We start from the raw sequence: 72,089 nt of genomic DNA on the forward strand, positions 1-72,089 counted from the left end.
ACTACGGGTATGCAACGAGTCATCTTGTGTCTATGGAGCTTGAAATAAGGATGCATGAACAGTATGACTCAAACTATTGAATTTTATAATCAATGTCGAATGATAAATCTATTTTCTAAGTTTAATCTTGGATCTGTGTTAAGAGAAAGAGGTGTGCTGCGGAAATTGTAACGTACCTTTTCTCTTACTTATCAATGTGGATGCATTTAATCATCATGGGAGAAGGAAGCCTTGATATGTGATAACAAAATTTACGGATAACGGCCCTTACTTACAAAGATAAAAAAGTTGGAGGATCCACTTCGATATCAAATTCTATCGAACCTTTTCACTGACGTCATAATTTGTATCCTAATTGAAGGAGATGCCATTTTGGGAGGTCAGAAATGATAATTGTATTAAATAGAATAGATACATTTTCAATAAATCATGATGAAATTCCATCAAATGGCTTAAAAAATAAAATGACTTAACATCTGCATTGCATACTATTTGATGCCAATGATAAACAGTTATAGTTGAATTTATTATTATAATGATAAAACTTGGTTATTTAAGCCAACATAAATGGCTGACAGTAACAATGCTGACGTCTCGTGAAAAAGCTCTAGTCAGTTACTTTGTATAAGTTTTATAGTGAAATTTGTTTTATTCTGAGAAATTCAATTAGATGAACAAAAATATTTGTATATTTACATTAATTTAAATATGTATATAATATAATTTACATCACTAGGATTTTCGTCTGTATTTTTGTTGGGAAGATCCCTCTTCAGCCCCCAATAATAATACGCCAACATTGCAGTGTTAAACTTTCCTTGATATTTTATTTCCATAAAATGAATATCTTGGTGAAACTTCTCACCGTGCTCATCACTAACATCTCTAAGTTTTTCTGGGAAAAAGTCTAAGTGATAACTGGGGAAATGTATTTTTAGACTCGTGTTGTAATATAGCCTACTAATATGCTAAAAGTTCTTTGTAGTTGTGGGCGTTTACATTTCCTAAGAACTGCTCACACACTTTTGTTAATGACAGCCATGCTGCAGGTTCTATTTGAGAGTTTTCCTTCAAATTTTCTACTCGTCTTTATTTTTGTATTGCTCATTTTAAGAAAATTTTCTTTCAAATAAGCAAATGCTTCTTCATTCTTGTGCAATGCTTTCACAAAAATTGTCATTAAAATCAATATAATATATAATGGATGAAAACATTTTTTTTTTTTTGGGTCAACGAGAGAATCTTTTATTACATTTTTTTTCAATGGAGTTAAAACTATTTTAGGCCAACTTTTCTTTTAATAAGGGTCACTCCTATCCCAGCTATACAATTCACACAAAAAACAGAAATACTTAGTTTAGCCGAATTGCATACCAAGCAAAAGTGTAAACAATTTTAAGTCTCCACAGATTGACCGTTTATTTACAATGTAATTTATTTTTTCTAAAATTAGCCTTATATTTTCTCTTTGTGCAGTAGTACAGGTTTGAAGCTTGTCTTGGAAGAGTAAATAAATAAACGCCACTCATTTATTCTATAATCAAGATGAAGCTCCTTCATTATGGAATAAATGTCATGTCAATAAAAAGGTTATAAAATTGTTTTGAAATTCCAACCTCGTTTCCTCTTTTTTTAGAAGATAACATCCTTTTAATGTAGATGTGAAAATTTAGGAAGAATGTTTTGTAAGATGTAAATCTCGAATGATATAATTTAGCTTTTCCTGTCCCAATAAATGAGGTTTGCTAGAACAGTTTGATGGGACTTCTGTATATTCATCTTCTATGGCCTCACTGGGATGGTCAATTATTTCAATTTAATTTGGAGAAACAACTATTATATATTTTTCATTGTGATAAATTTGTTTAAAAGCCTATATCAAATTGGGATATATAAGAGTGTGTTTTTCATGTTTTATAATACCTGGCACTATTGTCATGCAAAAATAAACGTCCATGCTATGGTTTGCTGGCTCTCTCCATGTCATAAGTTGAATTAATAGTATTTGAATTTAATTCGGAGAAACAGATATGCAAAAATAGTTATGACGAGAACCATTATTCATCCACACAGTGAGATTGTTGACAGGATATACATCATACATGAAGACCCCCGATTTATCCTGATCTCGAATGTTAAAATCAAAATAATGCTCGTATCATTTTTTGATTGATGGTTTTGTCATGGAACGTCAATTCACCATAAATAAAACAAAAATAGTCCGGAATGTTTAAGCAGTTTCTTTGCATATTGAATATGTACTTTACATAAATTATTTAAAACTTCTTCTACACCAGAATATAAGCCATGCACCATTTTTGAAATTTTGACCTTATCACAATTTAAAAAAATGCTGGCATTTGCTTTGAGGGTTATAAGTAAAGTGGATATTTAATATATTTTGACCATGATTTAAGGTGTTTTGGTATTTTTCTTAGGAGAGCTAGATATTATAAGGATCAAAGTTTCAAAAAATTAAAGAAAATTTGTGCAAAAGTGTTTATATTCATTCATTGTGTCTTGAATTCATAGACACATATACTGTATGTAATTTCTATGAAATAGGAATAAACATTCCACATATACCATTTTCATCACTGGTTCAAAATATATTACTCGATTTTATGAATATCTGAGACTCTTGTGATGCATCAAGCAAAATGAAGTCTATTAAGGTAATCATAGAATTAATATTCCTATGAATAATTAATTTTTTATTCTGTACTATGAGCATCCCTCATCTAGACAGCCATACCTTATGACTAGATTTCTTGCATGCTTCTTATAAGCTCCATGGTAAACCTAGTGACTTGTTGCAGATCCTTAGTGAGTGATGAGTCCAAGAATAAGACATTCAAGGGAGTCCTCGGAGCAAATCATCGCAAAATAAAATCCTACTGGTCAGGAACAGTTCACCGGGGATTTCATTGCCAGAGATTCCTCCCACAAATGGAGTTCTTCTCCATTTACTAAAACTAAACCAGAATTCAAGATCCTAATCTTATTTGAAAGCTTAAGAACTTAGTTTCTCTCACTTTCCTTTTCTTTCTCTCTCTTTCCATCTCTCTTCCCGCTAAAGGCAGTCTAAATTTATGGACCTTTCTTATGATATCAATTCAAAATGAGTTTTATCCACAAAATATTGTCGTGTTCTTATCTCAAATTGAAAGCAATATACATCATTTTTGGGGAAATTCTTTTTTTTTTTTAAATTGAAGTTAATACTTTCAGCTATCAAATGAGATACTTTTAAAGTTTTTGAATTTATTCATCTTGAAGCTATGAGCCTTTTTATAAAAAGTACCTATTTTCAAATTCAAAAAATCCTAACTCGAGTTATGAGCATGGCACAGACATTTGAAATATATTATTATAATTTTTAAACTTTAGGTTTTAAATATATTTACATAATTTATCTCTATCTTCCACAAGTAAGCCCTTACAAAAGCTTTGAACATTGAAAATAGAAAATAATTAATTGCCCTTTTTTGAAGGCCATGAGGCTAGCAGATAAAAAAAAGGTCATATTTGGAAACAAGGGATCAAATTCAATTAAACTGATCATGTACGGGTTTTGTAACATTTTTGTTGTTAGACAGTGTTATCTTCTAAAACCAAAGTATTTCTTAAATCTTTTTATTTTATAAAAGTATCATTATTAGTGATGAATCTCAAAGTCAAATTTACCTAATCGGTAAGGCCATATATAGATAATAATATTTAAAGTCAGGAGTAGTTGGAAGGGGGGGGGGCAAGTTAAGTAACGCTGGTTAGACAAACAAAAGAACAAATATAGAAAAAAATACAGAAGTTAAAAATATATCAAACAAATATTGAAAAATCTAACAATCTTAAATACCAATTTGCATTATCACTTTAATTATAATAAATTGAATAAATTTATTTTTAATATATTATTTGTTTTTATATTTTCTTCTTCAGTTCATTTATGTTAATATAAATAAATAACAAAAGATATTATGTATAAATAAAGTCCAGAGCAATGTTTATTTGATCCATAAAAACATGACAGTTTAGTTTTAGAGCCCGGAGGTAAAATAATATCTACTTTAAATACACAGGATAAAAAATAAAAATTTGAAATAAAAACTTGTAATTAAAAAAAAAAGTAAGATCATAAAAAAAAAATTATATAGCTTTTCCTAAATTTGTTGATAAGTATAATAAATACTTGTCCTTTGTTGACAGTTATAGATGGAAAAGACTTGATCTCTTCTACATCCTATAGGCCATGTATCAGTTCCTATATTTTAAGGATCCAATGTGGCCAATGATATGCTCAAAAATCTAGTTGATGACGCCAAAACTATAGTTTTGTCTTCTTTCATCATTATTGTTCGTTTGACGTCAGTCGTCTCTCAATAAGGTTTTTCGAATTTAACAGAGCAAAGTTAATTGCTTAAGTTTCTGATGCAGTGATGTAATAATAAGACTTCGAACCCATTAGAGAAATACTGTACATTATGTAAAATCGAAATAGAGTCCTCTCGCCATCTATTCTATAGTTGCCCTTGGGTGGTTCCTTTCCATAAGGCAGCTAAAAGTTTAGTATTCAGCACTTTTGCCGTGATGATTTTGGAGATGGACTGGCTCATAATGATGAACTCAGCATTGGAAGAAAATATGAAGGTGGAGTGTATCATAACAGACTTCCTATTATTAATTTATGAACATAAACAGAGATGTAGCTGTCTCACGCCACTCGTAGTAAACACATTATAAAATTACATTAAATTGATGGCCCTTCTTTGATGTACCTATATCCATTGTTATATCATCTGATTAATTTTATAATATTTATTTTACACACACGCGCTAGCCTTCTAATGCGTTACCTGTTGTTTCTTACTAGTGTTTATTTTATTATTAATGGTAGTTATATTATTAGTTATATATTTAAAAAAAATAATTAAGTTTGTAGCTCCTTTGTTCAGTTCTGAAAGTCTAAAAAACACAATATCTTCCAGAAACTTTTTATCATAACCCAAGCAACCTTCTAAGTTAAATTTCCAATTTTGCCATAGAAAAGTAAGAGAAAGGCAATTAAGAAAGGCATGAATTGCACAGATCATTTGTTTCTACATAATTGGCGTGTAATAGACAATAAACCATAAAAAGTATTTGAATCTTTCCTTCATTTTAGTAAATAGTTGAAGTTCTTTTAATGAAATGGTTCTCATACTTTATCTAGTTATATATGTATAAATGAACCGCTTCAATTTATTAATGAAATGAAGACTTGATATATCTCTCTAAATACAAATGTAAGACAAACTATTAAAACAAACAAAGTAAAATACATAATTACGTCCATTTTTTACCCAAAATAATATCTACAATAATAAACTTTACTGTTATTTTACCAAGTAAGCCTGTACTAAGCCTTCCTTACTTTGGTATTTATGACAACAAAGAAAAATTTTAGGAATCAGTGAAAAGTATAATACAAATTGTAAAAAGTTTAAACTTTATATACTTATTTATTCAACATTTTATAGGGAGAAAGTCTAATTTATAAACTGTCTGTAGCTTGTTGTTGAAGCTAGTTGTTTAAAAATGTATGCTAAGAATAATTTTTACCGTGTTTTCTATATGAGTAAAATATATGTATATATTTATATTTTTTATTATTATTTATTCTCAACCAAAACAGACGAACATAATCATCATAAATAAACGAATAAATAGGATATGCATATAATTAATAGAAAATATATAAACACACAAAAAATAAATTATAAAAAAAGGGATTTTTACAAATTCAATCATTTTTACTGGGAAGTTTGCAAACTTGTATAACATTAGGAAAATTTATTTTTTTAAATAGTAATTTCATTCTGACAAGATCTGATCCAAATAAAAATAGATTGACTTTTCCTTCATTTTTTTTCTTCTTCTCACAAATTTGTTTGATTAAAAAATATGCAAATTATAAGATTTTTTGAAAGTTTTTTTTCTCCAGATTACTTTAAGTACTCAGTTTTTGTTTGATCTTTCCAATGGGAGAAATATTTCTTTGATCAAGCTTATTAAGGTATCTGCAGGTACCTCTATGACAGCTATGATATCATCTGCATGACAAAGTGATTTATAAACTTTATCAACATACTAAAAGCCCTTAATTTTTCTATTTCCCATTATTTCTCGGTCAAAACAACCTAACGCCAATTAGAAACAGAGATGGAGATAAAATATCCCCCTGTGGACACCTCCTTGGGCTAAGGAAACTTGACATATGTCCCACAATTTGTACAATACTAGGAACACCCCTGAGAAAAGTAGATTCATTTTTACAAATTTGTGGGGGAAAGATACCATTCCCAGGGAAATTTATCTGTGGGAGACCGTGTCAAAAGTTTTTTTCAAAATCTATCAAGTAAACCGCTAAGCTCATTGATCATATAATGGACAGTACTTGGGATGTCTTACGCAAATTTATTTTGTTAGAAAGCCTTTCTGTTCCTGAAGAATAATATGTGGTAGAATACTTACTAGTCTCTTCTTTAATATTCTTATCAAAATTTTGTACAATGTATTTAGCCTGAAGTTTGTAATATCAAGCATATTTTTTCCTCTCTTATGAACTAATACTAGAGTCCCTGTACTCATATTCCTATGTATTAGTTCCAAATCAAAGATTTATTATTGACCATCCTTTAAGATTAGGGCAAGTGTTTATAAAAATGTTTTATAGAACTCAAAAGGAAGACCCAATATTCCAAGTGATTTTTTAGTTTTATTATATGTCGTGAAATATTCTAACGTTTAAAAATGATTTATAAATTCATTTATTCCATATAAATCAATCTTATTCTCTACTCGTCAAAGTCAGGCCTCCACAGGAATGGAGCTCCACCATCTAAAAGAGTTCTCAAGACGCCAGCTGTGATAAAATTTACGTATAGCTTGACTTGTGTAGTCTCCACAATGGTAAAGGTTTTCCTAGAAGTCAAAAGCTTTTCTAAAAACCAGTCAATTGTTTTCTGTTCCATCCGATAATCCAAGATAGTGTAATTTTTTGGCATTGGGAAAATACTTCCAGGTTTTTATATTTCTTTTTTTCGACTTATATTGTTCTTTATTAGCTCTTCCTTGGCTCTGATTAGTTCTACTGTATTTTTATACTTAGTTATTCTTTTTAGCTCTGCGTTCGTTTCTGCTGAATTCCTAAATAGATTCTTTAATTTGGTTTTTATTTTGTTTCTTATCGATATTGTTAAAAAAATGATTCTAGTCATAATATTTTAAAATCCTGTATATTTTTTTTTTCTGATTCTGGATAGGTAACATTAAGTTTCGAGATCATTTTGATGTTTTCTTTTACCCCTAAAAACCTTGTTATAAATGGTTATAACTCATTTAGGTATTTGGATATAGTTGGTTGAGCGAAAATAAAGTCTAAATTGTTTAAGCCTTTCTGAATTTGAGGACTAGAAGTCAGTTGAGGGTATTGAGTTCGAGTTTAATGAGCCAAGGCGTCAAGAAGATGTTTGGAAACCCCAGTCACAAAGTCTGTTGATTGCTTTTACTTATAGATCCTCGACAACTTTTTGCATCTCTTGCAGGATTTTTTGAAATATTTAGGTCGCCGAGTAAGATAATACCATATTCTGGATGTGTTGTATAGTATTCAAATATATTGCAATAACAGGAACCCGAGTCGCAGTTTGGACTATAAGTGGGAAATATTCTAGATTTTCTATCTATGAAGTTGATATCTACAATGATAACGTTCCCCTTAGGATCAGAGTCCACCAGGCTTGGATTTAGGGTTTCTTTGATGAGGATTATAACTAACCCTGATGGATATGGATTGACAACACGTTTAAGTTTAGAATTTGGATCCTTTAATGCCTCATACAGATTTATAATGTCTCTCATGCGTGGATACATTGTAAATCGTCATTCTCGAGGCCCCAGCCTGCTCGCCGAAGGCCTTCTGGGACAATCTCGTAATGAGGAGTACAGTTATCCCAATCATTTTCTCCTACTTTGTGCTCATCGTGGCGACTAGAACAATGTTTTTCTTAATAATAATTATGTCTTCTAAAACATTGCTCATAAGAAAAATATGTTTAATAAAAAAATTACCCTTAACCTCTCAAAATTTGCATAATAGATATGATTAAATAATAAAAGTTGGCCCAGTATATCTTATTATGCCATCGTTACAAAACTTGGATCTTGTCAAAAAGTATTTTCTTTAAGTATATAATATTTGCAGCAATTCTTAAATATTTTTTCTCAGTTGGAAACTTTCTTCTCTTTCTTGTTTTTAAATTTTAATTGGTTTTATACAAACTAGTTTCGGTCATGATATGAATATTTACCTAATAATTACAAAGTATATTGAAGAATAAAATGACATTGAAGAAAAATTGACAAATTGCCAACAATTTTTTTTTTTTGAAGAATAAGTTTAGATATTCTTAAAAGTTTAATATCATAAAAGGAACAAATAATATCAAAATATTTTTTCTACTTTTCTGCTTAAAAAAAAGGTCATCTGTGTTTGTGACGTGGCAGGGTCTACGTTTTTCTTATAGCAGATATTGGGCATTTTCAAGAACAGTGTGGCTTGTGATAGAGTTTTTTTACCAAATTCATTGCAAATGTGTTACTTTTTATTAATAATGATAACAATTAATTACAAAATGTTTGAATCATTCCAATTTCCTATTTATATATCCTTAAAAGATATACAATAGAAAATATATATTCATATATTAGACCATGTATTTTCAACATTACTACAACAGTTGATTTTGCATATTTGTATTCTTCAGGATACTAATTGTATTTTGTTTGTCGTGCTTGTGCAGTCCTACTATTCAGGGGAGATAGGATCAAGTTACCGAAACAAGTTTGATTCATAAAAAAAAAAAAAAAATTGTAATATATACCACCAAAAAAGAGAAAAACTTTTTTGCATAAAAAATTGATGAAATATGTACAAAATAAAAAAATAAAAAGGCGTTTAAGTTTTTGTGTTTCCCTTAAAAAAATGGTCTCATAAATTATTTATAAACAAAAAGATATAAAAAGAATCTCTAAAAAAAATTAATAATATTATTATTGTATAAGGGAATCACGAATTTGTATTTAGTTTTTGCGAATTAAATCAAATTTTTGAGAATTTCTATTTGAAATATTTTGAATATTTTTACACTTTTTATTGAGTAAAGTAAATTTTTGAGTAAGAAAAAAAATTAACAATACACTTGAAAATGGTTTTTTCTTTGTAAATTGTATGCTGATCTTAAATACGTTTTATTTTTGATATGCTATCATTCAAGCACAAGAAAATATAATTGAGAGGTAAACAAACAATATTTCAGGGTTTTGAAAATGAATTACACCTCAGTTTTTGAGTAGTTTTTATACCAAAATAACAAAGTAATAATTGAGTAAAAATAATATGGTCTTCATTAAAGAAATATAATTTGTTTTTAGAAGGTATAATTATTCTATAATATTGATTTGATTAAATTTTATTTAAAGCAGAAATTTATCAAAGTTTACTGATAATTTTTTTAAATTATTTGATAATGAATTATATAAACTTATAAAAAGAAAGAAATAACATCAAATGTAAATTAGGAAATCATGAAGTTGTTATATATAATATTATTATCCTCTTATTGATTATTTCCTCATTGAAGTTGATATCAATTCCATATTGCTCCTGAACCAAACTTGTCATAACATCAAATATCTTTTTTTAATGAAACCCAAAATATATTTACGCTTATAATATTTATCAGTAGTGTGCATTTGTCCTTCAATCTACATATTTAAAGGAAAACCCCACAGTTCTTGGTCTATAAAAAATACAAACATATCCATATCAATTTTTTTTTAACCCTTCGTGGGTGAACAGAGATTTTCTATACCCCAAATGTTATGAAATTGCTACAAAATTTGCTGGAAATATATTTTATCCCAGAAATCTTAGGATGATCATTAAAAATTATTTAGATTAAATGCAACTTTTTGTTGATGTAAAAATGTATTTTCATTAATTATTCGTAAGTTTTAAAATTTTGAATAAATTTTTGGTCAATTTGATTAATTTGTTCGGTTTCAAGTACTCTTTTGTTTTTTCAACTTGTCAATCTAATGGATAAACGTTTATACTAACAATATAACAGCTGTTATAATATATATCAAAATACACCTCATCAACATTAATAATTACTTTTTGGATAGTTAAAATTTGTGATCAGTATTTCATAAAAGTATAAACATAAATTAAATTAAATTTTTTTTATCTATAATAATCACAAATTATATTTTGTTACTAATAGTGTTAAGTTAAATTAAAAAAAAAAATAGAATTTTATTTTTCCTGTCTTGAACTTAAGCAAATATTTTTAAAGTTTGAATTCCAATTTTTGAGTGCCAAATTCATCAATTAATGAACATATTGAAATAAGTTCTTTGTAACTGCTTATCATGTTCTAAAATTGGCCCAATATATGGGGTGATATTTAATCCTTACCAACATTTCTACTGTTTTTCTTTTGAGGCCTTAAGATAAAAATGTATTTAAAATAAAGTCACATTCATCCATTTTTTTTGCAGCTGTTCGTATTTTGTTTTCACTTTTTAATTATTATGTATTAATTTTAACCCTTGGTTATGTTCTTTTGAACCCTTAATAATATTACTTATGTTGGGGTTTTTTCACACCCAAGGACATATAACCACATTGTTTTAGTTTTTAAAGAAATTTCTTCTTACAGTATCTGTAAGCCAATTTTATACGTATATTAATAAATACTTTCATCATTTTTACAACTTTTTATCATATTTATTTTTGAGAAAAATGTTTTTTTTTTAAATAATGTAATACTGAAAAATATGAACATCCTATTTACAAAGGCTTACTAATGAAGATACAATGAGGATTAATCTACTATAAATAAAATAAAAATACTTTATTATACTCATACATCTGTTTTTTTTGCATTAAGAACAAATAGTTAAACACCTAAAATGTAAAATGAGAACAATTATGTATATACAGGCTAGGGCAGCAAAACGTGGACTGTTAATTATTGTTTATTTTCTCATGGAAAGGTTTAGTGATTAATCTTTTCTTTCCACCGTTCTTTAAAAAAAAAAAAAAAACCAACTATACAAATTATTTAGTCATTTCATCATCATGAGCGAGCAACAAGCAAAAAGGCAGATCATCTCAGATCTCCTAGATGCTGGAGTTGATTTGATGAAGATTATGGACATTGTTAAGAGTTCTAAAAGCCTGTTTTTTAAGTTGGCCAAGTTGAAAAATAATAGAGAAGATATCTCCAGAATATCAGGAAGTGGAGGGCATTATCTAAAGAGGGATACAAAGTTTTTATTAAGTTTGGAGAAGAACATAATGGAGGATTCCACTAAGTCGATGAGTTGCCACGCCAACGTCTTCTCTGTGGATACTAAGACCATCAGGAGGGCTATAAAGTACAAAAAAGAATTAGTTTCTCTCTCAAAGACCCCACACCACCTTCTGACCGAGGGCATGAAATCCAGGAGGTTCAAGAGGTGCAAGAAACTCCTCAAATGGATAAAGGCAAATGGGTCAATTTCGAAAATTTTCAGGGACAAGAAGATTTTCACTGTAGATCAATCCCACAACCGCCGGAACAACCACTGGCTGTCGATACAGAATAAAAGGTCCAATAGGTTTAACACACTAAATATCTGTCCCAAACAATGGTCCTCAGCGTTGTGGCCTCTGATGGAAAGAAGATGCCTCCGTTTTTTTAAGAAAATCGGCCAGGAGGCCTACAATAAGGTACTTCTGTACACCACCTTGCCATGGCTTGAGACAAACTACCCGGAGGTTAACTACGTGTCGACTTAAGACGAGCCCCTCTCACTCGTCTGCCAAGTGCCAAAAGTTATGCAGATAACATGGGTCGATTTTTGTCGAAAGACATATGGCCCATTTCCTCACCAGGTTAGAACCCACTTGACTTTTCTATTTAAGGCACTTTGGAGAGGGAAACCAAGAGGACCTCACACATAAATGTGGACTCACTGAAGTCCTTCAAAGTAGTTGCATGGGAAAATTTGTCAGAGAAGTTTGTCATCAACTCCTGCATGGCCTTCAGGCGACGTGTAAATGCTCCTATTAATAATGAAGGTGGCCATATTGAGTAAAAAAGTCTAACAAAAATATTGTCCTCATGTTTTGTCAACATTACTTTTTTTTTTGCCTATTATTGAAAATATAAAATTGTTGATGTATTTCTAAATCCATCTCTCGAGTCCACGTTTTTCTGCCCTAACCTGTACATAAAAAAGTTTCCAAAATGTTTCCCATTCTTTAAAAACAGCTTTTTATATAATATACAAATGAAGAAAATACTACATTTGAGAAAATTATAAATTTGAGTTAGTTACTAATCGTCATTACCTTCATTAAAATAAAAAAAAAAACAGTATATTTTTCTGATAATAGGCTTCTACTTTTTGAAATAAACAAAGATACCGAATTAAATTAAATTAAAATTTTGCCCTTATAAATTTTATTTGACTTACTCTTAAAATTAATAAATATCCATCTCACAGGCCAACTTTAAAAGAGAAGCAAAGAAGCCCGGACAAATATTTGAAAAACAACTTTTGTATTTTTTCTTCAGCTGATTTCATGTTGATTCAGAGAAGCTGATTGGTAAATTGGCTGATGAATTGCATGAAATGATTAAAATGAAGTCAATTAATAAGGTACTTCACAATCATCAAGGACTTCTGATAGAAATCATAATCCTGAATTCAAATATTCAACTTTAATTCCATATTATACAAACCATTGTCCTAAAGTATGTAGAACACATCTCTTTTAATGACATGTTTCATGCTCTTGTAAGAGTTGGTACATATTTTGAAAATAAACGTAATGGAACTATAAGTTTAGTATAGTACCGTTACTTTTTAAATGTTCCTTTAATTGGTCCACTGGTTTGTATAACTAAAAAGTATAGAATTACAGTTACTTCATCTGACCTAGGAATTGTCTTTGAAGTCCTTATAAATTAAGTATATTTCCTTCTTTAAGAACGTCCGACTATCGAACTTACACACATTGAGTTTAAAATAATAATTTTTTCCTAGATTGTTGTCCATTGAGCTTCGTCGACGAATAGTATCGTTTTAAATGCGCCTGTATCCCCTTACCAATCTAGTACCAGTAAGTCTATTATATATTTCGAACCTTTTGCTTCATAGATTTCTAAGTTTTTTCTTCTTCTTAATTTCTACAATTCAAATTGCTAATGATTAAATTAATGCCTGGAGTCGACATCTATGTTTTTCAAAAACTAAACATTTTTATTATGTTGGAAGTGTAAAATAACATACGTATAAAAGATTGATTAATGACTTTTCTCCTATGTACAGGGTTTAAAAAAGTACTGATAGATGCCTCTAAGTAGTCATTAAAGTACTCATAATATATCAGGAGGATGTTGTACATAGAAAATTTTATTTTATAATATTTTTTTAATTATAACAATGCACATTAATTATGAATCTGGCCACCATCAGCCTCAATGACAGCCTCCACCCACCTCCGCAACCCCTTGCACACATTGGAAACGTAATTCTTTTTCATGATCCTCAACTGCTTATTAACGGAGGTCTTTAGGGTACCAATATTCCGGTGGCGTATTTTGCAGGCCTTCTTCACAATTGGCCACCATATGGAGTAATCCAGTAGATTCAGATCTGGGCTCTGAGGAGGTCAAAGTTTCTTGGACAAGAAGTTCATGTTGCTACTCATCTGCTCTTGTACAATATTAGCAGTATGGGTTAGATTACTTCTGAAATACGTACATGGCCTTGTCTGACTTGTTTTTGGTCTTGGTGATCTATGTGAGTGCATTTTCCTGCAACACCATCAAGTAGTCGGCCACAGTTAACTGGTATCCAACACGAAACAAAATTGGAGGCATTTTTTCTCCAGTTGATACCACAACACCCAACATTATGATAGAGGGTGGATGATTGGTCTTGGTGACTATCCTGATGATATTGTCAGCCTTGCCAATACATACCCATCTATCATTTTGCTTGTTGTAGATGAGGTGAACGGTAAAAGTCTTTTAATCCAGAAAAAAATAAATACATGTTGCTGTTGTAGTTCTTTCAAGAGTTGTTGGTATCAATGAAAATGGAATTCTTTTTGATGATGGGACCGGAGTTGCCTCTCAATTCTTCTAAACGACCTTCCTTCTGGCTTTCCAATGGCTTCCCCGAAGTAGACTGATTCACCATATTCGCCTTGGCGTAATCTAACATCTTCATCGATGGTTTGACCTTAAAGGCATCCATGATGCCTTTAGGATTCACTTTGGCAGGTCTTCCGCTCTTAGGTTTGTCTTTAAAGTTGTCCCCATCAGCCAACGATTTTTGATCAGACGGACTATGGCCTGGTTAACGTTTAATGCCTTTCGACATATCCGAGGTGGTCCTCGCGGCGCGGATTAAACTACCTATGATGGCTCTTCTTGCCTCCATCGCAACATATACATAATTTTTGTTTAAAATATGTACATCCCTCAAAAATGAATAATCTAAGCTATTCAAAGTAATCGGAGCTTTAAAAATTGAATCAACCACACCTATTCAAAACTGTATTTTTAGAAGATCTCATTACTCTGTTTACACCCTGTTTGTAATAAATAGATATGAATTTGATATAAAAGATGTATTTCATTTCTTAAATATATATGTATAATTCATTTATGAGTACAAAAAAAAAATAGGATTAAGGGAACAAAAAACACAAAAAAAGTTCAATTTTTATCATACAAAATAATGGCTTCAAATCCACTCAACAGTCATTTTTTTTCCTTTATAGTTTCGATAAAAGATCTACGTTTTGAAAAAAAGTAATATATATAAGAGAAATGATAGATTACGATACTTCAAATGTTGGATACATTGTTGAAATTATTATGATTAAGTTATACATAAGTAAAGCCAAGGTTTGGTTTAATGTATTCCTTGGACACATTCAGATTTGGTTTTAAGTAAAATAAAACGAGAAACATCAAAGAATGGACAAGGAAATGATTTATCCATTTTTTTTTATTCTTTTTTTTTTGATATGCCAGCTTTTTAAAACATTTACAGTTATAGGAAATAAAATTTAAATTGAATTTACATATTCTTTTTTAATTTTGAGACATCACAATTTGACAATTTTTATTTTTATTCTTGCTACAAAGATTACACATCTACAATATCATCCTCAAAGTCTACAGTATTTCCATTCTTATTTGATGGCACCAGCTTACTCTTTGAGCCATCTTTCTCATTAAATTCAACGACATGGGATTTAAACTTTGCTGAGCGGAGATTCTTTCCTGCTTTTAAATTGGTACCAATGAGAAGTAGAACAACTGCTATGTAAAATACCACTACAATCTATAAAATAAACGAGAAATTCAAATACTGACAACTGTTTTTTAGATTTTTTTGCTCAATGTTGTAGAATATTTATAATTCCATTCTACAGAACTAATATTTTGTATGTCAATATACTGATATGCTTAAAATTTCTAATGTTTTTAAACTTTAAGAATAAAAAAATCAAGTTAAATATATGTATTTATGTTATTTACCGTCACGTAAATGATGGCATCTTTTGATTGCTGTGCCAATATTTCTTGATGTCCATAGATATTTTGATGATGAAGTTTATTCTTAAGTGTCATTGGGTTGCAGTCAAGGCCTAGAATTCTATATTTTGTTTTAAAAAATTAATTAGTAACATACATTGTTTGTAAAAATTATTATGTATCAATAAATTGTGACATAATTTGGACTTTCATATTAAATTTCAAAATAATTTTATTTTAAGAAAAAAATGTTCAAAAATACAGATGTCATAAACTTATTCAAATCTGAATTTTCTTTAGAATTTGGAAATATTAAGCCTGAAATACTATAAAATCTTTATTCTGCTGTAAAACATCAGCTATGATAAGGTTTATACACAGAGATGGGAGTAGTCTAACTAACGTGTTCTTTAAGAAATGAGCTTTCAAGAGTATGCAATGGGACGCAAGAGCCACTTCATGGTTTTTTTAGTTATTTCTTTTGGGATAAATTCTTTGAAGAAAACTCCTTCGAAAAACGATTTAAACTTTTATATCAAAGCTTGACTGTATATTATATTACCTCAAAGTATAAAGGTAGTCGCAAGAGATAGCTAAGGTTTAAAAAAATTATTGAGCACCTTCTCATACTTGTACCTTCTTGTTATAATTCAAAAACTCTTTCCAGAAATGTATAATACATGATGGTTAATTCAAATTTTGCTCTACCAAGCTCAAAAGAATATTTAGGCAAATTTTGCCATTTTCTTTAAATCTACATTGTGTCTACCTTATCAACTGTAAGTATCTGGAACATTAAATAAATAATTACTGAATATAAAATTATATACATATTCATTGTATATCCTATGTATGTAATCTTTAAAAATAGTTTCCAACATTAGATGAATTTTTCATATAAAATGGGTAAAAACATAAAATGTTATTTAACAAATATTAGTGGATAAAATGATTACCATATAATATATATCTATATAGAATATCTAAATTGTTCAATGGTGACAGTTTCTGTATGATCTGTGTTCCTTCCCCCCCACCCCCAATAATGCTTTCAGTGCAATTACATATTACTCAGACGTTTCGTCTCTCCTTCATGGGTAGAGTCACTTGTATTCTAAAGACGAACTCAGTTTTGGGCAGAAATTTCTAAGATTCTCTTACAAATGAGACCTCTAGTTTTAATCTCTTTTGCTTCTTTCTGGAATCTTTTGAACTATATTGCATATAAATATCTATTTTAAAAGCATTTGTAAAAGGTTTGTCTTCCTCTTTCAACTTTTTGAAATTCATTAATCTTTTTGACTTATTTGTTCTGCAAAGGCTTCTTTGTCAGTTGCACCATTTCAGAACATTTTCTTCATTTTTCCACTTCATGTCATTTTTAGCTCTCATATTACAGCTTCAAGTTGTTTAAGTTGATAAAGGGATAATCAGCCTGTGTGCACATTATTTCCATAGAAATATTGGCGAAATGAGTGTCATAAATATTTTTGCCCTGTAATTATTTTCCAGAGCCACGTATCGAAGCATACATCTTAACATTGATACAAATCCAGATCAACCATGAAATTCTTGAAGATTGCATCCAATGTTATGTCTCTCTGAATTATAGCAAATCTTATATTCATGGATGAACTGAATGCCAGTGTGGTGTGAGTACTGCAAGAATAATTGATCAGCTTGAGTTTTAGAAGAGGATAAGCTAGAGAGAAAACAGTCCTAGATTTCGACAAATAACACAATGTTTCTTTAATTTACAATGTAAGACGCAACTGAGTCTAGATGGAAGATTTCTCTGATTATTGGTTCTTTAATTCAAATTAACCAACTAGTACATATGTACATAAGTTGGTTCTTCAAGTAAAAATAACCAACTAGTACATAAATAAGTACTGCCTTAAACAAAATATTAAAAAAACAAAATTATACATTTAATAACATATTTATAAACTGTTAATTTAATTTTTCAGATACTTAAAGAAAAAAATCTTGCATTGGGGGGGGCTACAACCCTGTTAGAAATAAATCATCGACCCTCTTTAGGCTATCCCCTGCGGATGCCCATGTCACTACTGAAGGAAGGTTTTTGTGTATGCTTGCATCAAAAAATTTAGTCTTTCGTTTGTGAAGTAGCTTGGTAGATAGTGTTGCATCAGTCTAATTTAGCACCAAGGACCGCGGTCCAGTCCAGTCCCACGTGTCGGTCCTTAAAGAAGGTAAAATTGATCCCTTGTGACGTCAATGGGGTGTTTTTCTCCTTTTAACTATTCCCTTATGTAATAATAAATTATATAACCAGTAACAACATTTTATGTTTGTAGTATATTGTATTATAATGAAAAATATAATACTTTTTGCAAGATATGTGAAATAATCTTACTGCATATTTAATATATCTTATTTGACTTAATAAACCATCGATATATTTATGAAAAATTCCAAGGAACGGTCCTAAGACTAGACTGTACGGGATCGAATAAATAAGGACCGACACAACATTATTGGTAGGTACAATTTTTTCTTCGATATCCATGTTTTATACACTTTTGGATTTTTTTTTTGGAACTAGTATAGTCTGGCATTGAAACAAGCTTGTTTTTACAAGTTGAATTATATCATCCCATGCTAATAAAATATTATAATTTCAATGTTAGGTAAATTATATAAGGTGATTAATCACCGTTTTATTATACCATTAAAGTTGAATATCACATCTGTAGTTGGAAATACAAGCATACAAAAAAAAATTACTTTTTAAGGTTTGATATCTTATAACATATTTTTCTTTCATTCAAATACTTTTATCTTTGTGAATGAATTTAAAAATTATTTCTTACTTTGCCTGTGTACAGAGTTTTATTTTAGCCTCATCCATGGTCATTGTATTTGATCCATGACCCAATAACATCTTGACTGCTTCTTTTTACTTTTATCTTGTTGTTTTTGTTGCTTTTTGTTAGAAAGTCCTGCAACAAAGTGATAAATAGTTTTATTATCAAGAAAAAAACACACTCAAAAAATTATTTTTGTAGCAATGAATACAAGTTTATTTATTTTTATTGGTCAATAGATGATGATGAAAAATAGAATAAAATTTTTGTATTAAGTTTCAAACATGTAAGACTTTACATTTTTTTGTAAAATGCACATATATTGGCTTTAATTTCATAGATTATAGTTATTAATATATTGACCTATAAATATATAGCCCAGGTAATATATGAAAAATCTAAAAATATTTGGATTGTGAATACATCTTCAATACTGATTATTATTTGTGAATGCAAATGTTAATCCAAGTTTTTAATACATCATTTCTTATTAGCCGATTTTTATTACCGAATGACTTTTCGGCATGTTAAAATTTGGACATCAAATTATATTTTTATAGATGCTATGACATATTTCAATTCAATTCCGATTAATATTATAATAAATAATTATTGTTCTTACTCTTTTAGCGTTACACAATATAGTGTAACAGGCGGCCTCCAAATTTTTATTTTTTTATGTCGGTAGGTGACAGAAATATATTTTGTTAAAGTTAGAAGTATTGATTGTAATTAAACGTAGGTAAAACAATGAATATATTTTATGACATATAGGTTAATTAATGGGTGTTCTTTACAGACTAATATTTTTTATTAATTATATTAATTAATGATCATTATATATACAGTAGATTGTAGATCAAATTTAGCTCGAATCTTTTACTGTTGTGGTACTTTAAAGACTTTACATAGTACGTTATCTCCTCACTGACTCTATTTATTTTCTGACTACTAGTACTAGCCTCTCAATTTTTAAAAGTAAGGCCCAGTCCTAAATATTATATATGGAAAGCACAAGAGCCATCAGGTCCAAGGGAACATTGACCCTCAGTTTATTAGAATTATATAATGTCGTAGTTATTTAATAGAATTGTAAGGTTGCGTGACTATAACGTAGCCCTTATATAATTTATCTACTACATCTAAATTTAGAGTCGGATTAAAGGTCATTGTAGGCTAAGGAGTGAATAAGAAAATGAAGACACACTATATGTTACTGTGTTGAGCATATTTAATACTCGTTAAACCTTTGTTAGTGAGCTTTAGATATTATTACATCTGATTTTATGGAATTATTTATTTATCTTAATAATGCCTTTTTTAGGTTTTATTCGTATATTTTACCATTTTTAATAGAAGTTTAGTGAATTTAATTAACTATTTTACTTTAAAGTAATTTTTCTTGATTTATTGGATTATCTTTTCAATGAAAGGACTTAGGCGTACAAAATTATAATTTTACAGCTTTTGTTTTATACAATATACGCAACCTCATTAAAACTGATGTGTACTAATTTAATTCAAAAATTTGCATGGAATAAAGATTATTTCATTAATATGTTTATCAAAGATAAGCATTTGAGGTTTTTTGTTATAAAAATAACATGTTATATGTTGTTAAACCCATAAGTTCACGTCGTTAAGACTAATGACTTAATTTTTATCGATGCCCTATATTAATACAATTATTTATAGCATTTTTATGGATATTTACGAAAACAAAGGACTTGAATAGTTAAAAAAAGATATATTAAATAATTATTATCATCGTTCAACTGTTAATTATAAAATTAAATACGTTTTATTCATGGAGTTTCTTTTTCATAAAGTTTACAAACCACGTTATAAAAAGAATGTTCAATAACAGGGGGTTTATTAAAAAAAAATACTATGATTCAAAAGAACAACAATTAATTTACCTATACGATACATACACAATCAATATTATTCATAATATAATTTTAAATTGAATTAGAATATGAAATCAAATACAGGGTTGGCTAGAATATTTTTTAAATTTTATAGAAAAGTCCGTAAAGCTAATTAATGAATACAAATATTTATAATATTTAATAAATAATATAATTAAAACTTAATATTTGAGGTCTTAATTGCCATGCATTTTTTGTGGCAACTCGATAATTCAAACACGACCACCGGATTTCTGCTGGGTCAATTCCCAGATTCTAAATGTATGTATATGTAAATGAATGTATTGCCATTTAAATGGCAAACGTGTCAAGCCTTACTCTCCAGGTCACCTAAAATAAAAATCCAAAAGATTTAGATCTGATGATGATGTGGCCACATCTCTTTGGTCAATTTGGAATTGTTTAGAGATTACGATTTTTTGGAAGTTAGATCAGGAACATATGCTCCATTTGGATAATTAGTGTCAATCCTGGACTGAACAACGTCCTGAAGCACGTGGATGTAGGTATTGGAGTCAATTCTTGGCTGGAAAAGTTGTGGTGGTATGACTTCACCATATGATGAGATGACACACAATATCATAACTGAGGCTGAAAACTTTGTCTGTACCACGGATCCATTCGGGGTTTTCATCCATTCTCGAACGTTCCTGAGAGTTTTTTTGGTCATTTAGACGATTTCTGCAATTTTCATGTAACATAAACCAACATTGGCATAGAGTTGATCAAATGTCCTGGATTATTGCTTGGAAATCTATGGATCAACTTCCATGTGTCCCACCTTTTTTGAAAGCTTCAGATCTATGGAGTCTTATGATTTCATTGGATTGGAAACTATCAACTATTGAAATTGTTAAAAGCTAATAATTTGAAAGGATTTTTTTTGCCTAGCCACTCTGTAAATTAAATATCATTTTTCGACCAAATTACCCAAATTGCTCTTCAGAGTAATATTCTTTCTACAAAAATGTTTTTAGCCAAAAGTCTGCTCACGATCACGATCACAAATACAAAAATATTTAATATACATATAAATTCGAAAGGAAATAAAAATATTCAAAAGAATATATATTTTTGTATTAACTTATTAAATTAATTTTTATAGATATACTTATTTATATGTTTGTGTTCCCAAATTCAAAACTAATTTAAAATATTGGTATTATTTTGATAAATAAAATACTATGAATGGGTCAAACGAATATTGATGAAAAATTATTTTTAGCAAATGATCATCATTTTGAATTAAGTCAATTTCTAAGTAGAGTGTATATATTATTAATAAAGCCATTGGAATATATTTATAATGGATTATGAATTACCGTATATATATTTAACATTTAAGAAAATGCATTAAACAACTTTAATAGTATACTTGTGCAAAAAAATATTCATTAGCAAATAAAAATCAGACGGATTATTGTGGTTATAATATAAATTTGTATATATATTAATTCATTTAACCATTTTCAAATATACCACCTAAAAAATAATTATGATTTTAACATTATTTTTCTTTCCTTTGAAAAATCCTTATTATATAATACTCACACATTTTTATAGTCTAGGGACTCTTCATTTAATGAATCTTGTTAATATCAAATTAATGTGATTAATTATATACAAGTATCATAAATTTAAGAATCTATATATTACTAAGAATATATATCCCTACGGATATTAATACGATTGAGGAATATAATCATCAAGGAATTTATTATTAAGGTCTCATTAGTGAACATACTTATATAATGTACATATGTTGTCCACAACTTGTGATGTTGTACGAGTTGTAACTTTTATAAGAAAATTGTACATGTTGTAACTTTTATAAGCAAATTGTAGAAGTTGTAACTTTTATAAGTAAATTCAACAACTTTTAATTATATATTAAATGTGTAGTTTGAATCGATCAAAATAAATAGATAATATCAATTAATTATTGGTAATTCTTATGAACAATGTTGTAATTAAGTAGATCCCTTTAAAACAAAGAAATTACAACTTATAAAATGTTTTTTTACAAGTTACAACTTGTACAAAAACATATATATAATGATTTGATATTCTACATCAAAGCATTCAGAATGATTTTTTTTTCTTATTAAAGTATTTTTAAAGAGGTTGAAAAAGGAACTCGACCGGTACATAAGTGAGTCAAATTAATCAGTCCATTTTAGGAAGATTCATTATTAATTGATCGAGATTGTCGATTATGACAGATATTTTATATGGCTAAGAAGCTAAAAATAAATTTTTATAAAAAGCAAACCATTTAAAAAAAAAGAGAAGGTATCTTATGATCCAAACGTGGCTAATACATTCATTTATGAAAGATTTTTTACCTTTAATTAATTTTTTTGACTGACAATCAATGAAATTTAAGGTATGTGATATCACTTTTAAATGATAAAAAATTAACAGCTAGCAAAATATCAGATAATCCACACTCTTCACTAATAAAATAAAACTGTGTAACAGTTTAATGATTATCTAAATAATATTTGTAGGATATAATTTCCGAGTATATTTAAGGATACACAATATATTTGTATTTCTCCCTAATTGACTTATTAAGCCTTTTAATTAACTATATTTCCTGGGATCTCTAATGGTAATTCGAACAACTTAGAATTATTCAATACTTTTGTAAGTATGTATCATAGATATGAAATTATATAAATATAATATTGTTTATGGCAGTTGGTATTGTGAGGCAGACACCTTTTTTCCTATACAACTAGGGTAAAAGAATTCAACTACTATAAAAATAGAAGTTCTAGGTTTGAAGAACAAGTTTGAACTATAACACGTTAGCCCTACTCTTTATATTTTTTATATATCTGAGTTAATTGAATTGATTAAATGATTGGAAAGACAATATCCCTAAAGGAAGAAATAATTAACTCCCTATTGGATGATTAACTTGTTTAAATTGAGACTGTCTTCATTTTTCCAACTCTTCTCTTTTTTTAGTATTTTCTTTACTATATATATGTATGCTATGATCCAAAAGTTAGTTGAAGATATTTTCTAATTTGTCACCTCTATAAAATTTTTTGCCAATCTTATTTACCTTTCTGAAAAACAAAAGTTCCGACTTTCATTTACCTCAAAAAATAGTATTTTTTTAAGGGAAAGGAAGTTGAATGTTTGTAGTTGTCTCTCTCTCTCTCTTGGATAAAACAATAAATTGAATTGGTTTTATAATCTAATATATGTTAAACTATGGTTTAACATTTTGAGTCCGCAGCGTTAGCCAGTGGTCAGAATCTGACTGTATACTTGAATAAGTAAAATAACTTAATGCAGAACCCTTCATATTATAACTCTTTGATGTTGCTCACAATCCAAAACATTATCTGACGGTAATTTTAAATATGAAGAAAATATTTTTTTTTTCAAGCTCGTTATGTGAAAAACCACTCTTATTAAAAGAATATTTTTTTGCAAAAGTCTGTAGATATTTAAATTTATTTGTCAAGGAGGACTAACATAATTTTGAATTTTATACATTATTCAAACATTCTGTGTTTTTTTAGAGTCAAAAAAAGTATCATATATTTTTTAAAGTTGTGTACAATTTTTCTTTTATAGGCACTATTTTTATCTCCCTCTCCTCTATTCAACAAAGTGCCAAAAATTTACATATACCGGGTGGTCCATTGAAATTAGAATACTTACTAATTCAATAATAAAGGAAGGTTAAGTGCTTGAAATTAATTCATATTTCGATACATATTAAAGAATAAACAATTAGTTACAAAGTAAAACAAACGTTAGCTCTCTACTTTAAGTACAAATTGAGAAAATGAAACTTGAGCGTGATCGAGGAATATCCATTCGTGCACTTCAAGCATTTGGGTATCTTCAGAACTTGCGTCTACACCGTAAGCAAGTTTGAAAAGTTGAAGAAGAAGAAGGGCTCTGTGGCAAGGGCAAAAATGGACCTGAATGAGCTAGAAAAACATCCCAGGCCAATCTGCTTAAGTTAAAATTAAGCTATAAGTTTTAAAATTATTGCATATATTTCTTGACGTTAAGTCAAAACTTAAGTAATTACATAAAAAGGTATGACTGAAAAAAATTTAAATACAGAAGAAAGTATAATGTCTTGTTCAAATAGAATAAAATTTAATAAAACCTCCCTTATATGGAAAGGATATTCAAATAAAAAAAGGTTTCTACGGTTCTCAAAATTTGAACATATATCACTTCGTTATTTTTCTAATATATTGTATAATATAAAAAATAGTTTGTCAAAAAAGAAAGTAAAAATATCTTTACTATACGTTAAAAAAAATGTCAAGCGCACCCTTTTTTAACTTGTTCCTATCAATATCGATTAAAACTATTATTTTAAATATATTTTACATCTAAAATATACAACATTAAGGTAAACATTATATAGATCATCATAAGCATTTTTAGCAAAAACAAAAGTTCAAATAAACTAAATACTCATGGAAATATTACATGTTTGAAGTTTGATAAATAGCGTTGTAGTAAAATATAATCATCGGTCTTAATGAGTTGGACGCATTAAAGTGGATAAAAGCTCAGAGTTTGGACACTTGTGTATTGATTGTTAAAAAGGTGCAGCAATGAGGCAGCAAAATCACAAAGAATGATTGGCTATTCACGCCGGGTTCGAGTCACAAAGATATGTTTTTAAACCTCTATTTTTTCAAATAGAATAGATATTTGTAGTGTTGTTTTTTCTTAATTTAGTGTAAAAATATAAAAACAAATTTTGATCTAATTATTATCAATCTAAGAGTCTAATCCATCATCATTTAAAAAAAATCATGCCAAGTAATTTTTTAATTTAATCGTAAACAATTTGTGAGTTCTATAACTGTTTTCCCTTTAACTATAAAACCATTGATACCCACAAATTTTTGGAGAAGAACAACACAGAAAAAGTGATACACATGATTTCATGACCAGTAGAGGTGTCCAGAGCATTAAACAAATCTCCTACAGTTCCAATCTAAACCTAAATGACTTTTTTTTTCGTTTAGTATGATCAAACATATACTCAGAGAGGACCATTTTGAGGGCCCTGAAAAGGCTCCGTCTGGCGTACAGCAGTGATGAAGAAAGTGACAGAAGTTACTAGAAAAAAAAGTTACAAGACAAGCACCACGATGTAGTAGCATCCCAAGGTGACTATATAATATAAGTACACAGTTATTTGAGCGTTTAAAAATACATTGGAATTTGTATGGGCACGTCAACTATTTATGACTCAACCTACTATAAAAACACGATAATATAATTATCTTATTCAGAAAGAAATGCAATTATGTTCAGTTACTATTATAATGGGTACGACTCTTAGAGTTTCAGAAACACTTCTTTAATCAATTAATAATAATTAAAAAACTAATATTTATTATTTATCAAAATGAGTGAATTGCATTTACACAGTTCATTAAAAACACAAAAAACTAGATGTTATTAGAATGGTGATGAAAAATAACTATTATCCCACATCAAGCTTTTTCTTTATCGCCATAACAATATAAATTTTCGTCAGCAAACCAAGGTTTTTATAAGCAGCTTCAAGGGCAAAAAATATGTTTTCACCGCCATGAATAACTTATTGAGAGTTATTTTAGGAGGCCTTAATCAAGTATATAATTCATAAGCTTCAATCATGTTTGCTATATACGTAATGTAAATAATTACTTGGTAGTGAAGGGTTGAGTTATTATGGTTAAATCTATAAATAAATATCTATGTATTATATATATGGATATACATACATGATAATATATTTTTTGTACAAATAGATTCCATTACAAATAATATTTATAATTGTTTTTATACTATTTCAGGAGAAAAAAATCATCTTAGGGAAAAAAAAACTAGAAAAATAAAAATAATTAATTATTATATATATATACTCGGATAAATTTTGTATAGGTATGTAGACATCAACTAATTATTATATTTTTTATTATAAATTATGTATGTACTATATATCCTAATGTATCATGCAATCCCTCAAAAATGTATCCTTTTTGTTTTCAACTGTCACAAAAAAAATTTAATATACAAGGGTCGTTTGTAAATTCCGTACAAAGTCTGAGAATTTGCACTACTGTCGCGTATCGATGTTATGTTTAGTTAGTAGCATTTCTCGAAGGAACATAAACCAAATTTTTAGCCAGATCAGTATATTTCTTTCTGTTTGGCATTCGTTTGTACAGGGGAAGTAGAATGATTTATAAAAAAATGGACGAAAAAGAATTTTCTGTGTTGATTAAATATTACTTTATGAAAGGCGAAACGTTTCAAGAGACTAAAATGAAGGTTTTTAAAATTATGGAGAGTCTGCACCTTCGATTAGAACAGTTTATAAGTGGTTGTAAAATTTTCGGAGCGGTCTTATAGCACAAATAACGCTGAACGTTCCTGATACCCAGTTGAGCTTACTACTCCAAAAATAATTGATAAAATCCATGATACGGTGAGGGATGATAGAAGAGTAAAGGTGTGTGAGATTACTAGTGCTGTGGTCATTTCGAGTTGGAATCCTATTTCCATTAGTTTTGCCACCACAACTGCTGAGGTAGTAGTTGGTTCATTGTTGTGATGGAAAAGGCTTCTTTGTGGGCTAATCGAGGCATTTTTCTTGAAGGTTGGTTTTCAAACTGTTCAATAATGATAAACAATATGCACCTATAATAGTTTTACGCTTTTCAAAATAGTCAATGAGGATTATTCCATGCAAACCTAAACCTAGTCGACATAATCTCAAATGAAAGAAATATACGTATCTGGCTGAAAGTTGGTGCGTGTTCTTTCAAGAGATGCTACTAACTACAAAATAATCACAATCTGCACCAGCAGTTTCGTGTCTCAGACTTTGCACGGACTTTTCAAACAACCCTCTTAATATACAATACTTTTTTGGTAAAAATCAGGTGATATCAGAAAAAAGATAGTAATATTTATAATTTTTGTTTAGATATAATTAATACAGTACACATTAAAGCTTTTAGTGAAAACTAACAAAATTAGATACACAAAATTTATTTTAACAATTTATGATGATAATTCCGTATCTACGTATCCACAGAAACGATACGTGTAGTTACATGAATTGTAGCTTTCCAGTTATCTGTCTGTTCTTTAACGTATTACAGCCTAACAGTTCAACTAATACATACTAAAATTTGTAAGTACACACATTGTTTACTTAAATATACAAAAACGTGAAAATTTGGATTACCTTGACCTAAGTGACCTTTTTCTAAAGAAAAATAGATATATTAGCAAATTTTATATGAAAAGTCCGAATTTCGTATAAATCAAAAAAGTTTACAAGAAAAGCTTAGTAGGAGCCATTTTTATATAAAAAGTGACGTTTGTGGTAATTCGAGGCCAAGATGAACGACGGAATAATCAATATAAATGTGGCATTTTACTATTAATAAGTTTCACCTCAAAATCTGTTTTTATTTGAGAAGTTATAAATAAAGCCAGGAACAAGAACATTAATCAATTTGCTTTTAAATAAAGAAACAGTTCTCGAAAAACGAACTACAATTGGATTATAACATAACAGAAACACAGTTTTGATAAAAAAGTGTAAAATTTAAAAACTTTAGCGACGTTGAGCTACCTATAAATATTTTTTTTAAATGTTAAAATTTAGCCAAAGGTAATAATATACTAAAAGAAACAGTTTGAGACATAAATGACCTCATATATGGAACATTTAAAAAATAAACAACCACCCTTCATGTACACAATAAATATATAATATAATAACACTTCATGTATTTAAAAATAATCAATTTAATTTTTCTTTATTCAATGTCATAAAATATGGTATATTATGACATTTTAGTGTCGTTTGTAATTTGTTTTGTTTATTATACTAAAAATAATTTGAAATCGACGGCCCTTGTTATATTTTTAAGTAGTACCCTTGATTGAATTTTAAAACAACGAAAAAAATCGATATTCTTTCAATCATATAAATAATTTTATGATCAATGGGCCCACATTTTGTTGAAAATTACAGTTAATGGCATAATGGATTCGGTTTATAGTATATAGCTACATAATTGAATTTGAGAAGAGGATACTTTTTTTTTAAGTTTGTGTACGTGTTTTTTTTACTCGATCATTATGACGGCAGGAATAAGAAATATAGAGAGACTATACAAATACACATAATAATAAGAACATTTTTCTTTGTACATAAATGACTATTCAGTATTCTTTATTTATAAAACAGAGTTGTACTCCCGAGTATTTATAGTAACATCAAAACTAAAAAAATGTTTCAGTAAGGAAATAAGGGCATTCGATGATGTAACCTTGGGAACTAATTTGACCAATCAGTGAGTTGATACGATTTGACTAAAACATCTGCTCTTTGCTAAATAAAATCTTGATAATTGTCGAGAAAAAGTCTTTAAGAAGTAACATTGATTCAAACTATGGACCATCTAGTACGCATGTATGAAAATACGTTACGGGGTGCACTGTATATAGTGCTCCCTGATTTATACACCCATACAGTTTAAAAAAAAAAGGAGGAAGTATTAAATACAGGGAGCACTGTTTAAAATAAATGAAATCTAACAGGTGTTTAATTCAACTCCTATTAAAAAAAAGTAGCGGGAAATACTTAATATGAAATTTAAAATAATGAATTTGACTTTAGATGAGGTTAAGTAACCAGCTGCAGTACTCCCTCACTCATTTTATTATAATATTTTTTACGTTTGAGTGTGTCTATGAAAGTCGGAGAGTAACATCAAAGGATTTGTGGCCGATTTATCTTTTATTTTAGTAAAGCAAAATTTCTATGTTCTTCGACACCTAATGACTCCAGGCAATGCTGGGTATTACCAATAGTCAGTAATCAAGACGTAAGTATTTTTTTGACTCCCCCTCTCTCCAATGTAAAAAACGAAGGATAAAACGAAAAAGAGTAGATAAAATCGATAGATGGAAATAGATAGATCGAGTGTTCATTCCTCCTTTTTAAGAATTCTGGTAATTCGTTACGAGATTAACTATGTAGACAGAATAATAACTTATAAAAAAATCTACAATTAATGTCAAGTAAAAATATATACATTAGATATTTTAAAACATTTTTTTTTCTATCCAAACATCCTTCTCTCTACAACTCCGTCTGCCCGTTCTCCCGATCCATGTCGGGCTTCCTAATCTGTGAAATATCCGCAAACACGTATCAAAATGCTCCATATTTTTAATTAAAACCTCTTAGGATCCCCCTTTCCTTACACTGGATCATGGAGATGAGTGAGAGAATGTTCACAATCAAACTTTTAATTTTCTATAGTTTGATTATCAGTCGACGTCATTATGAGCCAGTACAGGATGTTTAGTTTCACCCTTTACATCACGAGAATGCTCACGTCTACGGTTTCTCTACTACCTTGAATACTTGGGCACTTGTAAGTTATATTTCTGATTGTCTTGGTATCTAATTCATAGAAAGTGCCATTTCTCTTCTTTGGATCACGGAATGATTTTTTTCAGAAATAATGAGAAAGTGAAAATTCGATACCGGAACCATATATCATGAGCCAATACATCACATTTGTTTTGGGCGCGTGTATACATAAATAAGATAATTATGTCAAGTGTAGGATTTAAACTATGAGGAATCTCTAAATTGAGTTACAAAACTCTTTCTAAAAAAATAACACAATTTGAATTTCTGAATATGAAAAATAAACTTTTACTCTGACTTTAAGTCAGGGCTCATGTAATTTAATAATTATTTTCCAGTGATGAATTCGAGAAGAAAAAAAACCCCGTGTTTTTTATGAAAATAAAAGTTTTTTATATGAATAAAAGTATATATTGTTTAGGTAATTTAATATATATAATTTATAAAATGTCAAAAGTATGATAATATATTATTGTTTAATGTAAAAAAGTACGCTGTATATAAAATGTCTTGAAAAGGTTCAAATTGGTATATGGAGATACATATATGTATATTTGTACAAACTTGAAGTTCCATAGGTATGTTTACATTTATTTCCTTTTTTAAAACGTCCACATTTATGTGACATTTATATACTAGAAACATACCTTTAAAGTGGGGCTGAAATAAAAACTATTTCATTTAAGACATGAAATAAAATGAATTTGTCCAATTTAAAATAAGATCCTATATTAATCTGCCAAATTTTTCTTCAAAAAAAATGTTGAGAGTCTTATAGACAAAAAAAAAAAAAAATTAAATGAAAGGTGATCCACCACTATTTTTGAAGGTCATATCTGTTATGAAATTTAAGCTAAGAAGACGGTTTCATTAAATTGCTGTTTAGTTTTTTTTGCTTTGTTTTAACTTTATGTGAACTTAATTTCACTTACAAGGAATTAATTTATAGTCTGATTTTAATACCCCTATGTTACTTACTATGGTTATTTAATTTTTATCCATCTCAGAAACTTAAATATACTCATAATATCATATTTTGGCTCCACTTTCCATGTATTTAAATTCTTAAATCATTATATACCTCCTGTATTGATATTTTAAGGAATTTATATTATTAGTTTCTGAGTTATTAACTGATTCTGAATTAATTTTTGAGGTTTCTAATAATGATTTGTATGATTTTTAATTATTGATTTATCCCAACGAGGAAAAAGGAGGTAAAAGGAAAGTTGAATGTAAGTTATTTATTTGTCCATGGATTCACCAGTATAAAAATATATTCAGAATTACCATTGCTATACATAAATATCTTACCTAGGGAATATTGATTCTTCCCTACTCAATGTTTTTTTTTCAAAAATGGAAAATGTTTTATTATGACTGATGTATAAAAAACGTCCAGTTGGTATGTAAGAATAAAAGAAATCGAATTTAAACCTGGCAATCCTGAAAATTTGAAGAATGTTTGGGAGGATAATCCTCCCAGCAATTTCTATTAGTCAAAAATGTCAAAAGACCTACACTTATAACTCAAGATGAGCAAATCCTCAGTTTTACTCTTTGTTTTTCATAATTACACGTGACAGTGATTGATTTTTATTTCGATGCTCATTATTAAAGGATTCAATTATAATCATAGCAGCTTTGGAAAATATAAACATCCCACTTTCTAGGTCATGTTTACCTCTGCTTATTCTATACTTTATGTTGAATTATTTACAAATCTTGTCCAAACTAATTAAAAAACAATGGTATTTTAAAGATAATAGAAAATCTTTCTAGTTTGATCTTTTGAGCACAGCCATTTTGTCATTGTTTGGCAGAATGGGGGGGGGAGGGTTGTATTTGTCTCTCATATTAGCTAAATTAAAAAGATTGTTCAAAAATATTTCTTTGGTCATGAATGGTTTCAATAACCGAATTGATTTACATATGAATGTTTTTTTCAATAAATGTAGTTTTAAATCGGCAAATATGATGCATTTTTAACATGTACAATAATAATTGTCTATTAACTTAATTCTACATTAGTTTACATATTTGATTATTTAACTTCTTATAGATATATTTGTTTATATAGCAAGTAATAAATAGTTTTAACATAATAGTTTTTACATTTCAATGCATTATAAATCATTTTATTTCTATGTGCAAACTATTATGTTGTATGTTAAGGCGACTGTAGATAAGTAGCATTAAACACATTTCTAAAGATCATTTTTAAAAACCTTAATTTGCTTTGTTTTTTAGATTGTGTGCCTTTAAGCACTGGGTAATTGTATAAGTGTAATTATTAATGCCCAATTTCATTTCATGAACCACTTCATTTTTGAACAATATTGTTAAGCAAAATGATAATAAAACAACAAGTAATGGAAAAACACATGACATTTTAAGACAGGTCTGGACTTGAGGGTACTTGTGATGTATATTTTCTGTTTTGGAAACACTGAATTATTCCGAAGGACCAAGTAGGGAAACGAAGGATACTCCAACATGTGTGTAAAAATATAAATTGCATATTTGTTGAAGAATATTAAATAAATGGGCTATGCTACCCCCAGTTGTGATTTTGATCTTATGATAACCCTGATGTAAGTTCTAAAAAAAATTCCACTTAGACAAACTATTTCTTTCAGAATTGTCCTCATCTTCGTAAATTTAGGACTAGTAGCTTTAGAAACTACGGAAGGAGTAACATGAGTATAATTATATATTTTTTTGTATATCAATTTTCCTCCAGATGTTTCACTTTTGGGGAACGGAAATAATTAGTGACTATTTATAATAAAGCCCCATTGCATTTAAGTTTTTTTGTAGGTTACAACTAATGTATCATATTATGTCTAATAGGTAGGTATCTATCTATTTAAGTACTTAATTCATTATGCAGATCGGGTAACTGGATTATAAATGAGGCATAATTAGGAGTATTTCAAACAGTTTTGAGGCATGATATTCCGTTACCATATTGGTTTGATAATTACCAAATTAAAAATAAATGGACATGTGATATATTAAAGTAACTTTGAGTTTAATTGTACATTAATTATAATCATTGCATCTCTTAAAAATATATACACAATTTAGTTTGTCTTTCTTTTTTTAAGCTAGTTCATTCATAAATTAATATCCATTTAGCAGCCAGAAAGATCGATTAAAACTTGAAAAGTTATTTATTGTATATTTATATATTTATGTTTATACTAAAAAAAGTAAGATAGGCCAAACCACATCTTTCTTTCGATGTTTTTTTAAATATATCATATAAGCAGGGGCTCTATTATTTTTCTTTTGAGAAGGTAGGTTGGGCTATAAACAAATTGACTGACATACCAAAGGTCAAGCCTTCTTTGGACTTTTTTTAATTAAATTGTCCCATATTTCCCTAAACCCACCGTTATTGAATATTGTTTTCATAAAACAATAAGTGAACTAGGTAAAAAAAGAAAATCCGAAAAATTGTAATTAATATATATTTAATTATATAATAAACAGTTGAATGATTATAAAAATTACGTCATTAAAATTTTGTACCATTTTTTTAACTATTCCATCCACTTTGTACTCCTAAATATCAGCTAAAAGTGCTTGTATAAATATAAAACATTGAGAAAAAATAAATTCTTAATTAATTTAATCTTAGCAACATGAGTTTGAAGTTTTTCAACAAGATATAATTTGTTATTTTTATGGTAAATACACTAATTTCATTTCTTATAAAAATTTCTATGAAATATTCCTTAGTTTACGGAAATTTTTGGCATCAAAATAATACGTATGAATTTTTGATAAGGCTGTGTATATTATATAAAGTAACAGCTAAAATATTATGATTTTGTAGCTACTTTTGTTTGCTGCAGTACATACATTGAAAAAAAAAATAAAAATAAAGAAGAAAAACAAGGAACGACATTTAAGTAAAAATAATAATTAAATACAATAAACTTTGACGAAAAACGGGTAAATATACAAATAAATCCAAAACATGGATGGCATTTATCAAGATAAATAAAGATTTGTTTATAATCTGATTATATGTTTCATTATGATGGATTATATATAATAGATTCAAATTTTAAAAATCTTTGTTTGAATTACACCCCTGTTCACTAACAGTTGGTTAAATAAAGGTCATTTGCTATGGTACCCATAATTCCATCAAAAATAATATCTTTTTATTTATGTCTCCAATAATTAATTGGGTGACCCCCTCAGCGTTGAACCAGACTATAGGCTTATTGTTATGTCAGTCCTTGTTAAAGGATTGAAGGCAACAGTCGCTTACAGTTCCGTCTCAGTCCAGTCCAGTTCAGTTCTGCATATCGTTCCAAAAATTTATAAAGTTCCATTGTGGTATTACTCAACTTTTTTTATTTATATTTATCAGTTCTAGTACCCTTTGTCCAAAATACCGACAGTCTTAAAGACCGGTCCTAAGACTTGACTTGACCAAATAAATAAGGACTGGGCCCAACACTATATTTGCTTACAAAATTGATTTTTTTATATTCAAGCCACTTTGCTGTTTCCAAGTTATGTACTTAGCTAATAAATTTGATTGCATTTATGTATACTTTTCTAATAATACCTCCATTGTCTTATATGTATCTATGTAGATCATCCAAGAATAATCATGAAATATTTTAATGTCCCAAAGATTTCAAAATATATATTTTCTTCAAATATATAAGTTATACTTTTTCTTCCCATTGTGTATTATATATACATCGTAGCTATGTATATATATTCATAAGGAAGTCTGTAATATGGAAAGGTAAGATATTATATAAAATGGAGACAAAATACGAATGACAATAAATCAAAAATGATTAAGATAATATTTGAATATATATATGTATATGTGTATAAATACCCAAATATGATAAATATTCATAGAGAGGTATTTTTTTTGCTTCATTTTATCAAGTCTATAAAAGGCATTTTATTTTTTATAAGTAGTAGATATGTTTGACATATTTTTTTAAAAATTTGAATTAAAATGATGTGTTTAATATTTATTTTATAAATTAAAAATCATATGAAATGTTTTTCTTTAGGAAATTGACACTTTTGCTTATTTTTTTTTGTAGATATTATATTTTTGCCAATTATTTTGGGTCGAAAAGTATTTTATCGATACCACCAAAATATTGAGTAGAAAATTAAAACTTCCATTAAAATAAGTGTATTTTAAATTTGGTAAAATATTGAGTAGAAAATTAAAACTTCCATTAAAATAAGTGTATTTTAAATTTGTGTGTTTCGTTAATCAGTAAATGCAAACAATAAAAATTAGAGACACACATAATGATAATAAACATACTATTATATTTATAGTTTTGGTTAATAACAATAGAAGTTAAATATACAGATAAATGCTATTATTTATCGATAATTACATCAGTGCCAACGTTAAATTTGATATTAAAACTAAAGTTTAATGCACTATGGTATAATATGGATGCTACAAGTTGGATATTGGTTTGAACTTTCTAATAACTACGTCAGATCTCAATAGCACTTCTACAGAGAAGGAAAATGGGTTAACTTGGCCCATCCCCTATTACTACAGACTGGTGAACCAAAACTTGCAGTATCATTGAATTATGATATTTTCCCGGTTATTTTCAATTCCAAGGTTTTATTACGTAATTACACTACAGTTGAAACAAAACATATCCTCCAGCCCTAACATCACCTTTTTTCTTAAAAGTTAGATTTTGATGTCTTTAACATAGCAGTTCGGTTTTCCCGTTTCCTTATGGACTCACCATTTGAGGAATATCAAAATATTATGACAAGAGTAATCTTCCATAATTTATTGATTTCTCCATAAAAGTCCCGTTTGTCGTAATTTAATTATGCTCTTGCAAGTTATGGGTCCCCACTTTGTAGGTATATCAATTGTTTGTTTGTTTTTTTGAAAATTTTAAAACCACTATTAACTTAAGTAGGTGTAGTTATACCTTTACATTTTAGTGATACCAATATTTTTAAAATTAATTAGTTAAAAAAAAAATCTTTGTACAGAAGTGCAGTTATTTGGTTTTTGAAATGGATTTCGTATATTCATTGTGAGATTTACGTATTCTTTTTACAACTCTATAATTCAATTGCTTTTGTACCTAGAGGACAATATCTATATACCGCTCTGATCCTTTTGAACCATTGTAATAATTAAATATCATCAAGAAAATAAAAGACAAAGGAATTGTAATACGGATGGATACTATGGCTTTAAACATGACTGATTTGAAACTCTTATCTTTCAAATGAGTTTTTTTTTTTTGTTAGATCCCCAGAAAAACAAAAAATCATGAAAGAAGTTAAATTTATTTTTGTATAGTTGACAAACTTAAAAATAAATGACCTTATCCTGTTGTTGTTATTATTTAATTCCTCAGCAGTTATCTTCCTTTTTATTATATTTAAAACTTGATTTAACGAATTTATTGCAGAGTTAAAATAGTATGTCCATGTTGGACTCAGAGTATAATTGCGAATCAACTATTAAGTAATTCTTGCTTATGTTTTGCTTTATTTTCTTCTCCATCTCTACTTCAACATAGCTGTTTGTAGCTAATCTAATGAAACGTCACGACAGCTCTCCTCCAAAACAATCTGCAAATTGTCAGGGTTACCATAGTTATTTTTAACATCCCCAAAATACCCATTTTTTCATCACTAGTTATTCACATATGTAATTGCTATACAATAGTTATACAACAACAACTGCTCGGAGATTATAGGAACAAGCTTCATACATTTTTTATGTTATTATATTCCTACGTAGAAACTGGTGCAGTGACTAGCTTAAGTCAGTCAACTGTTATACCCTATATTACTGTGTGACTCTATATTAAAAGATATACATAAATAACAGTAAAATATTCTTGAGGTAAAAGTGTAATTAATAATGCAGGTAAATGTACGTTCATGTATACATTCATTAATCCCCATTGGGTAATTTATTTTCCTTGCATTAATAAGAATTTATTTATGACAACAGAGAATATGCGGGTGTGAAAATTAATAAATACATATTAGAGATTCAAAAATATTATATTATAAAAAATCCTGAAGATAAATTAAATTTAAATTCATACAAATGCATATGCCGGTTCAAACCCAAAATACATTTAGTTTTATGGATAGTCAACCATATTTTATGATGTTAAATACTAAATAGAGAATTTTTTTAGTGGTTAGCCAAGTAAGTCATTCACACCAACTGTTTTTGTATATTTATAGTATTATAATATTCAGTTTTTAATAAATAACTTGAAGTTTTCTTAGATGGAAAGTTGATGTCTTTTATTTAACCCTAGGACTAACTCCAATGAAAATTCAAAGTTAAAAAAAAAAATGACTTCTAAGAGTTGGAATTATAGCCAAATTCATTCATAATAGATAAAGCAACTTATACACATTACTATAAACTACGAGGAATCGGCAAGAAATTGTACTTAAGTCCTTCATTGAGGAAAATGAAACATACCTAGAGTTGACCTAATTACTTCATTTATTTATAATAAATAATATATTATGAAATAGCCATAGCTTATTAAGTAAGACAAATAAATCGCTTGTTGACAACAAAATACGTAGTATTTTTTATTTATTTAAAAAATTAAGATTAGTGAAAACTAATGCATGATAAGAATTTTATTTAACAAACCTTGAAAGTGATCAAAGAATTTCTATTCCCTCACTCCAAGGAGTTGGTCATCTCCAGAACCATCGTCTACGCTGTCAGCAAGTCTGAAACATTGAAGAGGAAGAAGGGCTCTGTCAAATAGTTAAAACTGGAACGGAGGAGTTAAAGAAAACAGCTCAGGCCCATCTTCTCAAAGTCCATGACGGCCCATGCAAGATATCTTGCGGCTTCACACCTGATTGTCCAGAAATATATAAAAAAAAGTGGATGAAAAGAGCCTTGTGAGAGTGTAAAGGCGACTTTGAACACCAGCAATGAAATAAACAAATCTCGTCCGTCGCAAAACTCTTTTGACTAAGAAAATTGAGTTTTGAACTCTCTTTTGACATTTTTGGATCCCCTATAACCCTGATGCCAACCATCTCAACTACTCATTTTGGATACATGTCGAAGGGGAGGCCTAGAGTGTCCTTCGAAGAAACCCTGAGTCCCTCAAAACCCCTCAAAGTCAGCACTGGGACGTCATGAATGAGGACTATATCTGCAGCGTGTGACAGGCCTTCCACCACCGTCTGGAAGCCATTATTACCGCTAAGGGTGAATATGTGAATGATTAAAAGAGTTAAGACATACATCTATGAATAGTATTAATTTTGTTAAAATTCTATTGTTCATTAATTGATATTTATATCTAATCGAACTTTAAAATTAAAGTGTTCAGATTTTCATGGACTATTCCGTACTCATAATGATAATATATAGATTAGATATAAGAATGGAATTAGTCCACTTTCTGGGAAACACATTATTTTATCATTTGATATTAATATGTGGATAAATAAATTCAATACATAGAGGGTCTGAAATATTTGCTTGCTCCAAGATATAAATCAAATATTTATTCAATTCAAATTTTCTTATTCATTTACTTTATACTTGTATCTGAAATTACGATGGCCTGCCACCCATATTTAGTAAATGAAATTGTTTTTATTTCAACATACTTTCCAAAAAATGATATATTTACATGGTTTATCTTTAGTGAATTGCAATTCTTTTTATTTTTTCTACTCATCATTTTTTTTTTAAATATAGGCCAAAGTATGTGTAACCGCTATTTTAGTACACTTTCTTTTTTCTAGAATACATTGGATAAAGGGACTTCCGATAGAGTCTAAATAAGCTTATAAACGAAACACTGACTTCAGAAACCCTCTAATCTAGAAACCAAAAGTCATTTACATACCAATCTGGCAGGATTTGTCAGATTTTAAAACTATAATTGAAAAAATATAGAAAAAAAGGCAGAAGTTGAGTTTTGAACGCTTTGGTATTCTCATATTCTATAAGTAACAAGGGTCCAAATAAATATTTATCCAGAATTAGTCATTTTATTATTATACTCAATAAAATATTAGCACCTTGCGGATTATAAGTTTTTTTTTCCTTGCTTGCTGATGCCCAATAAAAGGATGTGAAGATCTAAATTAAAAGAATTATCTGTTAAAAATTTTAAATTTTATTAACTATGTAAATTAAATACGAGAAACTTTATCAATTATTTAGTACAAATACAAATATTAGGAAAAATAATAATATTTTTTTTTTTTAAATGTGTAAAAATATACGAGCTCTGCATATTTTGTTTTGAAACTAAGTTATGTTTGAATTATTGTCACTGATACTCAAGTACACATATATACAATAAATACGTTTATTAATAGTGTGTCAACAAATGTACATATTTTGTAGGTCTAGTACATAGATGAAATTTGCTAAATTCACCGCACGATTTTCATTTTCAACATTCTATTTATGTGTATTCTACAATATACATATATATACTATAAAATAAGTATACTTTTTTCTTCATATAAGGTGGATACTATTCATTCATTAAACTTGTTACTATACTTTTACAATTCGTCTCACGTCGATATATTTTCTAAACTCATATGAGTTTATTTTTCCTAATATAAGTAATCATATGTACATAAATAGTATATACTTTTAACAATGTTGGTAAGTTGTTTTTTTAATAACACTTCAGAATGGGGGTTCAATTAGGATATATATATGGGCTTTCACAGAGCAGGACAAGAATGCCGAAATTATATTAACTAAATTGAATACATATTACCTTTAAGATCTTCAAACTAATTCAAAATATAAGAATAATTTATGAGTACACTGTATGAGTTTGACTGCACCTGATTTTTTCTGCTATTTCTATCTCGAAATTGAAGACAGCGTAAGTGGAAAATTGAAATTCCATTATTGCAACGTTTTAATTATAAGGAAATAACATTGCTAAGTAAAGTGAAGCAACGCGAAGCAAAGGATATATTTTTGAGTAGGAGTGAAGGGATCTTGACTTTTTTGAGATATTCGAACCGGTGGATCATGATGGTAGATGGAAGATCAAATTATGTAGAGAAGGTTTTGAGTTTGTAACTTATGGAGTATTTAGAGGAGAGGGAGGCAGAGTCGACCCTTGGACCGAGGGATGGGACCGGAGGAAATCACATCTTATTATTTAAAGCACTGTAACTTTTTTGTATCTACGATGAATCATTACAGTATTATTACTTTAATGAATACCTTACAAAGGACTTGTAGTGAGCAAATTCATAATTATACATTTTATAGACATTCATGATCCTCAAAATGCTAATTGGTGCGACATATAGACAAATCGATTAAGTGTAGTCTAATATATAATCACAAATTTTGGACTTTTAGAAGAAATCGTAGACAAATCTTTCCTAATAGGAATTTTCACCATTAGGAAGATTATTTTTTTTATGACATTCCTCAATCTTACCAAATGTTTATATATTTGTAATTTCTTCTCGTGGCAACATATACACATATTTCCATAAACAAGCGACATTTGTGTCTCTCTTTATTTTTAAAAGCAAATTTATTAGACTTAAAAAAAGCATATATATGGTCGGTCATAGACATAGACAGTATCGAAAGAAGGAAAAAGTATTTACTGTGGATGTCGCCACATTGGGACACTACAAACGACGACGAAATTAAGGGGTGTGAAATAATTGTCTTTAAAAAAAAATTAGATTATCAAATAAAAAACTTTAATTTTTGCGGCAAATAGTTTAAATACAATGATATTTTCTATTTTTACTCTAGTATAAGTCTTGAAGTTACAAATTTTTTCAATATTTTATTCAAAGTAAATAAAATTATTCAAATCCATTCAAATATTTCTTCAAAAAAAAGTATTTCGTCTTGCCAACCCTGAGTACAACAAGGCTGTATTTACTTACAAAATTTATTGATAGATTCCCACTCAATAGTGAAATTATGGAATTTATTGTTATTATAAGCAGTACATCAGGCAGATTTCTCACAAAAGTATGCTTAAAGAATTTAAAATTTTGATTTACTTTATTGAGCAAAAAAACAAAAAGAAGGTTACGGAGAAAGTGTTGATCTTATTCAAATAGCTCATATCTAGATTTGATAATATCTGAAAATATGTTATATAAAAAAAAATCAATTTCCTAACCTTTCAAGAAAAAGTAAATAATACCAAAAAGTGTTATCAAAAGTGCTCTTAATGAAAAACGTTTTGTATAAATAAAAAAGTGAATTTATAAGATAAATTTTTTCTGTATATCTAATTAAATAATCTTAGCCTTTCATCTATTTTTGCATTATTTTAAATACATAATAAAGTGTCTCCTCCGTAATACACAAAAGTTTATTGTGGCTTTCATATAAAACATTAGAAAATTACATCATTTCCATAACAATTTTAAAATCCTCTTTATCTTTTTGTAGACGCAAAAAATGATGCTTAAAGAAGAATGAAGTTTAATACTTTACTTTTATAACATATGACTTAAAGAAGAATAACTAAATACTTAGAGATCTAAAAGCAGCATATTATATATTATATTCTAGATTATATGAGCCAAACGAAGTATTGGCATTTTATTCATAAGTAGTACTTTGAGTATGAGTAAAAAGGTAATTCCTTAATCTCTGAGTAGTGAGGTGTTCATTGTTTAATATCTGATGTTTGTCGTTGTAGTACAAATGTACATAATAAATAAATTGTGGAAAATATTTATTATTAAATTAAAAATTTAATTACCTTTATATTGAAATAAATATATTGGAATATATTTATGACTAGGATGAAAGGAATTTTGACTTTTTAGTTATATTTGGACAATTGACACTTTGATGGATCGTAAAAGTAGATGAAAGATCTCATTATATGAAAGAGGGACTGTAGGAGATCACATCTCATTATGTAATCCACTTTTTTATATATAACATGAATCGTTACAGGATAATTACTTTTAAGAATACATTGCACGGGAGTGTTAGTGTGCAAATCCATAATGATGATACCTTCTACCTACATTCATGATCCACCAAAGTGCTCATTACTGTGACGTGTGGGCAATGTGTTAATTAATGAAGTCCAATATGCAAAGTTATTTTCCAAAATAATCTAAAAAGGAAATGGTGGGATATGAAATGTATAATGACATATAATGATGTAGTGACCATGTAGTTTTATGGTTAATAGAGGCGTTTTATGGGATGTATCATTAGAAAGATCATATCGAGAAATGTAAAATAAAACATTGAATAGTTTTAGAATAAATCAGTAGTGTTAGAATATTTAAAATTTATGTGTTCAAGTAAAAATTGTTCAGAACTCACTCGGAGGAGCTTTCAAGCAAATTCCTATTATTTGTAACTGGTGTGACTTTTTCTTTATTATAACTTTTCCTAATATATTGAGAATATATCGTAAGATTACATAAATAAGGAAATAGATAAAATTCTTAGTTTGAAAGAATGGTGGAATATTTCAGTACTTCATACTCAATGGGCAATGAGCATGCATTATAAAATCACAATTAAAATAATTTTAACATTATACAAACTTGAAAAATATTCGACAATTATTTTACTTTATAACATATGCTAATATTAGACATCTAAGTGAGGATGCTAATATTAAAAATATTACTCAAGGTGCATATACAGAGGCAATAAAAGTAAGTAAATACATATAATCCCCACTGCAAATATATTTTTTTAGAATATAATGAATGGAAGAGTAAAGTTACATTATTGAAGATATAAGTATTCACATTTGAGCTATGTTAGATTAAAGAATATATTAGAAATATTTTTTGTCCCCATTCTGTCAAGTATATATAAATACGTACTAACCAGTAGTGTTGCTAACCCCTTTTTGGGAGGTGAGAGGAGTACACAAGCTCCCCAAAATGTTTTTAAATTTTTATTCATGATATATATATATATATATTTAATAGATCAACCTACTGATATAAGTAACAATATTACGATGTTGATAATTATTGGGGTTAAGCCTCCTCCTCCCTCCAAATTAGGTAGCAACTCCTCTGCTATCAAGCAATGGTAATTATGGCTATTTTTATTGAAAAAATTAATGCAATTACTAATTTTGGTGCTAATAACAACTCTTATCTAAATGTCAATGATTAATTTCCATGGTCGGAAACTAATAAAACCCAAAACCCATTTGATTTTTAAATTTAATTTGCACTTTTTCATTGGCCATTGATTTTTTACTTCTGATTTACATCTTTATGAGTGCTCTGAACGTTGATCAATTAAACTCAAATGAGATCTTATTAATATGTGTACATTTCCATCATTAAGTATTTTTCGATGTTATGGTTCTCGATGATCCTTCCTTGTAGACCTCATAAGTAAAGATTTTGAGTTACAAGTGTCATTTCAGGATTGAAGGACAACCTTTTTTTGACTTGTGTAATTAATCTACATATATGAAAACATAATGTACATACACATGCTATCATTAGTGTTGAAACCATGTTTTAGTGACATACATTAAGAACGAATTGGTTAATTATGCATATCCCTTATCCTACAATTGCCTTGATATAGTAACATAATATGTACTCTATGTAGTAATATAACATTTAGCATTCATTAAGAGAGTCACTTTATAGTTATAAGGAATGTTCATACTTGTATGTGCTCAATTTCAGAAAAAATGTAATGCCTAAGGCGTTTTTTAGGTGGCTATAACAGTTTACTTAAACCTACTTTTTTGAATTTTTAAAGGTCTACACATTCTTTTATAATTCTCGTATAGGTTACATCTAGTAAAGTGAGTTATATAAATGGCTAAATAAATTCATTTTTAATTGAAAAAACGGCATAAAATTCACATTCATTTGGAGATGGGCTCATACTTAATTGAATAAAAAATCTGCTAAAAAGATAAAAGCAGTAAATTAATAACTCGATTTGTAAATTCTAAGCAATTTTGAGTCTGTTACCTTTTTTGTTGTTGGTAATCTGAGCAATCTTTTTTATTTTCCAAAGATCTTATAATTATCCTTTCATACTTGAGGAGAGAACGACTAAACATATTATAAACATGAATGTGGTTCCTCATTGAAGGCGGATATTATTTGTTAGAGAGTTATAAGTTTAACTCCTTGTTGGATTCAGTGTAGAATTTATGATCATCATCGATGTAATTCATAAATATGTCACATAAGTCATTGATTGATACGGAGTAGAATTTGTGTGAATATATTTTTTCTGGCCACTCCTCTAATAAAACGGAATAACAGCTAAACAATTCTTCTTCAAAAGTCTTCAAATTGTTAGAGTGACCCAGTCAAAGTTGGGTTTTTATTTTTTTACATACCAAAAGTCCTTTTAAATTACTATTCTAAAAAAATAGGTTTAAGAAACAAATGGTATGAGCTAATATGTTTATCATCAGTATGGATGCACAAAAAAAGTGGTATTCCCTGCAACACCCAATCATTAAACAAAATTAGCATCATGCGTATTTTACATCGTTACCTTTATTGTACACGTAATATTTACTTTAAAAAAAACAAAAATCATCTGGTAGTTAGCCAAATATATCACACATATCAACTATTATTTATATCTTAAGTACTCCAGACAATATTTGTCATTTTATTTCCCAACAATTTTTAAAATGAATTACATATCTATATAATATATAGTTCATGGTGTTAAAGTCAACTTAGTATTTCATTCTATATTGTATTATAATATTCTTTAGTAATATTTTACTGAAAGTGTAGCTATGCATTTTTATTTGTACCTATAAAATGGCCAATATATATGGATAATGTATATACATACTTCAAGGGATCAACAAGAAATTATATTCCCGTCTTTTTTGATACGGAGAACAATTATTATTATTATTATTTTAACTACTTATGACTTTGTGTATTTTTCAAAAAGAATGAATTATGATATAGCCATAACATATCAAGTGAAACAGAGGGAATCGACGACTTGCAGGGTGGGCCTGTGTTTGCCATAGTTATTTTCCCATGTACTGTTTCGATAACAATTTTCTAAAAGATTTACTTACATTTTCATAATAATTTTGAAAATTTCTACTCATTTCAAAATTAAATAATACAAAAAGAAACAAAGACATGCAATTGACTAAAAAATAATTTAATAATCTAAATTGAGTACGTATTGGATTTAAAATATCAAATAACATAACAAAACTGTCAAAACTTCCTGCTACAAAATAAAATTGATGTTAGATAATAATCAATAAACAAATTAGAAACATTTCTAAAAATGTAGATATATTGTAAAATAAGTCATTCTTAAAAAGCTAATATTGTTTACTTTTAATTTATGTTAATGAATGGATGGGCTTTTTGATTTAATATAATACTTTTGTTTACACAAATAAATAGTAATTAGAAACTCATTAAAAATAAATGTACATGATATTATATAATAAAGTACGGTTTGGCTTGCAAAATAAAAACATAGATTTATATATTTCTAGGTATTTAATTTAACTTCTGTATTTCTTGCAAATTAAATAAATAAAACATTTGGATCTGTAAATAATTAAAAAATCATTTTATACACAAAATAAATATAGAAGAGTGATTAATTAATTAGAACTAAATTATTTAATGAACGTTTTTTGTAAGCATTTTGTTTCTAAGTCAAGAATATCAGTTCAAGAAACACAATAAGAAAAACAACATTGAGGAGTAGTTTGTTTCTTACTCAATAAAGCTCTGTGTCAAAAAAGACAAATGTATATAATTTATCTCTTTACATATGAAGCTACGTATTGAGTTGTAAATACGAAGCATTTTCCGTAGATAAAAAAGAAAGACAGGTAATTCGGTTATCCTGGGAATTGAAATAATATTTAGGATGAGAGCAGCTTAGCTGTCATGACGCAGATACGGCTGGGTGGATGACATATGTACACAAATCATTCTCTATGTCAGGTACGGGCATATACGAAAATTATTCCGTTGTCAATCCTCAATTTTATTCTGAGTCCATCAATTAAATGTTGTAAAGTGAAGAAGGAGAGTGCTACTTCATATATTAAAGAAATCCAAAGCAGAAGGAGAGAGAAAGGCATGGAGGAGAATTAGAATATGTATAACACTTTATTTACATAATCATACTACCTAGCAGAGACTCCCCTATATATTTATAGGCGAATAAAAAGTAAACTTCTTATTTACAAAACGCCTTATAATAAAAAAGAAAAGATGAAGAGAAAAGACTGAGTCATAACACACAACATTATCCATACCCATTGATGAAAATCGCCTTTACTTTTTAGCGTGTCGGTTTTCTTGGAATTGGTAATTGAAAAATGAGTTCTCTTTTCTTTTGCAATTTTCGTTGTTATTATTTAATACACATCCTTTCCTAAATAGATTAAATTATATTCAAAAACTTATTGAACATTCGTTTGTGTTCATAGAAGACAGAGCGTAACCTTGGGGATTTGTCGCGGAGATATAATTGTTAGTTCTTGTTGACTCATAGAAGAATTGGGGATTTACATCGGAGTAATTTTAGCAAATGTCCTTGTTTAAATCCTTCTCTCCTTCCTTCCTTGTCACAGCTGGTTGTAGCCAATCTAATGAAATGTTATGAATATTATTCTTGCTCTCCTACAAAATGTTCCTTAAATTGTCAGGATTACCATGTTGTTGTTTTTTTATCATTTCCATTCTACACTGGATTTTCATCACTTTCCATACCCATGAGCTCCTCCGTGTTTTTGTCCGTTATTCACAGTATCGTAATCACGGTTTTGTTATTGATAAATAGGTAACTGGAGTGACTATGTATGACTCAACATGAATAGGCTGATAAGTATTATTACTAAAAAAAATTGGCTTCCCAAGGATCTATTTCGTTAAAACAATAAAATGTTAACAGGGTAGTTTTTATATGACAACACATACAAAATATTTCAAACAATATTTCGATTAGTTTTCCAACAAAAATTAAGCTATTTATTAGAGCATTTTGTATTATTTTCCTATCGCACATCATTGGTTAATTCAATGTATTTTAATTTCCAAAAAAGCTAGAAGGAAATTTTTGTGGTAATTTCCCTCCATAATTATAAAATCTTAATCCTCCGTTAGTTAACATATTTTTTATAGCATGTTTGTGAACTCGATTAAAAATCCCATAAAATATAATACATTTCATTACTTGAGAAAAAATTGACCGATTATAATCATTACACTATTCGAATTTTCTATAATTTTTTTAAACCATTTCATTTATTTTGTCCTCGTAATTATGAATTAAAGTGATAAGAATACTTGTATTTGAAATAATCTAACTATAAGAATTTCGGGTTTCAACAACATATAATTTGTTATTTTTATAAAAAAATATTAAAAAAAAATTTAATGAACATTTCTATAAAATATTAATTACTTTAAAAAATTTTGGGAATCAGATTTGCACTAATCTGTTTTTTAGGTTGTATGTATCATATAAAATAATAGCTAGAATATTATAGGTTTGTAGGTACTGTTGTAGGCCTCAGTCAAAGAGAATAAATACGCTGAGCAAAGTGAAAGGAAATTTTGTGATGTGGAAAGTTATTTGACCAAAATAATGGAAAATATAGCTTTCTACATTTACAACCATCATTCCTTATTTTGTGAGGATCGTTAAAATATTTGGAATCAATTTATTACTACTACAATATAATTCATAAAAACTGAAGAATAATTTAAGTTCCAGTAAAAAAAAATATTAGATTAAAAATGAATAAATATGCAAATGTTTAATATAATCAAATTTAATGTGAGGATCGATAAAATGTAGATTCATTAAAATATTTGAAACCCAGTTCATTCAAAATCCAAATAACTGATTTCTTTAAAATAGTTATTTATTTGTAAGAAAACCTAAAATATTGCTTAAAACAATGCATCAAACTCTTTTAAAGTGAAAAAAAACTTAATGTATTGAATATGTTTTTATTCACTTTTATATTAAGGAATTAAATAATGCAAATATATTAGTAAATTTTTACTTATATATGTAGATCTATAGACGAAATCCCAAAGGAAATAAAGAAGGACATACCTAAAATCCTTGTTAAAATCATAACTCCAAAAAATGTTACAAAATCAATAGTTTAGCGTTTAATTAAATAGTCGAACGAACTATTTAATAGGTATACATCTACATATTAATAAGTTTAATTGACCAAAAATAATAAAATACATTTTATAATTCAAAAAACACTTAAAAAAAGATTTTACAAAAATCTAAAAAGTTTCACAAATTCAAATTATAAATTTTTGCAACTAAGATGTGAAAGGTTAATCATTTTTAAATTATTTAACTTTTATACAATTCTGAGATTAAGCTAGCCTGGCTAGATTATCCTTTCATATATTGGTTGGTTAAAATATTTACATCACTAACAACGTTTCCAAAAATAATTTAAAAATCCAAAAATAATTAAGTTTTTGAAAAAATCCCATTAATTTTTATTATATAACTTTCTAAAAAAAAATCTTTTGCCATATGACTTCCATATTTGTATAATCAAAAGATTTTACATACTCAAAAACTTTTCAGAAAATATAATTCTAATTATTGGCAAGTCCCAGTTTTAAAATAAATAATAGTGTTTTACAACTTCATTTCGGCTAACCTAATTAGATCATCTCTTCCGTACATCTGTTGATAATTATTTTAATAAAAACATTTTCAGAAAATGAAAAATTAATTATCTGACAAAGGGAAATTATCCTTTGGCAACCCTCACTAAATCATCCTTTCATAATTGTTAATCTTATAGTCAAAGGTTTCATTTTTAATAAATATATTTTCCTTGATAACAAATATATTAAACATATTATTTATTAATCCAACTACAAATCTATATGTGGCTCAACTCAACCCTATCTAAGTGTTAAAGAGGGGAAAATTAATGCATACCTGTACTAACTATAGTAAAGATTCCAGGTCATATATGTCTACCAAAGAAACAGTATAATGTGTTTTTTTTCTTTTAGACAAAAGATGTAACAAACATGTTATCAAATACAAACAGAGAACGCTACTAACACGCAAAATAGAATATCCATCTAACCCACAGTTACAAAAAATAAGAAGAAAAAGACACGAAATGCTTAACTTCTCTTTTTCTCTCTCACTCACTTCTTTTTTTCCTGTAATTTTTGAGCGAAGATTCTTTTTTTATGTTACATACATATATTTACGAGGATAATATTGATAAAAACCGTGCATATATTTACTGTTTAACTTCCTAACCTCTCCTCTCTAGGTATACTAAACATAAAATCATTCATTTTGTGACTGGAATGTAAAAAAATAAATCACGTTTATATATCGAAATATTTTGAACAAAATTGAATATTGAAATTTTTTTTGTAAGAAAAAAAAAAGAAGAAAATACAAAGTCGAATCAAAGAAAATAAAATAAAAATGCTGAAATTGTTTTTTTTATTTCATTTTATCAATCTACATTTTTCTCAAAACAAAATCTGATTTCACTTAAAATTAAATCATGTGAGCCTTTTTGATAGGTACTAATTTTCACGAAATTTTTATATAGCTTCCATTGTTAAACATCCTTTTTAGAATGCGCTTAGTGAAGTTGGTAAAAAGAAATCCTAGTACAAATATATTTAATTACATAAATCCAAACAGAGAAACGATCACCATGAATTACTTATTCATAATTAACTTGATTACATCCATGAACTTTTAAAAAAAATAAAACTCGCAATGTAAATTCTACAAACGTAAAAAAAAGCATCGTAATTAGAAAGATTGATCAAGTTACGTCAAAAAAGTGAGATCTTTTGAGAGAAATTTTTTTAGTAGTCAACCAAAAAGGGTGAGTTTTGTCACTTTATTTTCTAGACCAATTTTCGGAGAGAGTTGTTGCCCTATTCTGTTTCTCAGCAAATGTGACAATCATATAATAATTTTAGCAACTTTTGGGTTATTATTAATTATAAAAAACATCAATGACATTTTTGGGTTGTATGCATCAAGTGATAAATTATTACAGAATTTAGAAAAATAAACTTATTTACATATTTTGAAAGCATGTACATATCAGTTGAATAATTTGTCAAGTTTTTTGAGCGCTTATAAAATGTTTGATGATTAATTATCATTATTATTCCATTTTAATTTAATATTTTTTTTTTTTTGTAAAAACTGCTTTGATCAAATAAATACGTTGTATTTATAAAGTCTGTATGCATAATCTTATATAAAACTAATTTTACTTTAAAAAAAACATCCTTATTTACTTTGCAAATTATTTTACTTATACAAAAATAATTTTGAGTTAAAAATAATTTCCTTAAGAGATAAAAATATATATTCTACACATTTTGCATCTATTTTTATATGTATGTAAATATTTATGACTATTCAAATTATAAATGAATATTGATTATTTATATGTATATACGCATATTAAAATGGATATTGAATATCCTTTGATATTGACGTAAAACTAAAAAAATACAATAAAATAGGATCTAATTTCTAACACTACCAATAGGTAAAAATAACTTCAATAAATAGATATTCATGTGTTTTAGAAAAAAATAAAATTAGAGCAAGAAATTGGTAAATTGTAGAACCCCAAATACATTTAATGGTTTTTTCTTATATTTTTATGTATGGTTGTAGCTACCTATTAAATGTGAATAAATGAATGTTTATTGAAGGGTGAGCACATTCCCAAATACATAAGGCAAAACTAACTCTTCACATTGAATTTATCAGTGCTGTTTTGTAAAATGATTATCAGACATAAAAAAAAAGGATTAATTAAGAAATAAATTTCCATTTGCCGAGAATTATATGCAATTATAGTGTAAAGGAAGTTATTCATCTAGTAATATGTCTTGTCTACAGATGGGACTGACTAAACATCTGTAGATCGTTTTCCTGTCTGAAAATACAGGGTCGATCTGGTAAATCTGAACCATAAGCGCTAAGTTAGCCATTCAACAGTCTTTCGGGCCATAAACACTGGCCTGAGAATGAATTCATACCCCTTTTATATAAGACATATCCTTACTGACGAAATGAAAGCCACCCGTACTGCCCATGGAAGAAAATTGTTGAACAATTTCAAGTTCTATAGTAACTTTATCACCTTTCATTTGTATGAGAAACAATGAACTGTCAATAGATCCGACAACAGCCAGAATGACACATGATTGGTCACAGAGAGAGCTAATGTCTCCAGAAATCTTTAAAACCAAGTTTCTGTCCAGTATCAGATCTCTGGTGCTCATTGGAAGCAAAGCCAGTGACACAACCCCCATATTCATTGAGCTAAAGGAGAAGGTGGGTGCTGATAGGTACATTGAAATCCTGTCTAACCATTTGATACCTTGGATATAATCTGATACCAATGGTGTCAAATTCCTTTATTCATAAGATTTGGTCACCTTTCATAAGGCCCTGCAAAATCCAAAACTTTTTTAAAGAAGAAAGGTGTTATTTTGACACCCCCACACCTTGCCCTCTCAATTCCCTTTGTATAAATCCCATGGATTACTTCTTTAGGGGGAGTTAGAGTCTCTGCCAATTCACACAACAGCATCGACTCATTGAAGATTTTTATCATCAAGTACTGGAAAAAGTCTCCCCCGCAAACGTGGTCAGGGCCTCAAATACATTAGGCCTCGCATCGACCGAATGATTGACAAAAATGGCAAAAAAAAATTCGATGGTTTTTTTCTTTTGTATTATTTGAACTTTTTGATAAAATTTCAAAACCTCTTTGTGCTTCTTTTATTGATCAGGATCCATTTTAAGATTTAAGACTGGATATACCTCAACGTCCCTGTACATCACTTCCATTTTTAGGTCGCACAAAGACAAGAACCCAACATTTCACAAGTATAATAACTGCATTCTAAAATTACTCAATCAAACAACACACTTAAAAAAACTGTTTCAGTCCTTCATGGTTCCTGAAGCGGCATTGGTGTTTGTTAATCTGCCTTGAGGCATCAAGTATATACTTTGCAATCTGTTGACCTAAGAATAGGTAATAAGATAGGGTGTCCTTTGAAGTTGCAACGGTTGTTTTTAAACTGTATCGAGGTTTCAGGTATCCTACATAAATAATGAGTACCTGTGATGTAATTAAGTAAATTAAGAGGGATAATGCATAATTCTGTAGGGGGATTTTCCTAGGCCTAACCCTCCGCATCTTTGTTTGCATAAGTGATATAGTCATAGAAATATTATGATATATGCATAATGAAAGAGAATATGAACATGTAAATGATTGTATATAAAGGAGTATTCAGTTTACAAATATATATATATATATGTACCATAAATATATATATAGTTATTTTTAGTTATGATAATGGTTTATAGACATGCAATCCCAAAGTGGTACAATATACATTATTGAAAAAAAAGTTAACATTATCACACAAGGGGGATTTTTACTTAAAGGAAATGAGGTATTTTTTTATTTGTAGTGGAGTTATTGAATGCAAGGTTATTTAACGATCATGCAACACATCTTATTTTTTGAATAAAATCTTATATTTCATTCACAATTTATGAGGAGAAAGTCATCAAATGTTGTAATTAGTTTTCGATCGGTTAAAAAAATATAAATTTTTGTATCACTATAATTAACAAATACTCTCCTTACTTTTTAGTATTATACCCATGTTCTTTATTTAGAGTAAAATAGTTTAATAAGTGCAACGAACTGTTGTTATTCATGAAGATGCGTGATAATGATCTATCTTGAGATTTGTTTTTATTTACTAAAATTTTTAAGCTTGAAAATATAACCAAAATGGAAGTTTACAAAAAAACTTGATGATGAAATGTCGACCATCTAGAAATCTTCCACGGATACCAGTAGGGAATTGTCCATCAACGTAATGTGAGTTGAACAAATTATAAGTCGCTATAAGATTCATGGAAATATTTCTATAAAATCGGAGGAAGGAATATTCATACCAAGGACGAAATCTTCAACGTATAACTAGACGGATGGCTTGAAACATAAATATGTCAACAACAACCATGAATAGGATCCTAAAACGGGACATTGGAGCTAATTAAAGCGATAGAATAAAACACACATTTGTTGAATGACAATACAAAGGAGACAAACACTTACACCTGATCCAAATGTTCCTCAGCCTGATGGAAGCAAGCCCACCAGAAAGTTTTGTATTCTGACGAGAATATATTCAGGATTGACAGAGTTTACAACAACAAACAAGGTAAACCACCAAGAAGCCTGACGATGTACCTAACATTATTAAATTCAGTTTTAAACCTACAAACAGCTTCAATCATGGTCTTGAAGATCGTTTCAAGAACAATGAACAAATAAGCGGTGATTTTGTTTATATTGGTTTTTTAAAAGTTCATGTGAAGCCCTGCGTCAAAAAAAGATTCAAGAATGGTGCATGTATTTGGGAACAATCTAACTTTACTGCTTATTTTTGAGAAAATTTGGAATTATTTTGTAAAAATAGCTTTAAGGAACCTAGGGTAGGTCAAGAACATTTAAAAGGAGGACGGACATTGCAATTCTTCCTTCCTACTTCTTATTCCTACAAGCTAAGGAATAAAGTATTTTATTGTTTATTACTGTTTTTGTTATCTTGTATACTATAGATAATGTTTCATTGAGTGCGTTGATAAGTGTGTGTTGATCATTTATAATTCTAATTTTTTTTTTTTTTCGACCAACGTTGATAATCAAAGCATATACCGGTAGACTATTATTTAGTCTTTATAAATATAAGAATTATCATTATGAGTAAATTAATACATTTAAAATAGGAATATTATAATTTTAAAAATAACGTAAATGTGCATAGAAAAAATTAACAAAATAAAGTAATCCCAATATGTAAATAATATTCAATGTGCAGTATGATTTAAACTTGTTTAGAACTCGTACCCCTTATTTTAAACTACTTTATGTTACATGAGGTAATTCTAGAATCCAATTAAAACACCATTTGTATTACGATCCAGAACGACGATGGAGATTCAAAGAAAAAGGATATCCGACTTGCTCGACAACCATGTCAAGTTGGTAGAAATTGTGAGGATCGTCGGCTGCTCGGAAAAGCTCGTCTTCAAGGTGAAGAAGCTGAAAAAGAATGGCGTAAGCCCGACAAGGAGTTCTGGCAGCTGTAGTCTTAACAAAATTTGGTCTCCAGCCTTTTTGGACTGGATGAAGGAGAAGATAGACAGGAGCCAATTTTTTATTTCCAATAAAAATAATTTTCTATAAATAGGTATGAATTAAAAAAAATAAAAAAGCCAAGCCTCCGCAAATAATAATCCTGTGGACGTCCCTCAGGGGATTTGATTTAGTTCAAACGATTGTTGACCACTGTAAAGCCCGGACCTGACCCTCCTGGATTATGAGGTATAGGGTGCCATTGAGAGGAAGGCTTGTACGACATTCCAACCCAATGTGGACTACCAGATGTTAAGGAATGGAAGGATATGAGTGAGTACCTTGTGAGGAAAACGTGCCTGGTCTTTTTCCTTAGGATTGACGTCATGCTGGTGGACAAGGGAGACCATTTTGAGAAATGATATAGCTAATGCCATCCCAATAAATCCGTAAAAATTTCAATTACCTGCCTCTTTTATTTTTGAAAATCTGGGCGAACTTTTACAGGGGAATCAATTACTGCACGATCCGCTGCCGCACACTGCATGTATATAAATTTTTAACACACACACACAAAATAAAAAAGGATTAGCTAAAAATCGCTTGAGATCAGTGTCACTTTTTTGACAAAAGCATGGAGGTACTGAATTCCAAAAAATAGCCGATTTATAATGTAAACTATGTTTGAAGATGTCTTAATTTTGTTATTTGATGTAGATGGTGTTATGATCAGAGAGTTTCGTAAGTGGCCTTTGTTTAGTTTCCAGGGTGAGAATATATTTTGTTAAAAATTTGGTATAGACTAATAATATCCTCCATTGCCCGTCCATGCTACAAAGTGATGAGGTCATCCAAGTCTTTTGATTTTGCATTGGTAGTTGTTAATTCCCAATGAAGGAAAAAACAACACAAATCTAGCTTGCACCTTTTTTAAGGACTTATTTAGGTAGTTTTTGGAAAGATTTCAGATATCTGATCCATACATTAAGATTAGGAGGACATAAAGTTCATATATTACAAAATTGGGATATAAATAAGATTAAGAAAGAATTCGAATTCATTATAATTCACCAATTTTCAAGGATCCACATCTGGGGTGTACGTTAGAAGACCAAAAAACCTTTTTTTCTTTATTCAAGATATTCTTTTGTTCCTCCAAATGACAAAGGAGTACCTACTTCAGAGCTGTCTATCGAAAGAAGGGTTAAACACGGGATATTTTATAATCCTTTCCTTTTCTTCAGCGTGCTGTCAGGCAAAAACTTCTAATTATAATACATTTATTGGTTATAACATTATAATCAGTTCATTTTTTTAGAGACACTTCATTATATCAGGGATGGGGGGTAATGCCCTACGTGTATTCGCAGTCTCAGTCAATGTCTGCGTTCCTAAAGACTCAGTCACCCTGGATTTAAGTATAAACGTTGTTCCTCACTAATTTACTAAGAAGATTCTTTATTGCATACTCATGAAGATGTCAAGAGAACAGAGCAGTAGCACTCAATCAGTCTCTTTTCATACTTTCATCATTTTATAAACTTAATAATCCCTCGTTTTTCCTATTACTTTCTCAAGAAACATTCGTACATCATCTACATCATAATAATAGTCTATAATCTTTTAATAAATATATAGGCAGAATGCTTAGGGTTCTTTACTTTTAATACCCATTTTTTTCTTACAACTCATCGGAGACAAATCTTTCTACGTAGTTGATGAATAAAGTGTTTTCCGTAATCAATTGGTCTACAGGATAGTGAATAATAAAACTAAAATATGGCATTGGTAAATAATGTTTATTTAAACTTATGGTGTTTTTTGAGCTATAATTTTTTCTATTTGCATAAATGTTTATGATTATAAAAATCTTTGTTTTGATTTTACTCTTAATATGCATTTTTAATAGAACAGATTCTTTCAAAAGTATTCTTGTCATTTGTACTAATCAAGTATATTATCATAATTTTACATAAAAGAAAATATGTTTCCCTTATTGAAATTTAAATATATTTCCAAATTTTTATAGTAATAATAGAAAAATAGCGTAATATGAATACATGGAATAAAATGGTATGTGGATAAAAATGTCTGCCACAGCTTTCATTCAAATTTTTATTTGCTTGAAGCTGTCTTTATGATAATTTGGTCCGTCATGGACACGGACTTCATTGTGAGGAGCAAATATTTTACGGGGGTGTTGAGGCTTGTATTGTTTGTGAAGGTGGATATATTGGATAAAAAATAAAGCTAAAAATAGTATTTAAACATACGACAAATTGGTAATGAGTTTTTTTTTTCATGACTTAGTCATGCTACTCCAAGTTTTGGGTCCACATTCTCTATATTGACTGGAGATATAAATTCAAAATATCATGCAATTTAGTGACCCCATTTAACAATATGTATGCTGAAGGACACACTAGACTATGATGACTGAATTGGAATATAACGAATGTAATTATAATTAATATCAGCTTACAGCTTTCATTGTGTCTGTACACACAAATAGATGAGTAAGTACACAGTTAATAATTGTAGAAGATAATTATTTTAATATTATATTCAAGACCTATTAACCAGTTGTCTTTGTTGTGTTGCTATGTTGGGTTTCCAACTACATTACATGTCTGCAATACATAATACTCCAAGTTGATTTAACATAGATTAATTTTCTAACTTAGGGATATAAAATATGGTGGATTTAAATAATTATTTTCTTTAGAGTTTAGCTCATTATTTGTGAACATCAAATAGGTTATAGGTTTTTTAAGTAACTTAATTTATAAGATTAATTGCAGTGGCTATAATTTCGATTATTTACTTTTTTATTTTTGACATTACTCAAAATAAGTATTTTCAGAGGAAGAAAAGGAGGGGAAACTAAATATATGTCAAAGTATTCTTTTTCCTTTGAGAATTATAGTGATTTCAATCAAGTGTACCTAATGGATATTTTTCAAGTATTTCCAAAGAGAAAGTTTATTACAATGTACATTTATTGTGCGACAGTAGTTTTTTAATAAATTTTAGAAGGCTTTTAAAAATATAATGTAAAGACATAGGAAATAATAACATAGGCAGATATTTTATTTAATAAATCTCCGTCCTAACTTCTTAAGAAGTCGTAAATGCATAATATATGTCGTACCGGTACATAAAAATGAACAAAACAGTAATTGAACGTAGTCACCCTGGCAATTTGAAAAATGTTTGGGAGGAGAGTAGTTTAGCTGTCATGACATTGTATTAAATCAACGGCAAGCAGATGTTAGAGAAAGAAAATACACACAAATTCCACTCCGTTTATAGAAATGATGCAAGAAGGAATTTTCTGATGTTGATGATCAATTATAGTCCGAGTCCAACAGTTATATACAGGGTGCGTGGACAAAATCTGCCTCATTTTAAAGACGACATTACTCCATCAGGTGATGTCTGATCCGTCGGTTTTTGGCGTTAAAATTTTTCCTGGGTCATAGGCTTCAGTTATTGTTTAGCATTGGTAGCGATAGTATCATTTTAAGTGCCCAAGAAAGTCATTATGTTCAATGAGAGAGATCGTAGGTGCGCTGCTATTCAGATCATGCTTAGTGATCACATGATATTAAGCAATGCTGACATATCTGGCCTTCTGTCAATGCAAGTTAGAACGGTCAGAAATCTCAGGAAGCAGCTGGATGAGTAATCGGACCCTGTGGACGTTGTTGATGGGAAGAAGAAGGAGGAGAAGAGCACCAGGATTGTCCGGGACGTTGCCTTCATCAAAAAGGTCAGGGACATCATCGACGAGGACCCCCAGAGCCATGAGAGCCATGACAAGTCTGTTGTCAGCGACAGGTCATGGATGTGGCAGCAGGACTCGGCTCTGGCCCACAAAGCTAAGCGAACGCAAGAATGGCTGAAAGGCAATGCTTTTGCGTTCGTACCCTTCTCCTGTTGGCCTCCCTCATTACCGGATTTGAACCCGTTGGACTACTTTGTCTGGTCTTACGTGGAGAACATGACCAATCGCTCCTCCCATAACACCAAGCTGTCTCTCATCACTTACATCAAGGAGAAATTCAGTGAGATAGAAGCAGCACTGATCCAAAATGCATGTTCTCGGTTTCGTAGCCGCATTGAGCGGGGTTTGGCCGGAGACGGCGGCTACATTGAATAGATAGCTGTTCTATATCCCAATAAAGATATTCGTTTTTATTTTATCAATAAATATTATAAAAAAAGCTTGTAGTTGTTGTTTCATGAAGCGGCAGATTTTGTCCACGCACCCTTTACACTTATAACGCCCAAAAACCCTCATGGTTACTGCTCTTCTTCCACGAGCATACATACGAGTTATTACTTTATGATTATATGTTATCTCATCAAGAAATAAAATAATAATAAAAACAGGATTGTAAAACAAAACAAAAAAAATCATGTTTAGATTACCAAACAGGAAAGGAAATATGCTTTCTAGTACATATTTTATACACCTGTATCCATAAAATTTTAGAACATTGAAGTGGTCAAAATGACGATTTTCTTCTAATTAGTATCATTATTGTTTCAACAGTTCATTTTAGATCGGCTGTATATCTCATGAATGATTTCACACATCTGATACATCTTTTTGTCTAGCCTCATCATTGAAAATGACTTTATAATTTAGAAGATATATATAATTTTACAAGAAATATTTACTCTGACCGTTTTATTCGAATAGGGTAAGACTATCATGACATAAATAACAACAAAACTCAATCATTCAATATGATGTAAGAAAAATTTGGTCCTACACTTTACGACGTTAATTTTCTGAAAAATGCTAGATAACTGCTTTTAAGTTGCTTGTTCATATTTTTATATTGAAACATATAGACAAATAATTTTAACTTGTCTTGTTTCAATATTTAATTATATGAATTCGTTGGATTATAAGGTTTTGTGAAGTTTTATTTGTTATTTTGTCATACCGACCCTATAAACTATATGCCTCCGAAAGCAATACATATTAGTTATAAAATGATAACCTGTAATGACATCCTATGTATATATATTAATAAACTGGATTTAAATGTAACGATTATTTTGGCTACCATCCCTGTTTCAATTATTAAGAAATTTACTCAGTTCCAGTGTAAACAACTCCGTAATTATTCAGGTATTAGGGTGGATTCATATTTGGTCATTTTGCCGTAGCTTTTTGGCAATTTTTTCCTCCTTTTCGTTATTATGTCTTTAAATAACTTTTTTTTATTGAAGTTGGATAAAGATTAACAGAGTCAAACTTATTATGACTTATATCATCTTTGATGTATTAAAAAAAACTGTAGATTTTTAATATAATAATATCTAAAAGGATGAAGAAAATCGCATAAAGCTATCGTAAGATATGTATCTATTTTTCCTTGTACTAATTTTGAATATTAATTATCATAATAAATATTTAAGGGATAGTTCCAGAATCAACTCCACAAGCATGTTAGGGCCTAGAGGAATTAGTGATCTCTTATTTGTGATGTATGTACATATAACAAGCTTCACTTTACTAATTACTTCCTCTATTTTGAATAAGTCTGGATGTAATGACAACTACAAGCCATTCCACCCTCGAAAACTCAACGAGGAATGTCTCTCTCTGCCGTTTTTTGGTTATACATATCCCTTTATTGTGCTAAAGTTGGTAAATAGGTGACATGATGCTTAAAGAGCAGTATAGCAAAATGTTGACTCTCTGTCCTCTTTTCAATTCATTGACCTGTTCACAAAGAATAACAAGGTCACCTTTCAGCAAACAAATTATATCCTTCATACTTAGAAACCAATTCCTGAATAGCATTATAGATATCCTAATAACTCCATCCATTGTAAGGTTATTCAGGATCTGATTTGTTCTTTGAATTTTAGCCAAAAGTATGCAATGGAGAGAAATATATAAAGGAATTATAGTATCCAAAACTTGTTTTGCTAAAAAAAAAAATCCTTAAATTAGTCAGATAGTGTTGCATTAATTAATTATAAGTAAACATTATACTATTAAAATTAATCCATCTAACTTGAAATAGTCTTTGATATCCATATACTAAACGGATATTTCCTTTTTAGGAGCTACAGTGATTTAAACCTACGTAGATTGAGTTCAAGAGATTAACTTCTCCAAAGCGATATTCCACTGAGCTACGACCCTTCATATCATTTTATGATACTTCTGTATTGCTTAAACGTACTTGGTGTATTATTATCAAAGCTCCTCCAAGCATGGTATAGTATTGGTGATAAATAATGCAATGGAAATAATCTTATAACTCATGTAGTTATCGGTTGAAGTTAATAGACTAGTTAAACTGTTATAAGGACTGTGAATATTGAGGAATTAATAATTTATTTCTAATATTCTCCATTGTGGCAAGGACTTTTGAATAGTTTTCGTTAGTAAATGATTCTTGTTAAAATATTCGAGTTTTTGAGTTCTGCCTCGAATTTTGTTTATGTTACAATAATATAATTATTTTCGAATTCAGTCAAGTTCGATGAGAATTTGAGTAATTGTTTACAATCGATTTGAGTGACTTTGTTGACTATTTTTTTTAAATGCTACAAGCTTTGACTTCTTGGCTTCAGGAAAAGTCGAATTTTTAAAACAAATATTTTGGACAAGTTCAAGTAATTGTTGTAATACCCTAGTTAATGGGGACCCATGGAAATTCAATCCTTGAAAAAAATAGGCTTCTTGGAACAAATAACTTTCAGTGGTGATGCCCAGATGTCGGAATTACTTCTTGCTCTCCGCATCCAAATAAATTTCCAAGCTCTCAAGGTAGATACAACGGATATTAAATGCTATTGAGATCCCTAAATAAAGTTAAACTGAGTATTATAAAATGTATCTTTTATTTTTATGAAGTACTGATTATATTTAGCCATGATAACCATGTGATAAGCGACCACTGCTTTCTATGTACTTATTCTATTAAGAGGTTTTAATGGTAAGGAGGTTGTGTTACCCTATCCTATAATATGCATATGTCTTCCAGGACTTCTTTGAGGGATTTGCTTGTATTTGCTGCAATATCCACAATATGTCGAATTTTTGTAATGAATTCTGTTGAACAACGAGTCCAAAATATTTAAATTTGTTCTTCGCTTGTTTTTTTTTTTTACAAATGTTGGTTAAACGAACGTAATTATTTCAAGTCTCTAACCAATTAAGGAAGTCATAATTTCTAATTCTATCTCCAATTTGATTATGTGGTTGTATGTAAATTTTAGAAGAATTGTGTCTGGTGGAATCGCTCGTTTTTCCATGGAAGTTGCTCTCTATATATAGATCTAATTGAGCTTCAATATTAATTAATCTCTCTTCTATGTCAATGAACTTTTCGACTTCAGTTTCGTATTTCGGAGAAGATTCCTCAAGAAGCACAGAAAATTCCTCTGGTTTCTCCTTAAATTTCTGGGAAGCTTTCCTTACTATTTCTAACGACCTCTTAATTTAATCCTCCTCCATGAAATTTTCAATTATCTTTATTTGTGCGTCAAACAATCTTATTTGCACACTTCTAGATCTTCGAAGATCAATTAATAGAGATGTTTGATCTATTTTGGTCATCTTTGGAATATGGAGACGAGTCTATCTTCCCCAAGGAGTTCTTCCGTACCTTTGATATCACGTTGCCTAGGACTTTTCTTCTTTTTATTAAAATCTTCGTAGTTCGATTAGAACTTCCATCTGCACCATGTCTTATCCGATCCTATAACGGATATATTCTTAGAATAATCACAGAATAAATACGAGATACTTTTACCAAGGTACGCGCGTAACACACATTTATTCCTATTCTAAACTCTCTGTAACAAGTATCTCACAATAACAATCACAGATATATATCTAACATGAATGTAGAATGGGGAATCTGTTCAATTAATTTATCTAGCTTGGAAATAAATGAAACACAGATTTTCTCAAGAAATAATAAGCCTTAGGAGAATGACCATTTTCAATAACTTTAAATGAGGGAAATCGTTTTCATGGAGTTGTCAAAGGGAGTAAAATTTTTAGTCTTTCTTTCTATTACGTCTTCATAAATATTTTTAGGATTTCAAATGTCCCTTTGATTGATATAGACAATGTCTGAACATAAGATTTTCATATCTTTACATTTTTAAGGCATTAAAGTAATAATTTATTCGCTCATACATTGTAGAAACCGGCCTAGATATTGATTTTAAGATATGATACCTCAAAAAATCATGGAACACAATATTTATAAAATTTGAAAGGTCGACTGAATCACCCTAGGAATTTAAATTTATTTATGTACTTCTTATGACCAGTAACATTTAATTCTTAGAGATAACTTACTTCGTCTTGGTTAACTTATCTCATATTTAATATTAGGTTTTGCCAACTACAATTGTAAAACATACAATAGCTTCTGTTTTTATATTTAATGACAACTAAATATATATTAAAGTATTGTTAGAACGGAAGAGGTTGCATCCCACCTAGGCGTACCATGTGACATAACACAGATGTGGAAATCATTTTATTTTGATTTGACACGCTAATAATTTCTATCTAATAGTAGTTCAACTTTTTAAGAACAAGGATTTCATTACCGTTACTTTACGAGTATTTGGATTATAAGTATATTGCATTTAATTCAATAAATTGTTGTATATCTTTTTATTTAACATAGTTTAGAAAAAACTTGATTTTTACGACTCCATATTTATTTAATGGGTGGTTTAAGGTAAGAAATATTATATACTTACAAAAAGCAACCTTCTTTTCCTCCTCTTTTCGGCCTTACTTGGTCTAACTAACGGCATTTTTTTTTATAAGTGAAAGGGGTTTGAAATCAAAATAGGAATTTGATTATAAGTTTAAACAATTTTTTTTGACAATTTGTTTATTTTATACCATCAAAAAAATAATTAATGGATAAATTTATTTTAATTGTTTAAGAAATGAAACATAGAGTTGAATTATAACACTTTTTCAGGAATATCTTAACTATTCTAGAAATAAAACAAATTAAAATAGCGGGCCGTAGTTGATAAAAAAGAAGAAGAAAAGAAAATAAGCTTAAATGAATATAACTTTCTTGTCTCAAGGCTTTGAAATTTTGTACTTTTTTTTTAGAAAAAAAATGCATTTTGGTTTTGATATTATCTATTTAGTACACATTACGGATTTTTGTATAATGCAACAATCTTAGACAAACCAAATTTCTATCAAAAATATTTTATAAATTTGTATGAGAATTCTGTATCTACATTTTAAAAGAACAATAAGTGTAGTTTGATTAATTGTAGCTTTCCACCTATCAGTCTATTCTTTAGCGTATCATAGCCAATAATTCAATTGATACGTTTCATAATTTGAAAGTACACTTATTTTTTTACTTAAACTAAAAAGTTCAAAATGGTATTACATTGGCTTGGGTGACATCTTTATTACTGTTTATTTAAAAAAAAACTACATAACAAAATTTTATTAAATAAGACAGAAACTATTGCAAAAGTAAAAAGTTCACAAAATAAATTTAGTAGGATACACATTAAAATAAATATAGACCGTGCAGTCAATGGAAGCCGAAGTGAAGAACAAATTAAAGAATATAATATTATTATTCTGCTTTATTTAGTATCAGATCAAAAAGGTATGTTTATTTAAGCAGATACATATAAAGCCATTGCGTACAAAATAAATAATATCCAAATAAAGACACATATTTAAAATTAAAAAAAAAGAATAAAAAAAAATTTAAAGACGTAGAACTACCTCCAAATTTTTTTTTAAAGAATTCAAAGTTAGCCAATGTTATTTATCGACTTAAAATGAACATTTCTCATGTTTTGAACATTTTAAAAATATGCTTCAGCGTAATACGGATCTATGTTTTAAAAATACACTTAAGGTCTACCTTTGGGTGCTATAATGATAAAAAAAGAAATTTAAAATGAATCAAACTTAATATTTTATTGTTGTACAAATTACATTAATGAAGTATTTACTCACGCAAAAGGTGCTTTAAAAACTCTTAGAATGAAGTATCATGCCTTCTCCCCGCTCAACTTCAAATAAATTAAGGGTATTTCATTTTTATGCTACACTGTGTTTTGAATTTTTTCTATTCTTAAAATTTGTATTATATATGATTTAAATCGTCTACTTCAATATTGAAAACTATACGGTTAATTAATCACTAATTACTGCTAACTAAAGCTATATCTAATCAAATCAAATGTTTCCTTCAGTTCCATTAAAAAATTTTAATCTTATTTTTGATACAAAAAGTATTTTTATTATAAAAACTTTTTCTGATAAGTAAAATAATAACGAATAAACATAATGTAATGCAAGTATTTCTTTATTTGAATTTTTTTAGATCAAATGAATGTAGAGTAAATAATATTTACTTACAAAAACTACAACTGTGCCATCAACATAAAACATTAATATAGTTGAAATAAAGAGTAATAAAAGTGAATATTTATTCAGTTTTGTAACGTAAGGATTGATTTATTTTATATCATTTAAAAACTGTAGGGAGGTGCAAACTGTGATATTTTAAAATCTGAGTAGCATACCAAATCTATTTAGAAGAAAAATATAAAGGGGTTCCACTCGAAATACAGATTTACTTTTTATTCTTCTGTAGAAACAACCGAGACAAGAACCTACATATATTTAGTTGAAGAGTATATTTTTTTCCGAATGTAATAATACTTTTTGAGCTCTACAACCTTATTTTTGTCTCTCTCCTTATGCTTATATTTATTTTCTCTATTTTCATATTTTTTCTTATCGTCCTTCCTTTCTTTGAAGTTAGCCCGATAATAAATAGACTATTCATATTTAAAAAAAAAAACTTTATTCTTGAACCATTTTGATGACTTTATCTATAATTGACAACGATATAATGCTTTTTTAGGGAATCCTAATATTAAATTAAAGTTCAAACTTTTAGTTATACAATAAGATATGTTTACACATTCTTGATTGATTATTTTTGTAAATATGAGCCCATAGGGGGAAAAAATCATTTTCATATTTTTATACAAAGATTATTCTTGCACTAAATGTGATAAATACATTATATAATGGTTTAGAAATATCTTAATGTTGATTTTTGAAATATATTAGTACCATTTATCTCTGTCTTTAACAGCAAAAAGTTGGATAAGCCTGGAATTTTAATACAAGCAAAATTACCCAGAACTGAATGGTCTATTTCTACAAAATTTATGGCTATTAAAAAGTTTATTTTTGGAATAAGAATATTCAACCCCTTCTAAGTTTTGCCTCTTTCGAACATAGCCTCATAAAAATTTGATTTTGCTAGATGATGATATATATATTATTGCCCCCTAGTGTTGATTTTTATTTTATTTTGATGCACCGTTCACATATACAAATAAAATGCAAACTTGTCAACTTATTTATTCAATATATAAATATTTAATTTAAAACAAAATTATATACTAATAATTCAGTATGTTAGATATATTATTTTTCCTCTAAGACAAAATATTTTCATTGGAATTATATAGTTTTTATTCTTCACGATTGTGGTAATTTTTTACGGTAAAAGAAAACAAAGAGAATTAATGAAGGGATTTCCTATTCGATTTTGATTCGTTGTACTTATTTTCACATTGAATCAGCAATGATTATTCCTAGAATTATCATCAAAATCAAAAATGAGGGTCATTATGCACATTTGCAAAATCGGAAAATGTTTTTTTTTAAATTTAAAAACATACATACTGAGAGGAATTGTTTTTAAGGGCCAAGAAAGATAGATACCAAACAGTCCCAAAAACGGAATGGACTGAATAAATAAGAACCATCACGACACTTAACATGCCTATTTAATTTGAAAAAAAAGAAGATAATTTTGGTATGGAAATGGTCTATTTTTTATGATTTTTGATTTATTATTAAAAATATTATAAGCTTTTTTAAATAATTTAAGGGATCTAACATGTACTCAATGATTTGCGTTTTCCTTTTTTATTCAAAAATATTTACCCAAGCACGGGACAGTCTACAGTAAGAATATAAAATAATATCTTTTTTAACTTAAGGTCTTTCTAAAATAATATTCTTGTAAAAAAAATAACAATTTAATGTTTATTTTTTTATTTGAAAATAATCCATTAAAAAAAACTGTTACATTTTATTATTAAAAAAATCAAATTTAAAAAAAAGGAAAGCACGAAAGGAATCTGCACATTTATATTTTATCCAGCAACGGCTCACACTAAAAACGGCCCTCATTATGATGTATACACATTGAATAAGTGTTGAAAAATCTGAATACTTCATACTTTTATAGAATTTCTGAAATTGATACACAACAAAAAAAAAAAAAAATCGGAAGAACTGGTTTAATTTTTAGCTAAAAGGTTGATTTGAAGTGTTATAGTATAATTCCTCAAGTTATTTTATTTATTGTAAAAAAAAGAAGTCTGAGTCTATATGAGATGATGGGCTCAAAAATTATGTGTTATAATGTTTTCAGATGAATTTGCTCCACTGTGAATTTACACCTAGATGTACTCAGATATTTATCTTATTAATTTTATAATTTATTATATTTACACAATCTTTATACAAAAAACTTATTTTTGTTCTTCCCTCTTTAAGCAATGTTCAGAATGAAAAAAAAGTGTTTGATTTATATTCATGTATGTAAGCTACTATAAGAATCATTGTAGCAATGATATACTTTTATTATGACTATATGCATTAACTTTGTAAAACTACTCAAACGAATGTGATATATATATAAACAAAATAAAGTTCACCTTATGATTTATTATGTAGCTTTAGGGATTACAAGAGAAGTCATGAGAGGGGATAAGTCCACCTTTTGAGTAGTTATTTGATAAAGTGTAGCTCTATTTGCTCTGATATAGATGAAGTCATGCCCCTGTGCTTGCAGTTCTTTAAATAGAAGACGATTTTGAGGACTGATAGGTGCAATATGTGAACCAACAAGTCCTGGAAATTTATAAAATATATTTTTAACAGCAAACAACCAAAGTAGCTGATTATAATAGAGTAAAGTCCATTTAAACTTGTTAGTCCTTTGGGGTGTTTATCCACCACAGAGATTAAAATAGCTTTGTAATTAATGTTGAGACTCGGTCCCGGACTGATTATTTTTCCGATTAGGTCTTAATTCAATTTTTATACACCGATTTTGACCATTTTTTTGGTCTCAGACAGTGGACCGATCTTTTTGGAGCTCTTACCCTGTGTATCGAAGCAGAAAAACAAAGCATGCGAAACCTCATATGAGAGTAAAGTAGACTCCTTCTTCGGATGGGAACTGAGAACCTATTCATTCATATATAACAATGAATATATTCGACAGTAGAAACTATAAAATGATCTATTCACTTTCAGATTCAGAGAAAAGGCTCTGGATGCAAAATATAAAATAATGATTTGCTAATTATGAGTTACTACAATATGAAATTATAATCATACTACTAAAATATATGAAAATTTGAAATTTAGATATGCTTTTAATTTGACAATTGCTAAGGCCTAAGAGTATTCTTAATTCAATAAGACTGGAATAAGTAGACTTTCATGTTCTCCAAGAGTTATGACCAAAGGAATATAGAGAGAATCGAAGAAAGATACTTTCAACTTGTTTATCCATCTCAAGAGACGCTAGAATTAAACCGAATTTTTTCTTTGGACCGATCTTGATAGAGCTTTTCCATCTCCCTCTTATCATTGGTCTCCTTAAGGTTATGTTTGTTGTAACCGAATTCAGACTTTATTCAATGATATCTATAATGATTCAATAATAATGATAATACTCACAAACAAACATAATTAATATAAAAATGTATAACCTCTATTTCATAACTAGCACATGCCCCCTCCCCTCTCCCATGTTTACGACTCTTCTTTTATCTAGATAGTATTATACACGCATCTTATAGATATTAAACGGAACAATTATAATATTTAATACAGTTCCAATGCCCATAGTATTGTGTAATAGCAGCACCAACAAGAGCAACGGGACAACAGTTTCAAATCTGAAAAAAGAATGTACAAACTATTTTAAAATTGTGTCAATATTTATACACAATTGATATACTATAACTTACTCATATTTTTTTTAATTACTACTGTACAGTTTTCTTTTGTTAGTCTATTTAAATCACGAAATTTCGCCTCAAGAATATAAAATAATAACAACTTAAGATGTTTTTTATATGATTTGATGAATTTGCTTAATTAATGCAGTTAAAAAATGAAAACCCGCAGTGTGTAAAAACAAAATCATAATCTAAATTATTAGCATATCAGGATAAATAGATTTAAGTCATATTGTATTATGATATGAAAAATATTTATTACGTATTGTACATGTATTTTTATCAAAATCTTAGTTACACATTTTCTTTCCTGGGAATAGTCCTAGAACCAATTTTATCTTCCTTTTTCAGACTTGTCTTTGCAAGTCCAATTAACAAAATGAATTAATAGAGATTGTGAAATTACGTTTTGAGCAGTTCATTGCATCATCAATCCCACTAGTAGACAAGAAATACATATTGTAAGTAGCATTTTTTTTCATAAAAAGATCATATGGTCAATTTTTTCATAGCTTTGTTTTTACCAAGTGAGGTAACTTCGAACTAACAAATAAGTATTTATTGTACTCTATTGAAATTAAAAAAACATAGAATTGGCTGGTTTATGTTATAAATGAGTCAATGGATAAAAACTGCTGAAGGGCAAAAATTTTGTGTTTATGTGTTTCCTAAACTCGACTTGTTATAGATAGTTTTGTTTAAACCTTAGTATTTTAATTGTAGTAAAAAGTGAATCAATACAGTAATTTTGAAATATTGATCAGAGAAATTTCATATCTTTAAGAAAATTCTGTATGACCTAATTTCTGATGACACTCAACTTTAAATTAGTATTTTTTAAAGTAATATTTTCTCCCCTTTATTTATTCCAACACATACAAAAAAGCATCTAACCAAGGTTTAATATGACTAAATAAATACATGTAAGGAAATTTAAAGGTTTTTTTTGTTTAAAAAAACAACATAAATAAACATTTAGTTTAAAATTAATTTCTTAAAGATAAACCTACATGATCTAACAAGTCGTCATTTGAGTAAAAAATTAATACATTGATATGAATAATTAATTTATGTATGTTGCCTTGTCATGTCATATTTATATTTTCATGCAAATAATGTCATATCATTTTTTTAAGGTATGTAGTATTTGTTTACTTTATAAGTTATAAGTGACGTAAGTTGTCACTAGGGCCTTCTGACTCATATTTCAGTAGGTAGCAAATGTAAAAATTTTTGCACTCAAATAAGTGATAGAAAACTATTTACAAATTTAGGTTAAATTAAAAAAAAACAGAGATAAACAATTATCTTTTTTTACTTAAAAACAAGATTTAAAAAAATAAACTCAAAAAAAAAAAAAAAAAAATACTTTTGTTACTTCCCTGTTGTGTTTATCCACCCTACAAACAAAAATATTCTAAAATGAGTGTATCACATTTTTGCTTAACCTTAAATTATTAATTTCTTGTATAATAAGAGTTTCCAATTATTTCGGGATGATACTTCATTACTTTTTATGTTATCAACAAATTTTAACAATTAATAATCGAGGTTTTAAGTAATTCTTTTTTATACTTTCTTATTATTTTATCAACTTTAAGGATGAAAATGAGAGAGGAAGACGGAATCCCCTTCAAGGCATCCAAGATTTTTTTTATAAGAACTTATCTTATAAGCTTAATTTTTTTTTACAAGTTACAGTTCTTATAATTCTATTAGTAACATTTTTCGATTAGTTAATTGGAAGCCCTGCTTTTTAGGACTATACTTGAATACAAATAATAAATTATTAAGCCATTTTCCTTCAGTCCCTCTTGATTTTTATAGGATAAGTTGAGATAAAAAGAGACAAGAAAATAAGTGAAATTCAGCGTGGCCAAAGTATTTATAATGTTAAATGAAAACATACAAATACATAAATCAGTATTCAGGATATAATTTAACAATAAACTTTTCAAAATGATCAATTTCCAATTTGAAGTTTATTATACAATGAACTACTTTATTAATAAAAAATGGATTTATTGTTATGGCTTTTATTAACACTTAAATATGAGTACTCTTTTAAAAATATATATATATAATTTTTTTTTCAATATGGCCGCCTCTTGCCTGAATAGCTCTGAACATCTTAAAGTATCTAGTGCTGCTGGTACGCACTGTTTCTTCTGGGATATCCTTCCCTGATGCCTCAACGAATCCTTACTAGTCTTAGCAATTACATTAAATACTTTACTATTTTTGAGTGCAAACCAATCTTTTAAATCATTTTTTTAAATTCTTAGTAGTACAATATTTACAGTTATAACATTTCCTTATATTTCTATTTATGTATTGATGATGTAAAAATTGAGGCTATGGTAAATTAGTTATAAGGAAACAATTATATCCGTTATTACAAAAATACATGACCAGTTTCCGCTCTTCATTATCTATGGTACAAAAAAGTATCGGAGATGGTGATAATATATAATAAATGAAAAGTATTGTTACAAAATTCAAAAATGGTACAAAATTAAAGATTTGAAGCCAATAAAAAATTAGCTTTGTTGACCTACTCGTTTGTATTTAGGGTAAACTAAATGATGATTTATTTAAACTGAATCTAGATCAATATCCAGATGATCAAGTAAAAATAACAAAAATATCATTTAACTTTAAGTGTTTATATTCTCAACTTTCAGGAATAATTCTAGAATTCCAAATAACCAGAAAATCAAGAAGGATACCGAATACTTAATAAATATTCACTGTATGAAAGAACTACGACCTTTCTAATAATTCAGAAAATTATATTAAATGTGATTAAAGTTTTTAATAATTTGTTTAAAATTTACATTTTAGAAGAATTTCATTCTTCTAAACATTTACAATATAATAAGGATTCCGTAAAGGATATAGTTAAGTTAGCTGAAGGATACATGTAACATTATAGACCTATGAATAGATTAGTTCGAGTATTTTTATTTTAAAATACCCCTTTATCACTCCGAAAGTTGATAGGTAAGGACATGGCTAGTGTTCTACATAGTTATTTTTTTTAGAAACTGTGATAGATCGATCGATGTGTACAAGGTTTTGAAATATATAGAATAGATGAATTATCCACAAAATGAATGATAACATCTTCAATCATTATTCGTTTCTAAGTTTAATAGAGAAAGAGACTGAGACAAGTAGACATAGGCTTAATCTGAAACATTGCTGTTTTCCCTCATAAACTATTCTAAACAACCAATACTTCTATAGGTATTAGGCTGAAAAGGTCCGTTGAAATTGTTATATTTATTAAATAATGACTTCAATTATTTGAAAAAAAATATATACTTCATTTACTTTGACTAGTCAATAACAGGAGACTAAGCCTTCTAAGCCTTTTTGCTGCTTGGTCTAGTGTCGTAGTAAAAATATTTTTTCACTCTTATTTAGAAGGGAACTCGTAAGATACAACTCAAAAAGTGTTATCTCTTTAACATTTTCCAACTGAACCAAAGAATGAACATCCGTCTTCATAAATGACTTAAGCAAATTTCCATCTCAGGACATTTCTTTGGTCCGGCCCGGTATAAAGGCAGTCCCTCCATCTATCTTGGAAGCGACAAGAAGGGAGCTAGGAATATGACGATACAAGCTATATCTTCCAACGACTTTCGCAAGGTTCGAACTCATGTTTTCCTTTCTTCGAACTCTAGAAGTATGAATAATTCATCCTCCTTCCCACCAGGAATTAGATAGGGGCAGTTTAGGAAGAAATTCGAGACTGTAGGACGGGATCTCCCTCAAACTATTTCTAACACAGGTGATTCTCCTTCAGAGAAAATTCAGCTTGAGTTTGAATGGAGACTTTTCCCCTATCCTATACTATACCAGCATAACTACGA

The 72,089-nt window shown here is 28.6% G+C and overlaps 1 protein-coding gene across 1 annotated transcript; it reads right to left on the reverse strand.

Moving 5' to 3' along the window:
• Nucleotides 1–14,722: 14,722 nt before the first annotated feature.
• LOC121128587 (uncharacterized) lies at nt 14,723–48,989 on the reverse strand. Its single transcript, XM_040724176.2, has 4 exons — nt 48,849–48,989; nt 18,491–18,619; nt 15,657–15,774; nt 14,723–15,459 (listed from the first exon to the last, which is right to left on the reverse strand). The coding sequence occupies exons 2-4, from the start codon at nt 18,559–18,561 to the stop codon at nt 15,262–15,264; spliced, it is 387 nt and encodes a 128-aa protein (XP_040580110.1). The 5' UTR covers nt 18,562–18,619; nt 48,849–48,989; the 3' UTR covers nt 14,723–15,261.
• Nucleotides 48,990–72,089: the final 23,100 nt, after the last annotated feature.

Source organism: Lepeophtheirus salmonis, chromosome 13 (assembly GCF_016086655.4).
Source record: "Lepeophtheirus salmonis chromosome 13, UVic_Lsal_1.4, whole genome shotgun sequence".
Taxonomy (NCBI): Eukaryota; Metazoa; Arthropoda; class Copepoda; order Siphonostomatoida; family Caligidae; genus Lepeophtheirus; species Lepeophtheirus salmonis.

What these genes read in the sequence shown, in the direction of transcription:
- LOC121128587 (XM_040724176.2), bottom strand. Translation starts at nt 18,561, where the DNA reads ATGTTATTGGGTCATGGATCAAATACAATGACCATGGATGAGGCTAAA. An exon ending in AAACTCTGTACACAGGCAAA is followed by an intron (nt 15,775 to 18,490) that starts GTAAGAAATAAT and finishes AACAAAATATAG; the next exon opens with AATTCTAGGCCTTGACTGCA. An exon ending in ATGCCATCATTTACGTGACG is followed by an intron (nt 15,460 to 15,656) that starts GTAAATAACATA and finishes TTTATTTTATAG; the next exon opens with ATTGTAGTGGTATTTTACAT.